Here is a 71,917-nt window from a genome sequence, read left to right as displayed (position 1 = left end):
AAAATACTGGCATTTTCCATACTTTAGCATCTGGCATATTATTACATAGAAGGCTTATTTCTCCTGGAAAAGCATTGAAGTGAAAGGGCGTTTGGTAGGACTGTTTACATTTGATAGCAGGGAGCACTGCACCACAAACATTTCTGTATGTGCCATTTTCTGGGCTCTTAAAAGAAATCTCGTGTCTCAGCCAGAAAGAACAGATGTGAGAAAATGGCAAAATGGTTGCCAAGCATTATGAATTAACTCTGCTGGTCAGATGTTCAACACCCCCAGTTGATTGTGTGCTAATCTAAGAGTAGAGTAAATCAATCATTATCCAGGCTCAGGATATCTAGGTAGACCGTAGGAAGTCTCTTGATTAATACGCACATCCTCACCTAGATGATGGCTAGCTCTGCAATTCATGGTTAAACTGAAGGCAGAAAGAATAGCTTTTTAATAACCTTGATAATAACCCTTCTGATAGCTCCATTTAGGCATCATTATTGAATAATAGCCTGTGCATGTCATCAAGTTACTCTGACATTAGAACAGAAAATACACAAATACCCTGGTCATGCCACTGATCAAAAGAAGAGACAAATCCTCTTCTGGGGCAAATTAACATCGTTCCCTTGATATTAACAGAATGGAGTAGAATTTCTAAACAGACACTGAACCAAAATGATGCTTAAAATTTTGATGCAATATATAAAAGATTTTGCTATGTATAAGATTCTCAAAAAAGCCTTAACTGCCCCTATGCTGTTATTCCGGCATTGTGCAGCATCTAAACTCATGCTTGGCGGGTTTGTGATAGACTTGAAGCTGCTGAGTGATGCAGATGATGGACACCACAGCCAGGGGGACCTAAGCCATTGCAGAACACAAAGGTGTGGGGAGATGATCAGGGCTATATTACAGGGTGATGAATCAAAATTGTAGATTGTAAAGGTTTATAGCCATTTATCACAGCTGCTGTTGTGGCAAAGGGAAGCAAGTGTGGAGAGACTGTCAGTAGACACAAACGGAACAAAATGTGGCATATCCCCGCACCCCTCAGAACACCTTACAGAGGGAGATGTGCTCATTACTGGAATACGCTACCATCAGCCCAGCAGTGCCAGCACCAGTAAAATCACAGTGAATTACATCAACTGCTTATTACCTGGCCCATGACATGCTGCATCTGAGCTTGCCCCCAACACCGGAATATCTCTGCTGATTCAAGTGGGAACAAGATTGTGTCCAGCATGAAGTAGCTGATACTCTTCGCAGAGTTAGCATAACTCCAGCCATGCATGGCATGTGAAATGCCCATTTCAGGGAGGCTTTTGTTTATTTTTTCCTCCATTACATTAATTAATAGCTAATCATTTTGTATAAAGTAACACAATATGACATTATTAGATCTGATCTGTGCAAACTCTTTATGTATAACAGCCTGGGTTTAATTTCATTTGTAGGATTAACAAACAAATCTAACAGCAAAACTTATTAATGAAAGCACAAGGGAAGGCAAATAAATATCACCCATGTTCAAGGCAGTGTTAAATGATGTAAGTTTTATTTAAATTTTTAGCTTTGGTGACAAGAAGTTAGAAGGAATTTTCATGCCATATAGTCAGCAAAGAGAACTAAAATTATACAATCGCATTATTAGCTGTTTCTGTCAAGTTAACACTCCATGGTCCCTGTCAAAGTCCTTTCCTTTTTCTTTTTTTTGTGTTAATACTGCATCTATTATAGTGTATCAGCTCTCTGAGAGCACCCTTTCCCCTGGATGGCCCCAGCATGAAGCATTTACTGGCTGGGGGGAGGGGTGAGAGCTGGGTGAACACCACAAATGAGGGGCAGGAGAACAAAGAAGCAAACTTGTCTATATAGGTACATACAGTGACAGCACGCCCACTGCCTTCCACGGTTTCTGGACCCGAAGGATTGCTGACAATTAAGGAGCTTAAGGCAAGCCAGCTGGGAAGACAGAGGCCCCACAAGGCTCTGCAAGAAGGTGCAATACACCCTGTCATTCACCACCTTCACCACCGTCTGCTGCTGTGCCCTGGGGGCAGCTTCCCCCCCCCCCCACAATTCATAAGCTATTGTCTGTTTGTTTTGCTGCTTTGAAACTAATATCAGCCATCGACCCCACAGGGCTTTTCCCGGGAGATCAGTATTGTCCTCCAATTCCAAATGGGCAAGCAGAGGGAGGAGGAGAGGGGATGAGTCAAGGTTGCTCAGCACCTGCAAACCAGCACCTTTCTCTTGGGTCTCTCATATGCCAACGGACTTCTCTGTCCTGCAGCAAAGGCTGGGCAACAGATGGCAAACAAAGTCAAGGAGATGGTGATGGAAAGAGGACGATATTCAGATCACTTTACCTCTTCCAGATGTACTTAACCAGGGCAATAGATATTTCTCCTGATTTAGGAAATGAAAGCCGTACTTGCTCTTTGTCCCCTGAGCTGTTCCTTACAGGCATGCTGTAAAGCTAAGATGACAAAGCAATATTGCAGACGAACCTAACTTTTTGAAGGAGGATTTGAAAGAGCATTTGCAGGGCAAACATTTCTTATTGTCCTTGTTCAGAGAGCTCTGGCTCTGTTGGGGATGTACAGTAGCAATTGCTCTTGAGCTTCTAAGTCCTTCACAACTTGCTGTAGCCCGGTGCTCTGCAAATGCCAGTGAAAAACTCCCTAAAGAATCAAATCCCAGCCTAGCTAAATCAGAGGTATAAACTGAAAGGTGCCTATAAATCACAGCATGCTTTCATAACTCCATTCATATGTGAACAATATGTTAGAGCCCCTTTATTAAGCAATGGAGCTGTGCCGAACAGCTCTGTGGACAATTCTTTATTAGCTGCCAAGAAAAAATGATTTATCCAAGAGCTCTGCATACAGAAAAATTTACATTGACTCCCAGGTGGCTTTTCTTCCACACCCCTACTACTTGTGGCAGAAAGAATACTTTGAGCTGACAAGCCAATTAGCTGTCAATTAGATGATTGATGTGCTCAATGCTAACTGCCATGCAGCTGAACAAATCGTCACAGTCTTGGAACCAGTTCAGTTTTTCCATACACCTTCCTGCCCTGCTTCTTTTTAAATGGGTGTGAGGATTCATCCAGGAGTAGAAACAAACTTTGGTACAGAAGCTCCCCACCCCCCTTCCCCCCAGCCTGAGCTTTGCACTTACACTGACCCCTCAGCCTTGTGTTGGGGTGGATTTAGAAGGTTTTTGCTTCTCTAAGTTTTACTTTGCTGAGCTTCACAAACCATGGTAGCAAGGGTGACCACAGTTTCAGCATAAAACCATCACTTTTTACTGGGTTGGGGGATTTTAGTTCTACTTGCATTACCTCTAGTAATCTTTATTTACAATTAGATTTATTCCCAACACTTTTGAGGCAAACCAACACTGGGTTTGCTGTAAAAAATCAGGATTTTGGTTTTTTTAAATACAGTACCTTGAGTTCTTTATTTACCCCCTTCTGTGAATACGTAATGTGCAGCCAGCTCTCCTTCTTACGCATTGGTTATACATTACCGATCTTATTCCAAATATCAATGGTTGTTTATTCAGTTACACTGTGGAAGGAAAATGGACGCAAGCCTACTATTATTAGTATCATAGGACTTAAATATACTCCTTTCTTGCTCTCTTGTTCTCTCTCTCAATGGAAGCTGACTTCTAATTTCCAAGCTTCATGCCTTCAGAAAGCCCTGTGATACCCATTTGTCTGTATGCCGGCACTGTTCAATAGCTGAAACAGTTTTTCTCCTTCTCTAGGACTTTTCCCTCTTATATAATGAGGTTCAAAATTTTCCAGTTGTTTAAATCAGTATTTGCTGCAGTAAATCTTTTTTTTTTTTTTTAACATTTCCTTAAGTTTCTCTTTAAAAGGTAAAGAGAAAAATTCATCCTTCTCAGCAGTGAGTGGGTCTCATCTCTCATTTATGAGTGTGATGGTGTTGAGGTGCTGCTAGAGGACAGTTAATCTTGAAGGACAAGGGGGAGGCAGATTCTCATTCCACAACCGTATTCCCCTGGCATGTCCCTGGGTCTGTGCCTCAGCTTTCCCTCCCTTTCTGCAGTGGTTGCTGGGGCTGTTTAGCAAAGCAGTTGTGTAGTGCCTACAGTAACTGTGCATCCTGACAGGGCACGTGGGAGCTCAGGGGAATACCCTGAATTTCTCTTTCTGATGGATGTTTGGAAGCACTTCTTGGATATAACTGCAAGACGGCAGAAACAACTGCCTGGAGGTTTAGCAGGGAGTGGTTAATGAGGGTGCTGCGCACAAGTGGAGGAGTCTTTGACATAGTTCAAGTGGGCTGCTGTTTTCTGTTGGAGTGGACTGTGATTTCTGTTTGAAGAGCAATGCAGGTTGGAGAGGAGCTGAAGTAAGAGCGTGCTTGATTTCCTGGGTTGATCACAAGGACATATTCATTCCCTTCTGCAACTATTTGTGTATGAACCTGTCCACTTCTAAATTCCACCTTAACGTGACAGGTATGAAATTCTTCTGTTTAAGAAGATACAGGGACCTCAAACCGGCAGCAGTGGTGTCACAGGGAAGCAAAGGAGGCAGGGAATGTGCTGCACCTGGAGAGTGAAAGCAGAGACAAAAGGAGCTACAGTACTTACAGGATGTCTTCCTCCTTTTCCAGCTGGGACATGATGTAAAGAAAACATAAACGATGCTCAGAATGAATAGTTTAGTGGGAAACAAGGGGTATCAAATTGGTAAGCTGTGACTGTGCAGCCAGGACAGTGACTTGAAGCTGTGTCTGTGCATCATTTTCAAGGCAATATTGGATTTTAAACTCTTATCTCCAGATGTTAATCCTTAATGGGAGAAAAGCTGGAGACTGGCTTCCACAACTCAATTTGCAAAATAGCAGCCACATGTTCCCTTTATCCTCCCATTGTTTTTATCACATAAAATGCAAAAGTGCAATTCCCCTGCTTAATTTTTTTCCTATACAGTCTTCCCATTTAAAAGAGTTATTATCCAAAAACCATTAAGCAATGGTTTTGCCTCTTATTATGGGAGTATGCAGTTTTACTGCAAAGGGTTACCATTCTCAGAGAGTTGAACTAGCCTCTGACTCTGTGCCTATTCATGATGAGTCCAAATTACTGATCCACTTCGACTTCTAGAGTCCAGATCCTTACCTAAGAGGAACTAGTCCATCTCCTTAGTACACGCTGAGGCTGTCGTGGTACACACCGGCCATCCATACATTCTGCCCTTCTGTTGCAGGCAGCAGAAGATAACTGTCCTATTTGCAGTCATTACCACTGATTTTGCATATAGTCAGCTGCACCAAGTGAAAATCTCTTTTTATTTCCATGCTTCCATTTTTTAATGAGGATTTTCAAGTTTCAATTAGTCTGTGCAAGGAGAGATGAGCACCAATGGATCGACAGGTGTCTAGTTCATCCCTACAAGAAGGGATACCTAAAGTTCAGCCCCCTGTTTATTTGTGTGTACCTGGGAGAAAATTGCTTCTGTGCCACAGTGGCAGCTGTTGAATTGGAGGGAAAGAGGATTAATAAAAAGTGGTACACAAGAAATTTGGAGAGCGTGGACAAAGCCATGCAGCATTCAAGGGGAAATGATTCAGAATCGATCCATGGTCTCAAGCTTTGGGGCTGCAGGGAAGAGCAGTTGGAAAGAAGCTGGTAAATAGTTAATACGTTTTCCCTCTGAGGGGCTAACAATATTAGTGACAGGACAACAGCAGCGTGACGGGAGCTTTGCCATACGTGAGCACGGTGGCTCATCGCAGCACGGTGCTCTGCTCGCCATGTGCCAGACGGGACATCTGCTCTGGTTGGAGGGGAGGCAGAAGCCTCTCGCTCCCGTTCTTTGTGCCGAGGTTTCATTTAGGTAAGATCTGCCTTCCCCCCCCAGTTCCTCCAAGGCCTGAGCAAACTGCAGGGGAAAAAAGAGCGAGGCACATCTGGAGCGATCCAACAGCTGGGAAACGCCTAATGCTGCAGGGACGGTGGTATTGTATGGATGGCTGTGACCTTTTCAGTATTCCAGATTTTGATTGATTGGCCATTTTCCCTCTTTCTAAGGCTGTAAACAGGGGAACAGTGAAATAAGTAGCCAAAACAAACAGAGAATTACGTAGGCTAAGGCAAATTTATACTGAATTTATGGGAGATACAATTTTGCTACCTCGTTCCACCCATAAAAATTATAAAGAGAAAAGAAAGTGACATAAAATCAATCCATTTCCATGACAAAGCTCATTATGAGAAGAGAAAATATAGTCCCATATTAACTTGTTCTCATTACTGTTCTAAGATTTATCATGTCAGGTGCAACGTGCAAGGGAGGAAAGGAAAACCTTCCCTTGCCCTTGCCTTAAAAAAATCAAATAGACAAAATAAACCAAATTATCCTCATCATGTTCAGTGAGGATGTATTTTGCCAAGCCTCACAAGGGGCATGATTAACTCACGGGGAGTGGCTTTGAGGAGCCCTTCCAGGCTGGATGCTGTGGGCAGGGCAGCTAGCCCTGCCCCAGCTGTCGCTACCAGCCCAGTTCTTCCCTCAGCACTGGTGAAACTGGCACTCTGGAGGGAAGATGCCACTTGAGAGCCTGACAAGAGGAAGGAAGACACTTTGAGTCTATGACTTCATACCTCTTCTGAAGGGTAGCAGGAAGCCTGTCATAGCTACTAAAATGCATGAAGTTTTTTAATCCTTATGAACATTAAAACAGGTAATGTGTTCCCTTTTTTGTGCTACTGCATTTGTTCTGAAATGCTCATTGAATGTAGCTTTAACCTATTTTCTAGAAATTTACTGTAAATGTAGACGTTGGGAATCTATGGATATCTGAAGGTGCTAATTATTCGGCTTGTAAATATACTAGAAAAGTTTTAATTGGAGGAGCCACTTGGCAAAGCACAGAGCTTTGTAGCTCTACCTAAAACCCTGGCTCTGCTCCCATTGATGTAGTCCCAGTCAGGTCAGTTCTTGATTGAAACAGACATGAAACTATGTGTAAACAAGGTTCTCCGCACTACAAAAACCAGCCCAGACTCCCGCACATGAGTAAGAGCGTAGCCCACATGCCCCTTCAACCACCTGACCCCAAATGCACCATGGACTAAGATGCTCTGGATTGCTTATCAGTAGTGTTTGTGTTAGGACTGGTCCTTCCAACATGTTTCTAGTAGCCTGTTAGGAAACAGCCATCTTCTGGAGGAGCAGGACTATGGAGACGAGCATCTGAGCTGGAAAGGCTGCTGCACACCATGTCTCTGAACTTCAGCTGGACCTGGCCACCCATTGATGTGGCATGAGGCACCTGCGCAGTAGGTTGGAAAGCTTGGGTGGATAAGCCCTCCTTGTCCCAAAAGGCCAGCAAGAGAAGTCATCTGCTCCAGCCAACAGGTAGAGCAGGGGGCTGCAGCAGATGTAATGCGGAGTGTTTTGTAACACCACCTAACCGGTGGGGAGCAGGATTTGAAGTAGGAAACAGCTGGTGGAAAAATAAGAGAGACCTGATCTGCTCAGAGCCAGGGAAGGGAATTGACTCGCTCAGGCCGGCACCAAGTTCAGTTTGTCTGAGTGCTGTCATTTTACCTGCAGTTCTCATTCTCAACTCAGCTTAAGCAGAGCAACAAGTCCTAGGAGAGAATCCAAACCTATCTTTGCAGGTGAACTCATTGCTGCATTTGCAATGCAAGCCCACAGCCCTGGCTCTAGGGGCCATTCCAGAGTCTGGTCTCATCCTCGCATGCATTGCTCCTCGTGTACTGCTGAACAGATGCAGTTCATTTTGGAGCTGACATCTGGTGCTGTCAGAGTACATAACTGGTGCTGATTTGCAATGCAAGCTGAATACTCTGACCTTTTTGGTGCATTCATAAGAGATGATAGTCTGTGTGCGCTATATAGATAAACTAGTCCGTGTGTGGTATGTGCATTTGTTTGCAAGCGTGACAAGGAAAAAGTAAATACACAAAATAAAGCCTGCCCGATTTGGCCAATGTAAAACCTCACTGGTCAGCTGAAGAGGGGAAGAGATGACAGATAAATGGGGGGTATAATGCCCTGATAAACACAGGCATTTCCTCAAATGGATATTACAAATGCTGCTTTGCAGTTCAATCAGCCTCCTCCTTACCCATCCAAACAACACTCCTAGCCCTCTCCCCTGACCTGCAGAGGATAGTACAGAAGCAGTGTCATGCTTTAATAGGATGGTTGCCTTCATCCTTCCAAAATCTGGGAGGGCAATGTGAGGTGTCACTGAAGCCGGGACGAAGTGTACCATGTCAGGGATATCTGTACTTCACAGCATAAAACAAATCCTGACATATCCGTGAAACCCAACCTAGCACTGACTTGAATGGGAACTTTTATATAGGGCTGTACAACACCCTGTGGAAAGGGTGGCTCCGCTCTGGAAGTAAGGTATCTCAGGACAGGCTACGCTTGCTTTCCCATACGTGGCCCTGGGATTTATACTGGTTTAAGGCCAGAGTTGCTTGAGGTCTGTGGTCTACCTATTTTATCTCTGCTTTGAGTTGTGGTATTTGAACATCTCTGTCTTTCATGTGTTTACCCCCACATGTTAGATTGGGACCTGAGGAATGGAGACAGAGGCTCTTTAGGGAAAGACTTTGCTTTACCTGTCTGTTAGCATCCAACTCTTGCACACCCCAAAGCCTGCTGGCATGGGGAAATGTAGGGTCACACAGTGGAGACCCTCAGCTATCAGCTGAGAAGGGCACGTTTTGTGCTTGTGAAGTGTGAAACAAAGAAGGGATGCTCAGAACGAGGGGGAGAGAGGCCAGGACCTCTCCTCCGCAGCCTCCTCTGCAAATGCTCACAAAGCCGCAGCCCGCTGGGAAGGAGACGTGTGTCCCCAGCTGTGCTTTGAGCTTACCTTCCACTTTGAGTTGCATCAAGTGGTAGAAAGCTGAGTGATCACAGGGTTTGGCTGTAATGGCAGAGTAGCTTCAATAGTGTCAGTGCAGATAAAAGTGAGATACAAATGTTTATCTGCCAGGAAGCTTGGGCAGTAAGTGACATGTTTTAAGGGAAAATTGAACACAGCTATCCAAAGCCACAAATTAGAGCATCCTTCCTCCGTACAAAATCAGGGTCCATACCTGTCTGAAGACCAACGACTGCCCAGTGAAGGGCAAGACCACGTAATGCTGAAAGACAGTTGCCTGGGTCCTGGAGCCTAGAAGAGACACCATACGCTGACCCCCAGCTTAGCATATGATAGGGTTTCCCTTGGCTCCACCAAAGGTTTGCCCCATCACAGAGATGAAGTATCTAGCTCAAAATCTTCCAGACACCTTTAAGATAAAGGATGACCATCTCGTAGTTTTTCTGAAGGCATCGTGGGGACAGTCGCACAGGGGCATCCTGGGTTCCCAAATTCTCGGTGGAGGAGGGACTGCAGCTCTCCCTGGGGCTGGTCTGCTCGGTGAGCTCAAGTGGTGAAACACCTCCCTGGGCTCCACGAGTCGCAGAAACTGTTTCACAGCCTGTACCGCTCCCACAGTGTCCTCTGCAGATCTGGCTTTCAGCAACAAGCTGCCTAAACCAATTATTGCATGGCCCTTAAGATCAGCATATAAAAGTCAGAAATAAAAATTTTCTTCTTACAAAACTTGCTCAGAAAAGTTGAATTTTAAGTGAGTAGTTCCTTCAGCAGTGGGACTAATAAAAGCTAATTTCTTGCAGTTTTGTAGTTTGTATTTTTCTGGTAGCCAGGAAGAGGCAGACTCCAGGTGAACATTTTCCTGGGTTTGGGGTGCTGATAACATCTTTCCCTGTCTGGACTCTTCTATGGCTGAGCAAGGATGAGCTCTGGTTGCAGCTTTTACACCAGCAGGGATAGCAGCACCTGTTTTCATGACAGCTAGAGGATCCCAGTTGCTTTTGAAACTGCTGTTCTCTTCCAAATGTGGTGCAGACAGACCCATGGATTCAAAAATTACTCTGTGAGAACAGACACAAAGAGGTACGTGGAGTACAATTGCATAAACCTCACTTGCTTGGGAAAATAGGCTAAAAAATAGTAAAATACAGGAGCCTTGTTATTATCACAGCTGAACAGTCCTTTCTGACATATTCTATTAAGTCATTTATGTTTCACTGAGGTTTTGCATTGCTGGCTCTCCTTTCCACGAATGACCTTTTCCATGCCAGGCTTTGTAAAACTATTGCCATTCTTCATTTAGAAATTTGTTAAAATGTGTTTGCAGAAAGCATAGATTATTTTTTTTTTCTGATGAATCGTCCCTTTTTGGTGAAAGGAACAAAGAATTATGCTGCTGACCTTTCTTTATGTTTAGCAAGATCTTTTTGCAAGTTGAAAATCATACCATTGACTCCAAGCAGGAACAATTCTTCCTATTCTACATCACTGTGTTTATTTCTTAAGTACATCTGTAACGGTACTTATAGCATAACATGTTTTGTGGGGAAACCTCACTTTCTCATTCCTCATAAAACATAATGGATAAACTGAAATAATATTATTAAAACATTTAAGGAGACAGGGATAGGTCAATAGAGTGAAGCACTCGGTGTCCTATATTTTGATGAGAGAGAACAAAATCTATCATTAAGCCATATTTCAGTTGTTTGGCAGCTTTTAGGGTGTGCTCAGGCTTCCTATCTCGTGCACAGCACCACCGCTTCCCCACAGAGCAGGGCTCTGATGGCTGGCAGGGATGAATTAATTAGATGTCTTGCTGCTGTATTGCATCGTGCCCTGATGAGTGCCCACACCAGCGTGGCCCTATGAGAGAATGGAAGGTAAACAAGATCGAGCTTGTATGAGCTACATACCAGTTGTATAAAAGGTTTGTTTGAAGGCTGCATGTGCACAAAAGACTCATTCCTTGCAATCTTATTGCCTGCTCCAGTAGTGTTACTTATTACTTAAGTTATGAGGACTTTGTTGATGTAGGATTTTATTCGCTGCGTGAAAAAACTTCTAAATATTCACCTTTACCACTAAACTAGTTATTCCAGCCACTCTGTTGCTACTCTGAGACATGTTACCCTTCTAATGTGGTTCCTAGGCCTTGGTAATATCACATCACCTGGTGCACTGAGCAATGATGCTCATTAGCGATTTGTGATCCCACGGTATCTGCTAAAGGTAGATGAATAAAATAATGTAACTTCAAAGAGCTCATCCAGCAGCCCCTGTTCAACCCAAGCACATCCCTTTTGTGCGCCTGCCAGGGGTCCACCAGAGCAAAGTTATGTGTTGGTGATTTTGGTCCTTCTGAGATGTCCTGTTACAGATCTAGTGGGGACCTCAAGCCTAATTGCAGTTTTCTTCCTCCTTTCAAACCTGGCTACTGGAAGTCTCCCCAGTTACATCTTGTGTCGTGACCACGCCAGCCATCTCGGGGATTCACTGCTCCTGATAGCTGTGCGTGAGGGTTGGAAATATCGCTGTAGTCACCACCGTCCGTTCTGTCTGCCTATATGTGTAATGGGTTTTCATTCTCTTGGCATCTGGTTCGTGTCTCACAGCACCGAGCAGACATCTGAGCCAGGGGACCTTGAGGCATCAGGTTCAGCTATTCAACCTAATATTCTGCTGTTAAATATTTTTAGAGAGGAATACCTTGTGCTGCAGCCCTTTTCCCATGACATGATTTGCACAGATAGCCAGGGCTGACTTGCAAAACTGTAATTGTTGGTGCTACAATTAACTGAGGGCTTCTCAGCCAAGGAGAGGAGACGTGGCACTGAGAAGTCCCATGAACTCCAGCAGCACATAGGTGCACAGAAGGACAGGTTCATCCTGGGCTGCCAAGGCTCCCAGCTGATTTGAAACAAATCTCTTTTTTCTTTTTTTTCCTCTCTCTCTTTGTTTCATGCAGTAAATAAAAATGAATCCCCCAAGGACCAGAGCATTTAGGCTTAGCGTATTCTTGTTTGTTCAGAGCGTATCAGTCTGTTGTTCTTCCTGGCTAATCAGATAGAGCGGAAGTGAAAACAATCTCAATTTGTTGTTCCATTTTATTCTATACATAATCACTGCTTCTCATTTGCCTCTAAATAGCTGCATAAATACACATTAAATGCAGTGACATCTCTTTTGGGACTCACTCCAGTGTTTCCTGGTTATTGTCTCTCTTTGAAAGAGATTAGGTTCTCAGATATTGCCCATCTTTCTTGTAGAATCCTATGTACTGTGCACACGCAGGGATGGATATTATAATGCCACGTCCATTCCTGTCCCCTGCAGACATAAGGGGGTTGGTGACACCAAATGAATGCAGAAGAATAACATGTGCCCACATACCATGTGTGAAAGCAGAAAAAACTTCTCAGTCTGGGTAGCCACGAAGGTTATTTTGGACTGACACTTCCTGCACTGTTCCCTCTTCTCTCAGCTTTCTCTCCTCCCACTCTGCCTCTGACTCAAGCTCCCGTCCCAGTTTGCCGGGATCACTTTGGGTTAGCAGCTTGTGGTTCCTGCAGAATGGCTGGCTCCTCTTCTGGTCTGCTCTCCATCACCCAGCGGACAGGTGCTCTCACTTTTGACTTTACAAAGAGCCTTCCTGCTCATCACAAGTCTAATTTGTGGATATTAGCACTTTAGGCTTTCAGGATTGAGGTAGAGGTAGGTGTTGGGATCTGAATTTCTGGCTGGCCAATAACTGTCCTTCTAGTACAAAAAGAGACATTTGATGTCGTATACTCTAACTACCAGCTGTAGAAAACTGTAAGCACCAAAATCTCTGCAGATTATTTCAAAATTAATTCATAAATTAATTTTGGCCGTCTTCCTATGCTTTCTGAATTTGTTTCCCAGAGATGAGCAGGAGGAGGAAAGTTCCCAGCTCCTGAAGAGTCTCACTTCCCAATTCATCCATTCAGGTAGTTGCACATCTGCATTCCAGAGCAGCAGTGACCTCAGGGAGGCATGTTCCCCAGGGCTGCCACATCTGGCCAGCTTAGAGCAGGAAAAGGCTGAGCCCACGTCTGTCCACAGCACACCACACTGTCACATTGCTTATTTTAGCTTTCATTTTCAGTTTGTTCATTTTAGCTGGAGACTCAGGAGAGCAGCTGCCTCAGTTTAACCCAACCCATAGGTAGGTTTTTGCAGTGTGGCATAATGAGAACTATACTTTTTTCCAGAAGAGGCTGTAGTTAACTAAAAACACTTATTAAGGATTAACTACTTCACTCTAACAGTGAGGTATGCAGCCAAAATGTATGCATATCATGTGAGATGCATGTGCATCACACAGGCGTGAACATAAATGTGCACACACAGGCATACGCATTAACTCTGATGCTCTTCACTTAGGTTGATGATGTCAGCTGTTTGATAAAGCACTGGGACAAATCCCAAGGGTGAACACAGTTCTGCCTGAGACACACTTATAACCAAGGTCCTATAACAAAGCTGAAGCCCAGTTCCTGGCAATTGGCATCCTTTTGTATTCCACATGCTTCCCACGTCTACGCAGCAATTTGTCACAGCTGGTTACATCGTCACATCACGTTCAAAATATTTCAGAGGTGCAAAATGAGAGATGATCACTGAAGTTCTGAAAAACTGAAATAGGGAAACTATGAGCTTAATTGCAGCTTTAAGCCTGTGTATGGCACTAAGCGGGAGCTGGAAGAGCTCTGCTCCAGGGGAATCATCTGCCAAGCTGCTCCTTATGGAGGGCCACTGCACACTGCTTTGCTGCTTTGGTTATTGAGCAGCACAGTATCTCTGTGCCCAGTATCCCCAGTGTGTAAGTGAAGTGGTGTGGGCTCAGGGCAGGATGGACGATAGGTCCCCACCAGCCCTGCCCCAAGAATATAGGGTAGCGTTGGGCTTGTCGTGGTGCCCGCTGCCTCCAAGCTCAGAGAGCAGGCAGTGCGTTGGGATGGGAGTACACTTGCAGAAAAGTAAAATATTTTGTTTCTTTGTCTGTTTGTATCCCCACTTCCCAGATCTGCATGCGTTTAAGAAAGGAAAATGTCAAGCAAAGCACTAACGCTGTTGTCTGACAACAGATAGGAGTTGAGGGAGTGGGGGGAAGAAGAGAGGGGGGAAACAAAACTCTAAAAGTTTATATCATAGTATACAAGAAACAGCTAAACCAAAGCAAACGGCCTGGGGAAAGAGAGGGAGTTCTGCATTTCTGCTGCAGAGAAACGCATAATATTTCTCTGCAAGTAAACCGCATCTATAGTGAAGCTGGCTAATTAGTGCCACCCAAGGTGAAAGTGACGGGGAAAGAAAGCACAGGGGAACCTGAAAATGCAGTGGAAAGAGGATGCATGTTCAAAAGAAAGAAAGAAACGAACAGGTCGGATGTGCAAAGGCAGAGGTCGGCGGGGGCTGAGCGAGGCGGCGGCAGCCCGAGGGGCGCAGCGGGCGCCCAAGAGCGGGGCAAGGCTGATCTCTAGCGGCTGCTGCCGGAACGCGCCCACCCCTGCTGGGGGGGTGGGGGTGGGGGGGGGCACCTCCCGGGGTGCCACTGCCAGCACCGCCACCCACGGCAGGGGGACAATTTGCCCGGATTCTATTTCCCCACACACACACCTTTAAATAACACACCAGCCTGTCTTTTCTCTCGCTAAGCAGCCGCTGCTGTGCGTCTCTTGGAGCAGTGTTGGGTTTCTGAACGTGAAATTGTTTGGATTAAAAAGGAAAGCATTGATTTTAGATCGTTATAGAATATTTTAGATTCTGGTTCAAAGCCATTGTTTCTTTTTTATTATCTGTTGAATACCTGTTTTCTTTTTACTTGCTCTGTGGCGTCCGATCTTGTTTTTCCTATGACTGATGGAAGGAGAAAAGGTGGGAAAAGGAGAGGTAAAAGCCAGAAGTGAAGTAATTTCTGTTTGTTTGAAATCGTTTTCTTCCTAGTTCTAACAAAAAAAAAAAAAAAAAAAAAAAAGTAGTGATGGCCTTTCATGCATAATATTTGCAGTGCTATTAAGAAGAAAATACATTATTTCCTTGGAAGAAAAAAGGATGGTTCCTCTCCAATAGGAAAATACAACTCCTCGCCAGGCAAAGCACACACTTATGCCATCAGCCAGAAAGCAAAGCAACTCTTGCTCAAATGTGCACCGGTCAGTTAGTGCCTGGTTCATGTTTTCTGGTTTCTCAGGCAGGGTCTTTGAAAGCGCAATTGGGAAAATTAGACACCTTTTAGCCATCACTCATAGGAACCAGGAGGAAAGATGGAATCCACATTTCAAACTAGACAAAAATGATGAGCATTGTGTACTCCAAAGGGCTATATAATATTGGATTTCTCAGGCAAGTCATGTCCCTCTGGATTGTGCTGTACCTAAACCCACTAATTTGTTCTCAAGCTGCAAGACTAATAGTGACAATACTATTGCTTTTTCCATCACTGTACATATTTGTGTTCTACATAATGCTGACAAGTCACTGAAACAGAAACCACACATTCAGCGCATCATTTATGTGATTATATATGCTCACACATCCTTAATCTAAGGGCTTTCTTTTATTAGCTGATAAAACACGCAGCACTGCTGTATATTTTTGTATGTTCCATTAGCAATCGTTGCTTAATAACATTAGCAATCGTTGCTTAATAACATTTGCTGATTAATATTGCGTAAATATAGAGAGAAAAGTCTACAAACTTCAGAAAATTATTTCATCCATCACTGTCCTTTGAAACAGGCTTCTTTTTTTCCTTAATTAAAGAAGATATGATTAAGAATATTTCAGATTGATCTAGCACAGTTCATTCAAAGATGCTTTGCCTATCACATCCTTCTCATCCTGGGCAATTTTCATTCTGCCCATACAGCAGCTAACACCCCGTGATCTATTCCCTGGCCGAGCATCTTACAACAACAGCTAATAATATTATCACCAAAACCACAACCACTGCAGGGAAAGACAGAAACACCCAATCAGCACATAACCGTAATGCAGAGGGAAGGAGCCAAGCTGAGCAATATGGGATTTTATAGAAAGGGAGAGTTTGGTTTTGTCTTTAAGTGTCCAACACTGGTATAATTCTCCTCCCATCAACCGCACCATTAAGATCCCCTTTCTTAGGTGAGTGCAATCCCTCTGATGTTCCTCACATTTGAAAATCTCTGTAATTAGCATGTCTTAAGGCATCTCTCACTTGGTAGTGGAGCTTGGCCAGGGACAGTGGCTCACCCCGTGCTCCTCACTGACCTCTGTGCGGCCATAGCCAATGTCCATATTTTGGATGGAGATAGAGCTATACTCCTCAGACTGTGCTTCCAGCCCAGAGAATCTCTTTTTTTCTGCCTCTTGCTGAAATATTTCCGTGTTGGCAAAAGCAGGGTTGTCCCCTGCAGCAGTGCCTCACTAGTGGCAAGTACCTACGAGAAGAAGAGACCTTGCTCCTCCAGAGAGGGGTGGCAAGTCCCATCCACCCCCAAGCCATGGCAGGTCTCAGCCTTTTCATGGGGTGCCTGTGTCCTGAAATTTTCTGAATGTCTATAATGAACGGATTTATTATAGGGTTTTTTTGGTTTTAATGTCACTTTGGTGTTAAAGAGAAGAAGGTGTGCAGGTCTTCCCCAATGCAGTAGTTCATGCCATGAGTTGGGCAGGGCCAGGCTGGGCAGGGGCTTCTGGAGGCTCTCCCAGGAGGGTAGGGCAAACAGCCATGCTCATGCCAGCATAAACTGGGAGCACAAACCTATGCAGAGGAAGCTCCCTAATTTTGGCATCTTTCCTGTAGCTCCTTGGAGAGCAGTTAGGGTTTTAGTGGGGCAGACGCTTTCCCAGGCACCTGCCATCAGCGCACTGTGAAAAGCAGGTATTCAGGGCTCACACCCCAGCATTTCAAAGCAACTCTGAATGCTTTCTGCTGGCTTCCGAGCCATTTTTTTACATTTTGCCACTGGCTGTCCTTCTTATGGCTCCAGCAGCCAGCACTGAAAGCGTTTGCTGCCCTGTGATGACGAGCTGCGTGACAGTCAATGGGCAACAAAACTCCTGCAGCAACTCGCTGCCGTCTGTACGGCCCCGTAGGCTGATCCATGCCTCTCTCCGGCAGCACGGGCCTGACACATCCTGCTCTTTCTGCCATTAAGGAGAAGCCAGTCAACAGCTTTGCACTCGGAGGAAGCAGCAAAAAATGCATCACGCTGAGCCTTGCTGGGAGATCCTCCTTTTCCAGCCACACTTGCAATGAGCAGCCTCGGCTACAGGGACCAAGTGTCCATTCGGTGGGCTCTCCTGCATTAGCAAGCATAGCAGAATGGAAGAATTGCCTGGTTGGGGGTCTTCCACCAGAGCAGTGTTGTTTGCCGTGCAGGGTTTCCTTTCCCCCTTGCAGTGCAGGCAAGACAGGCTGTGCTCCATCTTGCAGGGGGCACCAAAGGGAGGGATGGCTCTTCCTCCTCTGACCCCCATCCATGTAAGGCTACTGTACTCAGGCATTTGGAGGTCACAGTGATGGAAGATATACCTAAAAGCCTTCTTACTTATTTATATGCGTATTTATATCGCTGCTGCAGGACTGTTGAAGTATTTGTTGTTATGAGGTTCTGCTCTTCTAGGTTTTCCAGCTCATATTGAAGCCATAATGTCATGACCTGCATTTTAAAGCAGGGTCTCTGAGAAGTGCAGATCATGGTCTGTAGCTAAGCGTATGACATGAGTTCCTATCAGGCTGACAGTCCCAAGTGGTGCTCTGCTGCCCTAGGAGCACAGAGGTATTGGGAGAGTAGGAGGCACCAGCCCATCCGAGTGTAGGGCTCATTGGTGTGCATCGGATCTGTCACGTACGTATAATACCTGCTCTATGCATGCAAGGTGTGCACAGATAAGTGTATGCACGGTGCACAGAGCGCCTGGGCACAGCTGCACATCTGGATGCTTTGCACATTGGCCAAAGTTGTCTTTCCAACTGGACCTGGGCTCATGGCTTAGAACAGCACTAGGCTAACAGCCATGAGCTGGTGCAGTTCACGTCCCAGGTGCTGCCTCTAACTGGCCAGCAGCTTTGCCCCCTTCTGCAAAGCCTCTTTGAAGCTCCACTCGTGTTTCTGTTCACGTTATGCAAAACAGGAGCCCCTCCAGGAGCAAAGGCTTGCTGCTCTGCTCCGTGCTCGCAAGCTGCGTGAGTTGAGGGGAAAGCTCCGCTCAGCTTCTGTGCTCGCCATCATTTCTCACAGGTAATAGCTCCTGCTAAATCAGCCCGAAAACTTTTCTCCAAACAGCGCTTAACTGCTGACATGCTTAGAAGTAAACCACATTTAGCTGCCTTTAACACTTTTCTGTCTCCATTTTTATGCATTAAGATCCATTTCATGAACTTTCCTAGGTAAGATGATTGCCATCAGCAGGAAGAATGTAGTAAATTAATTATAGATGTATGTTAAATTACTTTCATTACCACCCTCAGTTCTGGGAGGGAGTCGTGTGAGCAGGATGACTGATGAAACAGTGTTTTTACATATTCCCTTGGTAATGGATATTTTTACTTGGCCGCCAGTGTTGTTTCTCAGCTCAGAGAAGCCGGAACTACACATTTCAGAAAATGGAGGCTCAGTCTAAAATTACCCTCCAAGCATTGTCAGACAGCTGTGGCTAAGACAGACTTGCAGCAATACCAGCCATCTCTTCAGGGTCTTCTACTGGCAGCCCTCAGTGATGTGCAAGGGTGAACTTCGGGAGGATTCATCCTGTCACCATCCAGCCCACCCAAATACAAGGGAGAGGGAGTCACTTGCATTTGGGGTGTTGTTTCTACACACTGTCAAAGTCATATCAGCCGAGACAAAAGTCAACATGAGGGGAAAGTTATTTTCCATATTCACCTTATAACAACCTTGGTGCAGGGTATTTTCTAGGGATTAATGACCAGGCCAGTTTAATGGCTCTCTGCTGAACTTCAGGCTATCAACTTCTTGCAGCCTGTCATTAATCCCTGGAAAAAATCTAGGTTCATGGTAGATACGAGTGAAAAATAATGCACAGTGTGAAGGTAAGTCTATTGGTATATATATTGGTATTGGTGAAGGTAAAAGTGTTTCATCATGTACTGGCTCTAATTGCTAACTTCAGATGCACTTCAGAATACAAGTAAATTAGCTACAGCTTAGTTGCACTGTAATTACAAAGCTGCTTTGCTGCATTTCTATTTATACAATGTATAATTACTATCTTCTCTGGCTGAAAGCTGAAATCATGATTTCATTAAACCCTCAGGTTTCATACTGGAATGTACTACGCAATACTGTATTTAGAAGGATATCTGTAAGAGGTAAGTCCCTAGTGGGTAAAGTAGTTCAATATATTTCTAGCCACTGCACTCACTATCTTTTTTGTTTAAAAAAAAAAAAAAAGAAAGAAAAAGTTTGGCAATGGTTTGCTATCAAAAAGAGAAAAGATAAACCCAAACAGTCAGGCTGTTTTCTAAAACGTTCAGCTCTTAGTAAGAAAGACACCAGCCTTCTGGATATTTTTGATTTTCTAAATGAATCCAATGATGGAGGTCTCCAAATGGAGGCTTATCCTTAGAGAGATGATGGTTCCTCCTTGTAGACCTCTGTTTAAGTATCATAATACAGATGACACGTTTCCACTCCATGCAGGAAAAGCCCAACATGGCTGTAGCCTACCCTTTGAGCAGCAGGGAGGTTTTGGTTCTGGTCTTAATTAATTAGCACAGTTGTCTTTATTAACTTCTTGGATGAGCCATGAGGACTCATTCACCTTGCCCATATCAACCCACTAGCACTGTTGTCCAACAGACTTTTGACAGACTTTTTGGAGAACACATCTCATGAAGGAGCACATGTGCTCAAAAAATCATTCCACATAGATACTTACAATCTCAGGGTTAAGTTGACTTTTGGGAGTAACACTAAGACATCTCAAAAAAAACCCCAAACATGCAAAGAAAGTAGAAATATGAATCATCATATATTGTGTCCCAGGTCATGAGCTGTGAACAAACTTTTTGTGTGTGTTGTCCTGCCTGGAAGAGTAAAAAGGAAAGCCCAGCCATGGAGAGCAAGCTGGGCTGCCCCCTCAGTCCCCAGCTGTGGTCTGGGGTCCGGAGCGAGCGCTGCAAGGAGCAACCTTCTCACTTCACATTGCGGCTGGCCCCTGGCTAAGACCCACCCAGCACCATCAAAGATGCTTTGAGGATCCCTTTTGCCACCAGATTTGAGCGACTCGCAGCCTTTTAACACATCGATCCTGACATCACCGAGGAATGCAGTCTCTGTGTGCAAGGCTTTAGCTCGTGGATTTTCCCTCCAATCTGTTGGAGCGAGGCTGGGACACCGGTGCATGCACCTGCACACAGGGTAGGGGCTATCTATCGGCCAAGGCGGCCAGCGGCACCTGGCCGGTGTCCGAAGCAGCGTGGCCAGCAGGAGAGGGCAGCGCCCGTCCCCCTGCGCTGGGCGCTGGTGCGGCCGCCCCTCGGAGCCGGGGCTCAGGTTTGGGCCCCTCAGCCCCAGCCAGACCCTGAGGGGCTGGAGCGTGTCCAGAGCCGGGCAGGGGCTGGGGCACAAGGCTGAGGGGGGGCGGGGGGAGCTGGGGGGGTTCAGCCTGGAGAGGAGGGGCTGGGGGGGCTGATCGCTCTCTGCAGGTGCCTGACGGGGCGGTGGGGGGGTATCGGTCTCTTCTCCCAGGTGACAAGCGACAGGACAGGAAGGAATGGCCTCAGGTGGTGCCAGGGGAGGTTCAGGTTGGGGATTAAGAAAAATTTCCTCACGGAAAGGGTGGCCAAGCCCTGGAACGAGCTGCCCAGGGAAATGGTGGGGTCACCGTCCCTGGGGGTATTTAAAAAATGCACAGATGTGGTGCTTGGTGACATGGTTTAGCACTGGGCTTGGCAGTCCTGGGTTAATGGTTGGACTTGATGATCTCCAAGGTCTTTTCCAGCCTAAATGATTCTATGAGTCTATGATTGTATCTCAGAACTCTGAAGGACATCAAAGAAACTTCCTTCCCCATGCAGAAGCAGGCCAGATGTGGTTTCCATTAGACTTGTAGAAGTGCCAAAAAAACCCACCCCACAGTCTGCTGGGAGAACAATTAGACTTGGCAAGTTTGCTCAACAAGCACTTATTATACATAGTATTAATGGGTGGTAGGTAGAGTCTGTGTTTTTTTCACTTAATAATGCATGGATCCTCCTAGATATTCTAAAGATCTCTCTCTGGAGTTGTGCTTTGTGATCAGATGGCATAACTAATGTCTGAGGTTGATTACATACTGATTAAAAACTGCTTAAGAATCTCATCCGTCCCGAAAGGGAACGCCAAGCCCTGCAGTACGAGGGAAGTGCTTGTCCCTATTTCATTTCAGTTGTACCAGTTCAGCTGTCGCTAGCAGCAGGCACAGAAAGGCTCTGCTTTGCACATCAAAGGGAATCCAGGATACATAAGGAATCCGATGTGTCTAAGATTAGTCAGAATTAGACCTTGAAGCTGATGCCTTTGGCGAATGGATATCTTTCCCTGCAGAGAAGCCGATGGATTTGATTGGGAAAGTGTAGAAGCACATTTCTTGTTTGGTGCCTACTTGAAACAGCAAATTTCCCACAGAAGGTGGGAAATTCTTCATGGAACACAGTTTTGGTGGGACACTATGCGACAGAATTCTAAAAAACTCTGGAGATCCTATGGGAAGCCACGTTTCTCTGTGTTTCTCTTCCTATGAATGTAGTCTGGTGTGAAAGATAAGAAATTCATGGGCTGGAGAGTTGGCAGTGAAAAATGGACCATTCAGAGGGGTGATCATGGTGTGATTATGGGCTGTAGAAGCTGAGGTGTTTGCACTGTTAGGACTATCAGATAGTTTGAAGACTATCAACTTTGAAAGTCAAGCTTTGATAGTAGACTTCAGCTCCTATGGGCAAGGTGCAGGACTCTGTCCTGTGTATGCATGAGGGACACCCCCATCCTTTCCAGTACAAGATACTTCTCAGCTGCCTTTGTAGCAGCAGATGTATTTCCTTCTTACCCCTCCTAAAATCTGCTGGCCGCGTGTGCTTTAATAGGTAAGACACAAACCAGAGCTGTATTCACCAAAAGGCTTTAACCTATGTGCTGGCCTGCTGGGACTGCCTTTAGCCTTTCCCACAGCACCGGCTGGGAAACACTAATTCAGCTAAATGAAAGCTTCTGGTGTGATTAGGTTAATAAGCCTTTGCAGAGAAGCAGTTCCTGCAGTGCTGGACACGCAGTCACCGACGAGGGCATCCTTTGCCGTGTTCAGTTTGCAAAAGACAGCTGACCAGGACAGCCTTGGGCACTTATGGCCAAATATCTGTCACTGAGTTACCTGTGAATTCTGAGAAATCAAAATGTAAATGCATCTTTTGAGCACCGGCAAGGACTGTTATATTTGGAGGGTACAAACCTCGGTGTGTGGGCTGGACTGTCCATGAATTGCCCGGTCCCTGCTGCAAGAGGCATGCTGCTGCTCCTCCGAAGCTTTCCCTGTCTGGCTTGCACTGGAACAGGTTTCTTAGCCTGTCCAGGAAAATTGCATCTTGAATTTCCGACTAAAATATGATCTGCAATTCCTAAATGACTTTGCAGTGTTTCAAAAATGTTGGAATAGGGGGAAACATGCAGTCTATGACAGCCAAGTTCAGTGTAAAGTTAGTGTGTCTGAATAAGGTGGTTAAAAAGAGGAAAGGAAGGAAAGTCATGAAAGGAAGCATTTTCAGTCCAAACGCATCAGTAATACTAAAGTTGAGATGTGCAGCATGTTTCAGAAAGTAGTAACGTATAAACAAACAAATAAATACTAAAAAAAAAAAGACAGGTTATTTTTAAATATCATCCAAATATATGCCTTTTTGGAGGGAGGGAACATAATTTATTTTCCTTACAAACATATCCTCTTTAACTGTTTGATTGATGGGCTAAAGGCTTGGGTATCTCAAACCACATAGGATTATGTCTGTCTAAGCCTCTCTTAGACATGTGGAGATTCGCCCTCTGCAGACACACCGAAGTGGAAGGCACAGATGTCACAGGTGTTTGGATCCACAGGACAATGGGTTGTACATTTTTTAAAAGAAAATTATATGATGCTGTTAACTTGTTACAGCAGGGTCTTGACCATGGTGACATAGAAGATCCCATTTACCTATACAGGTTCAGGTTTTTGGTATCAGGGTGTAAACGAGGCTCTCTCCAAACACAAAGACAAGCACAGCGATACCTTCGTGAGCGCCAAAGCAGACGGCAGATCATGTCTCTGTTTCTGAGCTGCACTGCCGTTGTGGGAAGCTTTCCTGACAGTTGTGAATGTCACTCATCAAAGCACCCTCACGGGGTTCTGATAAGTCTAAATAGTACTATTTTATAGTCAATGTCACCGTCACCGCAGAGGGCAGAAAAGTCGCCTTATAAATTCATTCCTTAATATAATCTGAATACACCTGTATTGTCTACCAGGTGTTTTCTGAACGCAGCCAAATAAATTTGATGTCAGCTGCCACAGGAACTGTCCTTCTGAATAATCTCTTGCGCTGTCTAAAATGATTGCATATTTCAAACATATAGGTTGGCACTTCATTTTTTTGTTTGATTGCTTGCTTGTTTTTAACACAGGTACTGCCAAGTCACCTCTACTCATCCGTGGTTCCAGACTTCTCTGGTCTCCTCGTGTGTTTTGCACTTTCTGAACATGGTTCATTCCTTTAGGAAAAGGACATGTTTTGCTCTATTGCTGCACATACCGCCAGTGACTATCCTTTCCTTTTGCAGCCCCTCCGTGTGCCAGATGTGGAGGACAGCCCCGAGCAGCAGAAATACCCACCAGGAATGGTTACAAGACTGAAGACGGCAGCCTCCTGTGCTCACGTAAGGCAGCCTGGTTTTATACTCTCTTCCCTAAGTGCTGGGTATGGGTGCTGTCGTGGCTACATGAAAGTTTTCATACAGTTTTTCATTAACAGTAGAAAATAAAAAGCACTGAAACTGTTCTTTGAGCTTAAATCTACAGCTGACCTCGCAGAGCTGTGTCCCCCAGCCTTGCCCATCAGCCCTGCTCTCGGGCAGTCTGTGTTGCTCCTTTCCCAGGCCAAGACAATGCCGTGTGTGGCAAAGCAGCACCTGGCACAATGTGTGACGCCAAAAGATGTCTCCTCTTAGTAGTGTAGCACTCCATCATGTGGTACACTCACAGCTTTATCATTCTGCTACAAAGGGAGGGAGGCAGGTGTACAAATTTTGCCACTTCAGAGTAAGCGTTGAAATATTTGGATTCCTCTTCCAGTCCTTTCAATCAGAAAAGCTAAACATAGGGAGGGAAAAAGTGGGGGGAACTATAAGAAATGAGCACGTGGAATACATCTAAATCCAATCCATGGTACTTGTCACACCTGCCCATCGAACAGCACTCGTGCCTCACCCACAGACCATGGTTGCAGGCAGGGCTGTGCTGCTGCATGGTCTGGTGGCTTCTTCTGTGGTTGTTAGAAATGATGCTTCAGCACCAAAATCAGGCTCTTGCAGAAGTCCAAGCAACCCTGGAAACAATGGGCAATTGCTTCTAATAAGGTCACAAGCTAATGAAATATAAAAGACTGCTAATACTTCCATTGGAGTGCAATTATTAAATATCATCCTTGCATGTCTGATATCCCAAATATGCCCCATGTGCCTAGTGCATGTGTTTATGGTACAACACTCACATCTCTTGACTTTCCCACACAGGTGCTTTCCAGACTTAACCATGCATGTAAATATGAATATTGTGTTCAGTTTGCCACACAAATCACTAAATTAGATGCAGAGGCAGCTTCTGCTCTTTCACAAGAGCTTTTTCTAATGGATATTTCATATTGCACCAGTCATTTTTAATAACTGAAAATGTTCTTAGGAAAGTTTGAGATTTTTCCAAGCCTGGATTACAGCTTGAGCCTGCAAGATGTTGAATCCACAGGATTTGATTCAGCAAAGCATTTCTAGGGCTACTCACATGCTTAAAACTACACAGTTATCTGGCATTGCTTTGCTGCAATGATGAGTAAGATCTATGCTCAGAGGTTTGAACCTTTGGTGGGGGCAGCAGGCAGGGTAACAGGGAAGAGGCAGGCCACCCACCACTGAAAACCAGCTATAATCACCAAAATTGTATTTGTAAAATGCATTGTATTTGTAAAATAATCTGGCTTCCTATGTGCTAGAAATAGTGCCATAATCTTAAAGACAGTATATGTTTCTATGACAGGAGGTTGAGTAGGTTAAATGATGTAGCTGCTTAATGTTAGAAAACTTCTTGAAGCTGTAAAGAATTTCGTATCCAATGTAGCACTTTTTGTCCTCAGGGACAGTTTAACAAAGGTGTCCCTTTTCCAGAGGATTTTCATAGACAGCTGAACAGAAAGCCTTTTTATTGAAAATGTATTAACAAAGTTTTATGATTTAAAAAGCCTCCTTTGGGTTTCTGCTAGACAAAGAGCCTTAGCATCAGCTCCTGCCATAAGGACAGCTGGGGATCTGGGTCGCTGTTCCTAGAATTAATTGATACGACCTGGTGGGAAGGTATGAAAATCATCTTATTAGATCCTTGCCAGGTCATTCTCCGCTGCTTTCGGACTCGTGGGTCCACACAGCTAGAGATGTGAGTCAGGCTGGCCCAGACAACTAAAAATGTCAATGAAACTGTGTGGCAAGATGCTCCTGGTGGTGTCCTGGAATAAGAGGGCAAGACCAAGAGTTGTGTTACCATGTACATGAAGCCAGGGCTAGAAATCCTATGAGGATAAATTCCTTACTGAACAAAAAGGCAGCATTACCCTACAGATCACAATAGAAAAATGTAAACTAATTTCATTTTTTAAAAAGATTATTATTATGTATGTGAGAGTTTCCAGAATGCATATTGGAAAATGTTCAGGACTTTCTATCAATGCCTTTTTTACTGAAATACTATAGATGTATTTAACAGAGTAACAAAAACACAGCAACAAAAGCCTAAGTATACTGTCTAGATATTTTTTTTTTCCAGAGAAAAAAACAAGATACTTTGTAAGGATAAAATGTAAGTCCTACTGAAGTCAATGGCCAAAGATCATTACTCTTTAGTGGAACAAAAGATTTCACAGAAAAGGTTTTGTACAAGAAGATACAAATGATCTAAGTTTAAGAGGATAGTGTATTTACGAAAGTATTTTTACAAGCCATTCTTCATAAGTGATAATCTGGTATGGTTCCTCAGTGACAAAGTCATGAAAAAATACCGTCCGATCACATAATGGTACCATTGAAGCAAAGAAAAAGGAGACCTAGCCTTTGGACTGGTGTTAGCTTTGGATTTGGGTATCTGCCTGAAAAGTCCTTGTTTTTATCTAGTCACTTGGAGCCAAATCCACAAAAGGCTCATAATTCAACTGCATGATGCCATGCTCAGCATCCAGGGCTCTTGGGCAACAGCTGCTTATTATAAAATACATCAGGGCTTGCTGTCAGAGTCCAGATCTTCCCAGCAAAAAAATTATCACTAGTGGATGAGAGCCTCTCACATAGCCTCAGCTCCAGCTCTGCATCACTGACTTGCAGAAACTTTATTTCATACAAGATGACATGAGACCACCAGGTACTGTGGTGCCAACAACAGGGAGGTCCCTAACCCAGCCCAAACCAGAGGGAGGCAGCTGGGTATGGATTCCCTCCAGGCTGTATGCAACTTAACCAGATTATAAAAATATGGCACAAGGTCACAGCTCTGAGACAGTGTTTAAAATCATTAATTCTGAGTAATATAAAGCACAAAGTAAGCAGGCAGTGCTGCAGAGAGGGCTGTGGTTAATGCAGGACTATTCATGTCATTTTCTGTCTTCTAGCACAGGGATACCTGTGCTCAGTAGGGCTTTCAGGCACCTAATGTGGGGCAGAGGATCCCATTTCAGCTCTGGCACGGCTAAGCTCTATTCTCTGATGCAATGATGCCTATAGCTCCTCCACGCCTCAGTTCTTCATTTGTACAATTAATTAATTAACAGTAACAACGGTTACTGCCTCACCAGGATGTTGTAAAGAAAAAACACACTAAAAATGGTAAGGTGCTCAGATGTTGGATAATAAGGACTTTGCAGCCCCCTAAGAAAAATTTTAAAGAATTTGCAGTGTTTGAACATAGACCAAATTTTAAGCCCTTTAAGGCCAAATTTCTGCCTCACACAGACAAAAGACATGGAAGAAGGGCTCCTATAGCATGTCAGCCTTGTGCTGGCCCCCCACATAATGCCACCTTTCTCAAGAGATTTTGCTAAATGCAGAATTCTCTGAGAAAGTCCCTGGTCAAGCCATGATGAGCCACCCCAAGTTAGTTCCTTCCTAACATGCTCCAGCCACAAGGACAGGCTGCCTTGCTGCCAAGCAGCACGCTCATCTTGTATTTAAGGTGAGTATAAGGTCTATTTTACATTTCCATGAGACAGAGGTGCAAGTCACAGTGCAGCTGCAAGTGGAAGGCAGCACCAAATCCCTGGGATAATTCCGAGACTGCAGTCAAAGAGTTTTGATAGCACAGTGAGAAAATCTAGCCACCACAGTACTCAATACAAAGCCCATTCAGGCTGCTGGAAGTGCTCTGCATTGACTCTGATGGCCATTGGCCTTTTCACTGAGTAGAGCTGCAGTAGAGGGAATAGAAGTAGGGTATCAGCTACACCCTTACTCAGCCCCTTCTGGGAAATGGGAAATATGGAAAGAAAAATCTTGCAGGACCTTTGGTATACAAATGGATACTGCACTGTGTCCCAGCACTTTATAAGAAGCTAGACTTGTTTCTGTTCTAGTTTTCTCCTGCAACAAAGAAGAGGATGCACATGGCAGAGCACAGAGCAAAATTTAAAAACCTAGTGTGATTTTGCAGCTGGTGTTCACTTAAGCAATCCAGAAGCAATTTCCCGTTCAGTCCACAAGAACAGGTTTAAACTTCATTTATGCCATTCACTTCCTCCTTTAGTCCTTCTTGTTCCTTGCTCAAAGGTTCCAGCTCAGGCCCATCCCGTGTGGTTTCTTTGTTCCAGCTATTTCTGCCTTCATTTTCTGTCCTTACAGGTTTAGGATTCTCTTCCTTTGCCTTTCTTTCCTTCTCCTCCTTGGCAAGCATACGATAATTATAATAATTCATGATGAACAGGAAGGCTCCTGCCAGGACCATCACAGCTCCACATTTAATGAACATATATTTGTAGTCCCCAAAGGTATCAATAAGAGTTCCTGTAAAACATATATTAGAGAAAAAAAAAAAAAAAGAAAAAAAAAAAGAAACTTAGAGATGAAGGCAAGAATATTGTGTTTTCAGATCCTAAATACATAAGGACACCCCTGTGGCTTCAGGATAAAATAAGACATTCTCTTGATCTCTTCCACAAATACTCTGACCCTGCAAATACTTCACATGTGCTCCACCATATAGCCTGTGGGTAGTTAACATTGATACTGGTGATACTACCAATAATTTGTACAGTGAAGTAGAAGGGAACAGAGAACCTACATTGCAAAGTCTGGACTTTTCAGGCACACCTATTTTTTCCCATGCAGAAACTGAGCCCTCTGATTAGAGACTCTGCAGACAGCCTTTGCACTGACTCAGTGATCACCTACAAGGATGTCCATTCTACCTGGTAGTCCTCAGGCTGCCAACAGAAGCGACAACTTTCAGGAAGACCTTCCTGCGATGGCACCTACCCACTGGGTCTCATCTCAAGACTCTTGACAAAGACCCTCCAATCGATTCCACCCCGGTTCACTCACCAGCATTAGAGGGGGCTCACCGCTGCCCCTTCTGCATTTATACTCGTGATCTGAAGATGAAAGGGCACTGCGCGGAACTGGAAAACATTCGTTCCAGGGAAAGCAAAGATGATGCTGTCAATGTCAGACAATTTCAATGCCAAGACAAATGTGACAGGTTCCTCTCAAAGGTTAATGCCTCTGCTACGGAGTTACAGAGTAACTGAAGGGAGACGGCTTAATTGAAATGTCAGTGTTCTCCATTATGTCAAAATGTAATGCAAATCTTATTGGGATTATGATCCTGAGCATTAATTCCCATTTACTGGTGCAAAACACACCATTCTTAACATCCCAGATCCTAATTAAAGTAAGACCCAGTCCTAACCTGGCCTTCGCAGTACAGTTAGTCCTCCTTGAAAGTGGCCCATCTTCCATTAGCTCCCTGACTTCTTGGAATATGTTCTCCTCCTTAAAGAGAGGGACCTTTAATTACTTCCTGACTGACCCCTAATGCTGAAAAGCTGATGATTAATTATTCCACTGCATTACACTGACATGGGGGTTTATGGTCACCAAATATATAAATTTCTTGATGACAAAAAAAATGCTTTTTAACAGGTTTTGCTCAGCAGTTCTTCCTGAATCATTCCTGGATGTCTTGGTACACCATTTTCAATGCACTGTGTTTTTCACGTTACTGGTGAAACATCAGCCAAATGCTAATTGCAATATTTTTTCCTCCTCTGCTAATCAGGATGACCTAGAGGTCTCCTAAATAGGTTTCAATGAGAATTTTAATGAGTATTGGAAAATTCAACAGTAGGACAGTCTTTCTTCTTTTCCTTTGAGAGTAAGATAAAGTCATAAAACACACTGGGAACAATTTACTTAGTTCATTAAAGCAGAACCCTGCAGTAGGTTATTAAAATGCCAAAGAACCAATAAATTTGCTGCATATTAAAATGGTGGGGGAAACCCTACAAAACTAATATTACTGATTATTACATAGAACTGTTTTAGCCTCATTAGCAGTCTCTGGTCATTAACTTAATCTTCCACACAGAAAATTATATAATTCAGAAAACGGTCATTTTAAAATTGTATTTTATTTTGTTTGTCATTAATTAAATAATGAATCTCCAAGACAGCAAGAGGATACAGCTGCTTCTGTCACACTGTATGAGCCACAGGGTAATACAAAGAATTAAATGGCTCAGCAAGATGTGCCGTGCAGAGTATTCGCCAGATCTCCGGTTTGAATCCAGGAAATGGGTTTAAACTGCTGCCTTTCTGTGCATTCCTTAAATGTTATGATACTGTCATGTCCAAAAGAATTAGCAGAGTTTAACTTTTATACATCTGAATACAGAGAGCACAAACAACCTAATTAAATATTTCAGCATACTTAAAGGTGGCCAGTTTCCAAAGCAGTTATTCAAGCTTGCATACAGGTGAAATGCAAATTGCAGAGCAGGGCACATAGGCAGGATGGTATCTATACACTGAGGGGATGTCATCTATAAAGTCATTTAATCCATTGCCAACTCAGATTTGATAAGGACTATATTTAGGCCAAATTCCAGATTCAAATATGGTGTCTTCCAGACGTGGGGTGTTCCTTGTAGAAAAAGAAGTGAACACATGCTATAGAGGGAAAGCAGCGGAGGCTGTTAAAATCACAGATCACCGCTCCCACTTATCTTCAGACGACTGTAAGCCCTGCCAGAGGTTCAATATTGTCAGCAGGGACCCTGTCAATATTGTCAGGCTCTCTACCTTTTGCTATTTCAAACCATACCATCCAAAATAAACCTTCTTTTGTATTTTTGGAACAGCCTTAAATCTATCAATCATCAGTTGCGCTAAGATGACTGAACCCCATAAGTGGAAGTACTCGGAGCCTTAGAGACAGATAGCAAGGCTTAGGTTTGAATCAACAAGAACTGCTGTGGTGTACTGTGCTTAAATTGTGGTGGGCTCCAGCCTTTTGCAACAGGAGGAGTCTCCAGGAGGAGTCGTGTGAAGTGCAAGGTTCTTGGTGCTGCAGGTGGTCCCAGACTGCAAGTTCAGTTCAAGTGCTTGAAGGCATCAGGGACTACAAGACCACTCCCTAAACTGCTGACTTCAACTGGAGGACTACACAGAAGGGAGTAAAGAGGAAATGCAGGACTTGCCCTCCCTGTCCAATTTCTAGTGGAAAAATGGTGCATGGGAAGCAGCGAAAACACATTTAGAACCACTTCTTGCAAACCATGCTTGCAAGAGTCTAAATATAAGTGATAACCAAGTGGAAGCAGAGGAAGAAAAGACTCACCTCCAATAGGTGGTCCCAGCAATATTGTGCAGCACTCCGCAATGGTGACCAGGCCAACAGCGCTGGTGAACCGGGCAGCTCCCACAAGGTCCATAAGTGTTTCAAAGAGCATGGCACAAACCATCCCAAAGGCCAAGCCAAAAAAGATGGCGTAGATGACGAGTCCCATGTAGCCAGAAGCCAGCGGGCAGAGAAGGTGGCAGGTGCCGTTGAAAGCAATGGAGAAGCTGAAAAAGTATTGAATCTGTGGCCTCACCCACTTGCTGTTTGCAATGATGCCAGTGGTAGGTCGGGCAATCATATCCACGATTGCAAGGATCGAAAGGAGGAAAGCAGCTGAATATTCATCAATGCCGATGTGCTTTGCATAGGGTGCCAGGAAAACAATGGGGGCAAAAAACCCCAGGAACATAAGCACATTTCCAATCAGGTAAATCAAGAACCCTCTGTGCTTAAAGAGGGAAAAATCAAGGTACTGATTGATCTTTTCACAACATGCCTTTCCTCCTTCCTCTTCCACTTTGTCCTCCATAGGGACTTTGGTGGGACTACCCATTTCCATGGCATCTTCAGTGACCTCTTCTTTCAGAGCATCCTTCCCTTTCCCAGTCACCTGGGGTTTGACTGGCGTTGTGGCTGCCCCGATGGGTCTGAAGAGAGCTCCTGCCACACAGCAGTGTAATAAAATCGCCCCAAGAATTAAAAAGCTTCCCCTCCAGCCAAAATTGTCAAACAGGAACTGGTTGAGAGGAGCCAGGGTGCAAAGCATCACGGGGCTCCCTGCCATAGCAAGGCCATTTGCGATGGGCCTTCTCTTCAAAAAGTATTTCCCTATGATTATCACTGACGGCTGGAGGTTGAGAGCAAGGCCGAATCCTGGAACAGAGGAAAACAGTTGAGATATACACAAAGATTTTGGACCCATTTATCCTCAGCTCATTGTTTAAGGCAAATTCATAGACAACTGGTCTACTGGTGGCTCTTCAACATGATAGTCTGGATGCAAACTTTGCTCAAGATATCCCTCTAAGCTTCTGGCTGCCACCTTTGGGTAACCAGACCCCAGAAAGACACTTCCAGTCAGAATTTGCACTGCAAATCTCTCAGGTGCCAACCCTAGCACAAAGAGGTTGCTTTAGAATAAATCAAAACTGTACCCGCAGTGAACGCTGGCTGGTTTTATCCAGAAACAGCAGCCGTATTGGGGGCGAGGATGGAACTATATAAAAAGAAAAGACAACTCCCAGTTCGAGCAGGGTTGTGCTGGCTTGGACAGTGCTAACCACCAAAGCACATCCTTCTCAGATGCAGCTGGGGCTGGCATCCCCCTCCATGGGTGGCGGGCGCCCACCACCGCCGCGGGGCAAACAGACCTGCGTGGAGCACACAGACCTGCGTGGAGCACAGCATCACCCTTCTCAGCTGCTGCTAATTTGGTGGTGTGAGCAATTCAGGTCTGATGCAAAAGATGAAGAGGTCTGCAAGTACACAGCAAAACAGCTACTGAGGATGCTCATTAAACAGGACCCTAGAGTGTTTCTTTTAATTAAAATTTATTTTTATTGCATTTAGATATATAAATTGGCATTATAAATCTGCATTGCTAATTCAGTTAGCCAGCTTCTCTTGCGCAGGTGAAAACTGAAGGCAGAGATAGCAAACACTGAGATGGTCTCAACTTTCTGTGGTCCTGTTTGAGAGCACTAGAACACAATGATGGCTTCTTTTCAAACATTTCTACGATATGCAGTACTTCCCTTAGAAGCTAAATTTTCAGAACTCCATCAAAATGACTAAAAATCATGCCACATATTTTCCACCCTATCATCAGGAAAGAATGAACCACATTAGACCAAAGCAGAAATGTAATCCTTGAAGTGATTATATCAGAGAACATGAATCCTGAAAATAGGGTCATGCAGATTTTTTCTTGTTCATTAGTCTATATAATTAGTTTGTTTAACTGTGCAGTACATAATTAGGTACAGAAGAGAATTTAGAAAGGTCAAGGTCCTCAAAATTAATTAAGGAACACTATCATTAGTTGCTGATAAAGTAGAATCCAACTGAGGCAGCAGAATTCAACTGACGTTGGATAGCTTCATTTTGATCGGTTTTACAAAATTATGATTTTTGCTAAGTTCACGATTCATTTTTTTAAAAATTACTTGCAAGTTTACCACATTAAAAATAAATAGAAATGGAAACACATTCTCAGCATAAACTTTTCTGGATAGTCCCTATATTTGGTGGGGCACGTCTTTGGGAAGCACAGCCTTCTCATAACGCATAAGAGATCAAATTCATCCCCTTGAGGGGGCTGACCTGAGAACTACAGAGGCAAAACACAGCCTTGGCTAAAGAACTCCTTTGATGGTGCTCAGATATAGGAATTCATCTTTTTTCACCTGAGGAAATGCAACACAGTGGATTAGAGTTTGCTTTAACTCCGTATTTCCCAGGCTGGTAGGTAAGGGCAGAAGCTGAACCATCATTTCCATAGCATCATTTTCATTAGGGACCTACCACATGGCGTGCAGAGAAGGAAAATCAGACTGGATGCCAGCTACCCACTTAAACAATAATCAACTTAATTTTTTTATTATGTGAACATTAATTTGCCAGTCAGACAAATCTAATTTAATATTACCTCATGCTCTTCCCATTAATTAAATTTGGAGAGTTTCAAATTGACAGGCTGGAATTTCAATTTACTTTAAGCTTTTGGCTGACTTTAGTTGGAAATGTTTATATCTATTTTATTCCAGTTTTCAGAAACTGCAGCAGCTTTTCCATGGCTGAAATTGTTACTCAAATAACCACATTTTCTCCCCAGGGATATGACAGAGAGGCATGATGTTCATGGTGTTGCATGAACAGAGGCAAGCCTGTGCCAGAAGGAACATCCTTCCCTAGATTAGATACATCTCCCTCATATTAAAAGGAAAGAAATGGTGCTGCAGGAGTGAGCTGTGGAGCTATTGATCTTGTTCTTACTTTATTAGCAAGGGAGGATCCTACCAGGTATTTCAATACTCAACATTTACAGCTGAGGCAAAGACTCTCATTAGTCAACATGCTTCACCCTAGATCCCATTTTATTTCATGGTGGTCTAATTGGTACAGATGGAACTGAACTCTGACCAGTTGTTATTGCTGTGTATTTAGCTTTGAAATTCGCTGCTTTCACCTCAGGCTTGAAGAGGTTGCATGCTTAAATACCTATTCAATGCATCCAGGCTGGCATCTATCCAGGTCGACAGCTTGCAAACCCTATTTCTTTTTCTAAGCGCTATAGGGAGACAAGTGAGGAAGAGAACACGGGTTTTACAGCATAGGCAAAGTGCCTGGTGCAGCCCACAGCTCCGTGCCATCAAGGGCAGAGCAGCTTCAGAGCTGCGTCGGACGCAGAGCCCGGTCCCTGCTCTGCATGCAAATGGAAAAAGACATAATCAAGAAAGCAATTGAGATTGCCGTGTCTAATCCCTCCACCGTAAACAGATCCTTCCTGCTCTGCTGCTCTGAAGAGATTTCTATTAATATGCCGAAGGCACAGGACTGTAGCAGAGACCTCCTAGTACCAGCTACCTTGTTTTTACCTCCATCCCCTGCAAATTACATGAACACGGTCTTTTACATCGGTCTGTTCCCCTTTCAGGCTGGGAGGAAGGAGGCTAGAAAGAGTGTGATGTTTACAGGTTGCTTTACAGTCATTGTAAATCTCCTTTACAGAAGTCTCTCTCCTCGTACAGTAATGCTGTCTCAGTCGCGTGACGAGCGGGCAGCTTCATAATTGCACTTGAATGCCTCCATGTTAGGCCTGACTAGCGAAAGCACTTCAAGCATAATTAGAGGCATCAAGCATGTTAGCAGGATTACAAGCATCTTCCCTTCTCTGTCAAATTAATATTCCTTCCCCAGCACACACACCGTGCCTGGAAATGATGGGTTATTAGCTAAGACCTCATCCATACAGCTGCCCTCATTCAGTAAGCAGGAGGAAAAAAAGTACACAACACAAAAAATGTGCTTAGCTCTGAGGAAACGTCATGGCACTAACAACGAGGAGCTATGGGGGCAGTTTGTCCCTGTACCCTGTTGCTGGCATGAGGTTACACGGGTGCACTGAGCACAGCTTGTACCATCAGCTCGCTGGGGTGGGCAATGGACCAGATTTGCAAAGATATTCCAGGACCAAAAAAGAGTGGGGTCTTCATAAATCCTAGGCCCATCGGGGTCAGGCACAACATTCCCTCCTGCCACCTTTTTAGAGAAGTACCTTTGAAAATAGGAGTTGGTGCCTTCCTACAGCACTGTTCCTTGCCTAAGCCCTTCTGCTCACCAAAATGCATATATTTTTAGCAAAGGATTTATGGTTTCCATGTGCTAATCCAGCATTAGTCAACTAGCTAGAGGATATTTGTTGAGCAGGGAATTATGCAATCTCATGCATCAATAAATATTTAATTTATCCATGGGAGACAGCAGTTACTTCTACTTCTCATCCCTTTGTTTCTAGAATTTCTTTCAAGGAATCTGCAAGATCTATTCAATCAGTAATAACACAGTTTCACCTAACTACAGTGACTCTCCTTAGAAAGAGCAAGGTTTGAGAGAGAGGATCCCTACATGGGGAATTATTCGCTGCTGCGCAGATTTAATAAAGCAATATTGGTGTAGAAGAACAGGATGACAAACTTGCTGTCCCAATTTACTTTGCTAGTGGCTGGTTTTATTGATTTTAAATGTTGAGCTCACACTTTTCATGTTCAGAAAGCAGCAGCACTTAATGCAGCGGCAGAGAGATAGGGAACATTCATTAAAACATACACCTCGCAACCTCAAAAGCCAATTCTGAACTTACTGTGTCATGTTTTCAGGCAGATGTCCTAGCTGTGCTGAAAGAAACATTTGCTGTACCTTAGCCAAAACAATAAACAAAAAATGCTTACAAATAAGCTTCTATGCTCACACAGGTGGAGAACTCAAATCCATTTACCTTTAAAAGCAATAGCACAGCACCTGCAGGCTTTAAAGATGCTGGACCGAGCCTATGCCTTCTCCTGTTTGAGTTTCCAGTATGGAAATTCGTATTTCAATACAGACAATTCAAATTGTAACTTCAATAAGGAAATATAGGGTGGGTTTTTTTTCTCAACAGGGAGAACAGTGCATTGTTTCAATCAACTCCAGTAGTTACTATTTTCAGATAAAGGACCTCCTAACCTCACAAGCAGGCGAAGGGCAAGTAAACCAAAGCAAAGCCCTGAAATCTCATTTCCTATATCTCATAGAGGGAAGATAACACACAGTAATAGAGGAACACAGGTGCTTTCTTCATAGTCACACCAGTATCTGGAAGGGCTTGCCTTGCCCAGGGCAGAGCGCAGTTAATCTGTGTTCACATCAGTGGGATCTGAGGGCACCGATGGCCATCCTCACCATCGCCGCCGGCCGAGGGCACTCATCTGCACAGAGCAGCCCCCCGCTAAGGTCCCACACGCACGCGATGTTCAGCCAGGAGCACAGGGCTTAGCGGGGGATGTGCTATTTGCTAAAGTTCACACAGTGCAGTTGTCCCACCAGCTTTTTAACTCACCAGCTTCCCATTGCACTTGGCTGAGGTGCCCAAGCGTGGATGCCACAAGCCATCAGAAATTAACCTCAAGCGCGGCTGGAAAGGAGATGCTTTCTTCTTACCTGTAATGAAGCCCACGCAGATGTAGAGCTGCAGGATGCTGGTGCAGAAGGCGGCTGAGACCATCCCAATGCCACACAGCAGGCCTCCGAATATAACCACAGGTCGGCTGCCATAGCGGTTTACTAAAATACTGCTAATGGGACCTGGGGAAAGAGTGCAAAATGGTCCTTGAGGCAGGTACCTTCTGACCGAAGGGCACGTTTGACACAAAGCAGGTAAAACTGCAATATCGGTGCCCTTGAGGTGCTGCTGACACCTTCTAGGGTGACTTCAGGAAGAAAATAGAAAAAGAGAGAAAGATGCTCCGCACTGTGCAGAGATGGCAGCGTGTCCCATGCCATGCAGTGGCTGCGCAGTGACAGCTCCTGCCCTCAGGACTTCAAAGTGTCATCAGAGAAGGTAAATGGCAATAACAAATCAGGTGAACACACGATCCCAGCATAGGAGCTTCCTGATTTATTATAATGCTAAACCATACACACAAAGCAGTGGTTCATATTACGAGGCTGATAGCATGAATACTGTTGCATTTTTAATGCTTCTATTTAATGCAATTCCAATACTGCTGACCAGGACTGAAGCTCCAGCAGAACAGCTGTTAATTAAATCTTAATAGCAGTCTATGTAGGTAGAAACAGGTTGGGATGATGGATTAGCCAGAGCTCAAAAGAACCAGTTCAGTCTTGCATTTATGTAAAGATGTGGTTCAGTAAAGTGCAAAATTATGAGAGAGGGAAATGGTTTAAGAAAGACCGTGGATGTTGAAAGGAAGCACTGAAATCTGAGGAAGCGAAACATGCCATTAGCTCTGGGTGGAGGAGGAAAGATGGGAGATCTTGTGTATAGAAGTCTCAACTAGCTGGAGGACCAGTAAGAATCTGAATCAAAAATAACATATGTTGGAGGGACTTTGAAGATCTCAGGACCAACTTCGTGCTCAAAGCAAAGCCAACTCTGAAGTTAGATCAGGCTGAGAAGACAAAACTAGAGAAAGCAAACAGAGCAGGAAAGTGGTCCAGAAGTCAAGCTATGACATTTAAGGAAAAGAGTCTGTATTACTCAAAAACCTTGAACCAAAATGCTGCAAAAATGACGCTGGGAATGAGACAGGGGGATACAGGCAGCATTTAGTATCTTATCTTACCTGTTCCTGGGGCTACTCAGCACACAGCAGTGGTGTTTCGGAGCCCAGAGTGCCTGCCTGCCTTCATTCCAGCTGTTACAGACAGCCCACACCATCCACACACAGATTACTGGAAACAGGTATTTAAAGCTTACAGGCATCTCTGAAGAGTTTGACTGTGGGATCTACCTCACCGCAGAGCCATTTGGTAGGATATTTACCTTTGCTTAAAATTTTCTTAGCCAGGAATAGCGCCAGAGCTCTTTTCAGACCCTGCAAACCACAGCACACTTGAACACAGGAGTGAGACCCCCCAAAACCCCATATCCCCTCAGCATGGCTGACAGCTTCCCAACAAGTTCTCAGCTGTTAAAATGTGCAAATATAAAATACAGTAGGTATGACTGGTTTAATCTAAGGAATGAAGCCCATGGTTACATCTGTGACATGTAAAATATTTTCCACTAGATGTCTAAGGTCAAAACACTCATAAATAAAATACACACAAGCAGAGTCTTAACAGCACCCCTGTAACTGTGTGATCTGTGACCTGGTCCCATCGAATGCACCATTCAATTCAAATTTCTGTGAGTCTATAATTATGCGGAGAGTTTTTTCTCCTAATCCTGCAACTGGATTCACATGCATACGTGTTTTTGCTGCACAGAGCACTACAGAATTGAACGAGAAGCTCTGGGGAAAGAGATACCTATGTCAGATCAGCACAGCAGGGAAGGGACCCCTTTCTCACTGTTTCCCCTGGTCAGGGCTTGGACTTGCATCATGCTTGAGCTGGTCTCAGCATGTCCTGTAATTCAATAGATCAAGCCAGCATTCCTCAGAAAGGCACAATATATTCATCTGCAGCCTAAGGGCACGCAACTCTTCCATTTTTCAATTTTCCACATGTCCGCGTTTCTCCAGAATCAATCTAATTACTCAACTAAGAAAATGTGGTTTCAATTACCTTCTCCTGCTGGAAGAAGGCTTTCACATTAGCCCTAAAACTACAGGATATCGTACCACAGAGCAGAGCATTTAAACCCCACAGGATTGCTGCTAAGGCCCCTCTTCTGCTCTGGCTCAGGGCAGCTCCCAGGAAGAGAAGCCCCTGGTATGAGAAGTGAAACAAAATGCTCACATACGTCCCACTCTTGCAGCATCCACTTTGGGAGAAGGGAACTACGGATCCATGTCCCTCTCACTCCAGTCCATCAGCTGCCGTATTGACTTCACCCATCTGTAAGGATGGGTTTGGACCACAACAGCAGATGATGAACTGGAAGGGGGTGAGGATGGGACAAATTCTGCTCTGCCTCCTGGCTGTGGGAGCAACCCGGGGTAGAGGCTGAAGCAGATGAAAGCAGAAGTTCGTATCCCAGCCACTGGCTTTACAAATGAGAGGACCGTTCCTTTGCCCTGGGGCACCCTCCACGATGCGCAGTGTCCTCAGCCGCATCCCAGTTTCCCAGCCATCACTTATTAAGCCACAGGCCTGCAATTGTTCCCTGTTCTTGCCTTGTGTAATCTCTCAGCAATGTTTTACATCTGCTCTGCATGACCTTCAGCAAACTGCCTTTATCTGCTGTAACCAGCGTTACCAGTTTCACAGGGGGAAAATCAGCCCCACTTCTTTGCCAGTCCGGGTGGGAGAGCAGTGGTCTCAAAGGAGTTACTTGCCTGGGCAGTGCCAAGCTCACAGGGAACTGTGATGATCTTCAGAAGCAGCACAAGCCTTTCTCCCTCGCAGCCTGAAACCTTAAGTCCAGGCCCTGCGAACGTGCTTTGCTAAAGCAGCATGGCATACAGGATCACAGCATGCACTTGTGAGCAACAGCATTTGATCTCCCTGACCAGCCTCATCCACATAGGACAGAGGGTCAGAGACCTCTGAGATACTAAGTGCAGCCATTTAAAGGAGAAATCAGAAGCAGGGCATCTGGACTAAACCCTTTCAGCCACTAGAGAATCCACAGCAAAGGCCATGATGAGCACTCAACCTGCAGCAAAAGTATCAGCCAGATCTACACTTTACGAGACATCAGAGAATCCAGTCCAAGGCTTCAAACAGTTGGAAAACCAAACTTCTCTGAGCTGCTGCTCGCAGGCAGAAGGTTTTGTAACGGTCCTGAGCAGACCCTTCAAACGCACTGAAGCACATGCAAAATCACATCCCCAAAATTACTTCCACTTAAGTCATTTGGACCTGCAGAAACGTCCATAGGCTTTAATGGAGCAGCCTTTCAAAAGCTGTCCCGTCTCTCCGCAGAAACCAGCGCTCACAACGTGTCACATAGCTGTGCACACTTCAGTACGCAAACCCGGCTGGTTTGGGCAGGTGCACGAAGCACGGACACATACCCCTTCACCCTGCCCAGATGTCTCCTGTGATCAGCATCACACCCAACAGACCCAACTGCACCTCTCCCACCCTGCCCTGCCACATGCCACCCGCAGCGTGCTTCTCACAGGGGGCTGATCAGCCATCAAACGTTAGATAACGTTAACAGCAGTGTTGTGGGGAGCTTCAGAAAACATCAAATAGCTCAAGTCAGGGCAGAGGAATTAAGCTGAGGGAATAACAAAGCCAGCACCGCAGTTGTGGGAAATAGAAAACACGATTACTGCTTTGCTTGCAGCTATTGCAAAAATTAAAAGTGTGACAGCCCCTGGAAACACGGTGGAATTGAAAAGCAGGACCTGTCATTTCCCAGTTATTCAGCCAGCATGAAAAGAATAAAGATGCTGTATATTACTGCACAGAAGCCATTTACGGTAACAACGTGTGCAGCTTAGATCCCAAGGCACCTTCACTTGCTAATGCCTGCCTGGTCGAACGTGCAGGAATCAGTGGCTCCCTGTCCTGGCATCCAAACTAAATCATTCTTCCCTCCTGTGAGCCAACGGCAGGAGAAGCTAACAGGCATCAGGGTGATTTTTGCCTCTTCATGTACAGAGTCAGGTGAGGACAGGGCAAGAGAAACAGCTGGCAAAGCTGCCATTTACCTGGCTTGACCTTGCAGAAGGAGCCACATGAATTCTAAGTCCCTGAAAAGTCACAGCAAGGAGCAAAAGCCATCTCAGCCGCTGAGCATGTCCCTGATGTATGGCTTCTCAGGGACCGGAGCAGCCAGGGCTAGTGCCACTAGCCAGCTGTCCTCACACCGCCACCACCATTGCAACTTCTAACAAGGAAATTTGAAGTAAAAGTTAATCACCCCCTTGCCCCCCGATACATTACAAGGACAAGGCTGCCGACACAGGGGCGGTAGCTTCGCTGCGGGAAGGGATGGCGTTTCCACGCAGCCAGCCTTCGGGAACAAGGCTGCCCCTTCCACGACCCAGCAAGTGGCTCCCTCCCTCCTGACGAACTTCCAGCCGCAGCCATCATTTATTGTCCATCGCAAGGGGGACACGAGACAGCGGAGGACACAGCGGGGATGCTCAGCCTCATCCTGCTGCTGGCTTCACCCAGAGAGTGCATGTGGCTCTGCACCTCCCCTGGCTCACAGGGCACTGCTGGGGACTCGCTCGCCAGTGGAGCTGCCAGCATCCCCTGAGTAAGAGCAAGGAAAACCCGTGCAGAAACGCCACGCTTTACACCCCAAGCCCTTGCAGAGCATGGTGCACCCAAAGGGGGGTCTGCCTGCAGTTAAAACTCCACAGTCTGGCAAGCAACAGTTTACACCAAATATCCCCCAAAGATGCAGCCAGGATCACAGCACTCCTGGAAGACTGATGTAATGCAAAGCACTATCCTCAGCCTATATAAATCATGCTGGTTTAGTGCCTGTCCTGGATAAAGCCTCTCTTTTCTCACACCTGTGGCAGATTTCCATTCATTGTAACCTGGTACATGAAAGGCCATGTCAGAGAAGCTGATCTTGGTGGCAAGCAAAACACAGCCACTCGCCGGTGGGAAATACAGCAAGCCCCGGCTCATTTTTTAGCTTGTCCAATTACTTTTCACCTTGAGTTTTGTGTTCGCAGAAGTGAAAAGGACCCTGAAGAGGAGATTGTAAAACCATAAAGAAAATGCAAAATACCCTGGACTCTCCTCTCTCCTTCTCCACAAAGCCAGGCCATCTTGTCATTTATTCTTTTTGAGCCGCTGAACTATGATCCAGAGAGGATCATAACGCAGAGATGGCATTTAACAAGAAATATCAATCCAGACTAGCTTAAACTCTTGCAAGCATGGCAGTGCTCAAAAAATAGACACCTGAATTGCCTTTCTGTTTTCCTCAACAAGCCTTATGAATTTTTTATGAGCTGCAAAACTTCCAGTGTTGGTGCAAAACACCAATGTATCTTTAACAAGGACTAAAACATTCTTCTCTCTGATACCTCTGACCATATATATATTTATAGATATAGATATATCCCTTATTTGTAAAGTTTGGTTTGTCATTTTTTTTAACCTAACCTAATACTAACAGAAATAGTTTTCCCCCTTTTTGGTTGAACATGGCTTGGATTAATTTCTGCTGAAACATGTCTGTGCAGGGCTCTCAGAGAAGCAGCTGAGACCCTGAAAGACTGATCCTGTAACCCAGAGGCCTCCGTGAAACGTGGGTTTTTTCCAGGTTTCACAAGACTGACCTTCTGACAGTGTAAAGTGGCACAGAGCCACTGCAAATGGTGCATGTGTGCTGGTAAGACCATTTGATGGCCATGCAGATGATAAAATAGCAACACTTTAAAATAGCCCACTGCAGGGACCCCAGTGCTGACAGATTTGGGACCATCAGTTGCATCACTGCAACATGCAGCTCAGTTTTTCCCACTTTTCTGCAGTGACAAGGGGCTCTAAAGAGCTATTTCTGCACAGGGACATTGGTCAGCACCGAAAGAACTGCCCAGATAGTTCATATTTTCCAAACTGCTGTGAAAACACAGATAATACTAAGAAACTCAGCACATGACTGGCATTGACTATGTGGAGTCACCAGGGACATAAGGAGCGGAGCATACTCAGTTGGGAGGAAAGCGGGGGAAATCATTTATACTAATAAAACAAAGTCTATTATCACACTAGTAGTAAAACAACGGCAGGAGCAGGCCTGCAATTTCCTCGGTAATAATCTCATTCCCTCGGTGGAATAACAACACTGCCTTTGGCCTCATAATTTATCCACCAGGGTACCAGCCCATTGTAACCGAGCAACCTCCTCATTACCCCGCAAATGAAAGCAAGTGCCTCCGCATTATTAACACGCTGCCAGAACCCACCAGCCTCCCGAGGCGGAGGGGATCAGCGCCAGCCATCAGCACCCCGTAATGATGCTCAGCCCGAAAGGGAGGTAGCCTCAGAAAACATGGGACACAGTTGCAAAGGCAGAGGGAAAGGAATGAGAGGGTTAAAATCTGGAGCCTTTCAGTCTTTTGCCTTGTTAGAAGAGAAGTTCAAGGTCCAGGACCTGGATGGCTCATGCTCTTAAATGTTTGTCACCAGGGCTTGGAGAACTGTTGCTCACCTGCTGACCCACGGTAACAGCCCTGCACAGGCCTGCTCCAGGTCACCAGAGAACTGGTCGTACCTGCTACTAATATAACGTATTATTAGTCTCAGCTGCTGGGTTTGCATGGTTTATTTTGCACCTGCGATGGCTGAGGAGCCCCCACACCACTGGTGTGTCCTCAAGCAGTGCTGCGGGACACGGGATGGCCGTGCACGCTGGTGCTGCAGGACAAGCAGCAGTGAGCAAACACCCCAGAAGACAGCCAAGGTATCATACACTCCTCTGCCAGCCCCCAAAGGGCAGCTTCCACAGACCCACCCCCCCCTAAACTGCCCTGATGCCTTCTGTTAGTATTACCTTGCACTGCAAATAATCATTTTTAAATAAGGAAGATGACGTCCAGCGTATGCAATAGCAGCCCCAACAGCTAACCCGTCACCAGAAGCTACCTCTCTTTCTCCCTGGCAGGTGAGGCAAACGGTCTGCACATTAAAGCGGGCAGTGGCTGCAGGTCCAGCACAACTCCTGCGAGGTGCATAAGCCAAGCACGGGAGAGACTGTGTGGACACGCATTACTTGGCCATCAGACTGGTCTGGGCTTTGTGGTGCTGGCTCTGCTGGGGCAGGATTGGCACTACATCCCGCTGAGAAGACAGTGGGTGTAATGATCTGCTGCAGAAACCAAGCTGCGGCAGCCCTCCCACCCCTGCACCCACCAGGCACCTCCTGGGGAAGCCAGGGACCCTGACCTCCCATCAGAAACACAGGCATCTGCCACAGCAGCATCCTGATGTTAAAAAGAAAAGGAAAACAAAGCAGATGAGGTCCAAGCTTCAGAAAGACAAAGTGTTCTGTTCCTTATCCAGCAATCTTATCTGATCAGTGCTTCAGCATTTCAATTTCCAGATTACACAGCTGACACGCGCTGCTCCTGCAGCACGCAGGGAAGCCACAGGCCAATGGCTCCAAAACCGGGGCTGGAGCCAAGGTCCTTTGTGTCACTTCATATTTAGGCAATTAAATAATGGCTCCTGCGAGGAGATGGCGTCGCAGGTGCTGAGCACTCGGCTGCCTGCACCCGGTGGTTTCCCCAGGCTGCTGGTTTGGATCTCACCCACACAGCAGATCACAGCCGCTGACCTTCGGAAGGTCACAACTTCACATTTTTTTAATTTCTTTCCTATGATTTTTTAATTTTTAGCTAACCTTTTGCTTTGGCAGGACTGCAGACTTTTATCCCTTCCGTCATTTCAAGCCCAGCTGTAGAATATGAGCTCTGCATGGGCTGAAACACCTATTCCCTGAGGTCAGCAACCCTTCCTTAGCGGTCTTAGCACACTGCTCTACAACCAAACTGGCCCCTACCTGGCCATGCTGGCCAAAGGGCTTTCTTTGTCCACCTCCTAGAAGCCCTACATAATTTGACCGAGAGACCAGTTATGCTGGAGAGCCATCCAGGGGCAGAAAAGCTGCAATGCTGTGGGACAGGCTGGCATCAAAGCTCTCATATTCCTTCCTACGGCAGCACGCAGATGGCACGCGGTACTGACCAGGGCAAGAAGCTTGCATATGTCTGAACTTCACTTGGCGGAGTGGATTATAACTTATTCCTGGGCTTAACACCTGCCTGGGAAGCATTAACAGCCCTCCAACCAAAACTTGTTGCTTTCTTCTTCGTAGTTCTTATTAATCTCAGGTTTTATTAAGTCTATCACATCTCTATTACTGCTGCCTGGTGACCTTGCTAGCTCCAACAAAGGGCGAAATGATAAAGCTTTGTGACCAAGTCCACGAACACAGAAATATTTCACCTGAACCTATAGTGCTATTATCGCTTTTAAGTAGAACAGGGCTATTTAAAAAAATAAAAAATATAAGCACATACATGGTGACCTTGCAGGGCTTGAGTGCTTTTTGAGAGTCGGGAGAAGTATATGAATCCGCAGCACCATTCATTACGGAAATCAAATCATCCCTCATCCACTTTTCTTAGCAAAATCCATGACTGTAATGGGGCCGCTACCCCAGGGATCGCCCTAGCATGGGAAGACATCTTGTTTCAATGACACGGGGAGGCTGATTGACTCTTGGTGGGACTCCAAGAGCTGGTAACTACAAGCAAAAGGATGAAATCCAGCACTGGGCAGCTGAGCCGTGGGTACGTAGGGAGCACCTGCCTGGGCTTCGGCCACGATGGCACAGTGCTGGATATCCGCTGTGGATAAACAGAGATATCTCTTTTGTTTCAGCCTACACAAAATATCCAGGTGGCAAGCACATGGCTAGGGAAATCCTAGCGAAAGCCCTGCTTGAGAACTTTTGTTGAACCAAAGCATCTAAGTGGAGAGAGCTGACATGATACCTTATCACAAATATTGCCTGTCCTTCCCTCCCCTCCCTCTCCTCTCTCATAACCCCTGCTCAGCACCAAGGGCTGATAAGGAGGTGCTCATGTCATTTTGGACACCCTTGGGTAACTGAGGCATCCCCCAGGGTGGTCAGACACAACACCGGACCCAGAGGACCCAGGTGCTGGATTTCCTGGAAAGACCAGAGAGCATCTGGCAGATCCATGCTGCCACTGAATGGGCTGAGCATCTCCAAATGCAAACTGTGCCCAGGTACTGACCCTTTTATTTAGCTGCTAAGCCCACATTATAGAAACTGATGGAAAGCCCACAGTGAACCTACCCAAGCATAAGGCACAAGGATAACCCCTTTGCTTTTTAGAAGCGAAGCCACTCGTGCAGGAATTCACAGTCTTGGGGCTCTGGGCTGCTTGAAGAACAAGAACAAGCCCCAGCACATGCCATGGCAGCTCATTTCTCAGCAGCAAGGGATGAAAACTGCAGCAAGAGCATGCGAGCACAGCATGTGCAAAAAGACTCATGCCTCGCAGAGATTATTTCTGAAACCCGACGACAGCCTGCTGCTGTCCACACCAGCAACCTGCTCTTGTGCAAGCAGCTCTCTTCCCGCAGCGAGGGAGATGCCCAGCCGTTGGGGACTCCACACACACAAATTCCACTGCAAACTGCCGGGCAATGCACAACATGCAATTCCGCCAGGCACTCCTGCCACCGAGCTTGGAGCAGGTAAAGCCTCCACCCCTCAGGGCACGTCCTGCCCTGGTGCTTCTGGTCCATCAGGCAATGCCTGAGCCAAAACTGAGGCTTGGCCACGACCTTGTTAACCCACTTGCTACCTGTCCTTGATAAAACCCACACCTCCCATCCTGTGCCTCAGTTTCCCCTTTTAGTGCTGTGGTACTTCGCAACTATTTGCAAGAACTTGAGATGGGTGGAGAGCCCTGGCTGAGGTCTTCTGGAGGCAGAGAAGGTTTTGATGAAGTTTGGACCAGACCAGAAGAGAACATTGGCAGTTTTGATTAACTTAAAAACTGCAGAATCGAACTCATTATTAATACAGCTTTACACCACTGCATGTTGTAAGGTGCTTTCTAAACCTGTCACTGCAATTTATCACGCTAGCAGTATAATAAAATACAGCTATAAAATTTTGGATTAAATGTTCAAGGTCAATGGTCGACTTTCAACTTCCCAATCTCTTCCTTGCTGCTTTAGCAGATGCTCTATTAAGCAGTTACAAGCTCTGGGAGAAGGTTTCTTTGGAGAAAAGACTCAGTTGTGGAGCATCTCCAGAATTAAATCTTCAGACTTTTCATCCAATTACAAAACAATAAATAATAAATAACCACGGCAATAAACACCGACTGGCTTCAGGATAAGGCTTTTACTTCAGAAATGCTCTCATTTTTCTTGTGTTTGCAAAAGGTAGCTCTCTGCTCCCGTCTTTGCAAAACAGAAGGTGATTCCCTAATTTTAACAGAAATTTGGGTGTGTAAGAACAGCATCCTGGAGATTTTGCAGGGAGTATTACAGCAGCAAATAGCGAGACCAAGACCAAGACTCCACTGCACTACATACTGAATAAAAACAATGTGTGGTCCTGATGCAGCTCAGCTTTTTACGTATTAAGGGACAACAAAAGCAGCACATATTTACATCTACAAACTGTACACATGCACGAGGCTTAGCTGCACAGCAATTACAAAAGAAAGAGTGAGATTCTTCAAAACTGGGGGTAAAAAAGGTCAGATGTCTCCTGCTCTAGCCCCAGCTATTCAAGCCTGTCAGCTGTAATGACTCTGTGTCGGGATCTGGTCTCTGAGTCTCACTCAGATGACTTCTGTTGTTTCATTACAATGATGAAGGGAGCATTTTGGCCACACAGTCACCATTAAAAAAAAAAAAAAAAAAAAAGACAAAGCACCACCAAACTGAAAATGCAGATACTGTCCCTGGTATTAAATTATTCTCTCTATTCTGGCATACGTGCCAGAAAGCCAGCTCATTGTTCAAGCTCTAACAGTTGGCCGTAATAAAAGACATTACTTGTTCCCACGATCCTTACCACTCTTACAGCCTTAGAGGAGACCATAATAGCTACAAGAACATTGCCGCTATTAAATTAGTGGCATCAGTATTTCTTATTTTTTGAATGTTTGGCTGCTTCCCCTGATGCTGAATAGGGCAACTACATTACTAGCAAATTAATATTGCTTATCTTTTCTTTCCCGGGAGCTCAACTGCCTCCTGCTTTGCCTGAGTAATGGTTATCTCTGGGGACTCATCTGTGGCCTCATTTGAAATGTGTCACCCTTAAAAGCAGAAGGGCAGCTCAGTGTGGTGGTGTGAACACGACATGGGCACATGGCCCAAGTCAGGGGGTGCCAAGGCCAAAGGCTTTAGTTTTTGCAGTTATATTATTTAAGATTGTCTTCCTGAACAAAAATCATCCCTGTACGTGAGGCAAGACCTTGGGAACCTTAGTTTTCTGTTGGCATAGCAAAGTCCAAGGAGGCAGTTTGCAAAAGGAAACCCTGCCAAGGACACGCAGCAGCACAACAGGTGCCCTACGATGCTCCACACCTTGACAATGTTGGCATGTCCCTGTCACCCCCAGAGCCCGATACCTGAGAGCTGAGGTGCAGCTGAAAGCACCTTCAGGGATAGATGACGACATCTCGCCTGGTCCCTTATGGACAGATCCTGGTTCCTTTTCTTTCCATCTGTAAAGACACCGCTCTGTAATACTTTTCTCATTTGGGGTAAGGAATGAGCTCTTCACCCATGAATAAAAAAAGTAGGAACACTGCAAATCAGAAATCCTTCTTTATTGGATTGATAGGGTTTCACCCTGCAGGATTTAGTCAGAGAAAAGCTATGTTCTCTCATGCTCCTCACTCACAAACCTCCCAGATTGCCCTCTGCAACTGGAAACATGGAATTGCTGCACATGAACACTGGCGAGAACTACAAGTACCCGATCATAAAGTCCAGGCTATCCACTTTACTGCACACTAATCTGTTTTACTGCTTGTATTATAGTGACAGAATTGTTTTCTGCAACCTAGTTCAGATTAAGAAACTGGGGGATAAGACACATTAAAACTTCTGCAATATATATTGCCAGAGCCTCGGCTGATATAAAACGGCCTCCTAGGGGAATTAAGCAAAAAGTGACGGGCAGAAACAGTCTCGGCTGCCGATTTTCAGTTTTAGTCTGAAAAACTGGAACTGCTTTGGTGCTACAAGCCAAAGCCTCAGGTGGTCGCTGTAAATCTGCATCCATGCTGTCAAAGTCAATAGAGCTACTCCAGTTGAGATTCGGGTTAGTTCATGTGAGTATTTTCAGAAAATACACTTAATTTGCATTATTTACAAAATGCAAACATCAGCTCTGTCACACAGTAAGCAGCACAGCCTAAAAACAAGTCCCCACACCAAGGACCATGCCAAGGAAATGAAAGACTCTTTCCTGAGGATGTTTGCAAACAAAAGCTGTTGTCAGTAAGAGCATCAGACCCTGCGTGCCCTTGCCAAGGCACCGGGTGGCACGGCTGCCCCCAGCTCCGGGGGATGGAGGGAGCCCACCCGGCCAGCCAGGTCCTTCCTCATGGGGGACACCCCTGTGCTTGGACACCAGCCTCGCTGCCCTGAGTCCTGGCTCCAAAAGCCATGGCACAGCCCAGAGACATGGCCGAACACCAGGGAGGGGACAGCAACACTACAGTCCTTCCCTGAAGCCAACTGAGCAAACAGCGGAGCCTGTTTGAGGAAAGCTTTTGATCTGCATGGCCACCCTCCAAATCACTGCCCTTTACTGCTGCTGGAGCAGGGGGAAGGAGTGGAGGCGAGGTAAGTTTGTGGCTTTCCTTTTGTGGCTGTGATGCCTGCACCTGACACCAGCAATTGCACCATTTGGCCCCCCCAGCCCCCCAGGACACGGACCCAATGCCTCACGTAGGAGATGCTCGGCACCCCTGACACGGTTCCCACCCAGCTGTAGGCTGCACCCTGCTGCACCTCCACCAGCCTGCAACAGATCTGCCTCACCGCGGATTTGGGAAAGGAGGGGAAGGAATGGACAAGCCATGGCAATAATTACCTGGTTTAGTAACCCTACCAGTTGCTCAGGACTATATTGAAAGCTTACTTTAGCATTTTTAGAAAATTATTTTTTTTTCAGGAAAGATGAGCAAAAATTCAGAATTAAACTATTTTCTCATTTTTCAGCAAAGTAAATCAAGCCTTGCCACACAGGCATCCTAACAGCACTAACAGGCACCACAGCAGAGCAAGTCTTTGGCAGCTTACAGGAAACCGGCGCCCCGTTCCTTTAATGAGAATTTCCGAATCACTGAAGTTGTTCATAAGTCAAACCCGCTCTGGCATTAAATGCCCAGTCAATCAAATTAGACGTATTAAATACGCTCTTGGGCACGTGCGTTTCATTTGCTCCATGTTCTGCTAACTCCCACTGCGGCCCCGTCTGCAGCCACTGAGCAACTCGATGTCTCAGCCCAGATCGCTGCAGAAAAGGATGATCAAACGGGCATAAATCTTATTCGGTAGCAGAACAGAGGAGGGGAGGACTATTAAATGGACATAACTCCCAGCAACTGCAAAGCAAGTGGGAAGGTACAAAGGTGCAATCACCTACAATTAAGCCTAACAGTGCCCAGCTGTGTCATCCCCCATATTACTGTATAACAGCATAAGGGAGGGTGAAGTTACAGCTCCTTGCAAAAACGCAGGAGATGCTCAGTTAATTGGGATAAAAGTCTACTACAATATCCCAGGTACAGGGCACATGGCACTGGCTTGAACACTTGGACAGAGAAGAAAGTGGGTTGGAAAGTCTGCGAACAGAAGGCAGAGGTGACCAGAGCAGCATTTCATCTGCTCCAGCACCAGCTCGTTGGCCATGACCTGCACTCAAGCCCCCAACTACACCCCAGTGAGCAACTTCAGATGCTGTCAGGTGCAGGGTTAATCTGCAGAGTGCATTCCTCACTCGGTCATGGTCAGGCATGAAGCATGTCTTTCCATAGCAGAGGGTGGGGGACACGATTTTGTAGAAAGACAGAGCAGAGCTGGCAATGACCCACAGAAGCAACCAGGGAAACCCTAACCTACAGGTGTTGGTGCATTTATTGCAGCGTTACAGGACAGGCGATGGGGTATTGCTTCAGCACATGGCATCTGTGGAAGGGACGTGATTTTGGGGGCCACTCCGTCAAGGTCTCCCACCATCCCACGGCAGAACAGGATTTCCCACTGTTTCACTGTGGATGATGGTGGTTGAAATAAGATCATCACCATGGTGCCTTCGGCCCTGGCTAACATCTACACAAGACTGAGTGCAATGGAAGAACAGCATGTCCCCAGGAACAAGGCTCACACTGTGCGATGTCCTGAGCTACTGAGAAGTTGGAGAGACATGTTAGAGACCCAGTCATCGGGGAGAGCTGCAGTGCCTGCTCTCCATGGGACATATTTAGCACAGTCACCTGTATTAAAACTCCAACCACAGCCTTCCCAACAAGTGATGTCCTAATTTTAGCACCAGACCACGAGATTTACAACAGCCTCCACTCATTCACGTAGCCTTGGTACCAAACATTAGCCATCTCTCTTTGACTTCCAGACCATGCAGCTTCCTAGACACTTATTTGCAAGCAACCAAACACACCAAAGGCATAGGCTGCCAACTTTTCCTTTTTTCCCACCTGACTGCTTCAGAGACCTTCCACATAATTTACCCCAGACCTTTAAAACAGCATTTAAGTAGCGTTTAAATGACAAGCAGTCCTTTCGCCTGCCTCCCTGCTGCAATCTACTTGCTCCTGTTCAGCCTGTACAGTGCCTGACTGTTTCCTTTTCACTGTAGACTGCTTATTTCTATTGCTGGGGCTGAGACAAAAGTGCTTTTCTCTGCATTTAATAGAAGCCCTACTGGAAATCAATCCCAAAGCCACAGCAGTCTCCAGGGCTCAGGCTCAGTACCCTGTCAGGGAGGGCAAGGGGGTGCCCTGGGACAACAGCCCTGGCTTAAGAGAAGGATTTCTTTTTCTGAATTACTGCTTGGGTTTTGCCCTCGAAATGCTCACATTTGTGGGTTCTCAAATAGGTACTCAGCCCTTGCAGAGCTACTCTCTGCGGGACCAAGCCTTTGCAGCAGTTACAATAGAGCGCATTACAATAGACTCTGATTCGAGCATCACTTCCACTTTACAAACCTTTACAAAGCATCTTTACTTTCATTACCAACTGTGCTCTCCAAAAAGCACTACAGTGCATTATTAAGGAAAAAAAAAAAATCCCTTTTTAAAAGCAAAGAATATTTTCAGAATTGCTTTAATTGCCAGGATAAATATTGATGAAGTTTCTTCCAATCACAGGGCGTGGTTCTTGTCTACCTCCCCCTGCAGATTTAATCAAAGTCTGCCCAAGTTTTTCATTTTGTCATGAAAGTGATATCAAAATCATAAAAAAGAGCAAAGTTATATGCACTACTTTGCAGATTATAAGAATGATTGACTCTACCAATTTCCTTGCTGTAATTATAAGCTGCCACAATAAACAAGCAGCTACTTCCTTTATTGCTCCACTACATGCTCACCTTTGGCTGAAACACAGACCTAGCTATTTCACACCAGCTTATTCTCGGGGCTTTTTCACTGATGCCCATGGAAAGCTTTTGTAGGTAACCTGATTTCTGGGTAGGGGAACACCACTGCTGCCCTCAGCAACATGCCAGGTCTGGGCCATGCCAGTACTTCACAGCCTCTTGGGTGCAGTTACCAACTTACGTCAAAGCAAGGCAGGAGGATGCCAGAGTCTCTTCAAAACAGCTTGCCCATCCCCTCGTTACTCAGATACAAGCAGCAGGGCTGGTGCTGCCTGTCCTTGGGGGAACCGAGGTGCTGTGTGACAGGGCCAAGGCCACACATTGTTGGCAGTGTCAGAGAAAGCCCCTGACGCAGCCTGTGCTGAAGCGTGGCCAGGGAAGGGGATGCAGCCATGGGACACACTGTGCAGCTCTGCCTCTGGTGCACAGAGGGTATTGTAGTCCTTCAAAAAGGCTCCTGCATAACACTGTGCCATTATTATTGAAATAAGCCCCGTTTTGAAAAGCTACAAAGGTGCTACAAGCCCACCTGGAAATAAAGGGATTGGCAGCACAGACCTGGTCATAGACCACAATTTCAAAGGTGCGTGGAGTCCCCCACGGGCCAAAAGGCACCCAGAGGGGTCAAAAGATGCCTGGATCCAGCGACAAACATGGAAAGCGCCTGGCCTATTTGAAAACCCCAGCCAGCACCAACTTACCTCCAAAACCTTCCCCTTAGACCCTTTAGGCTCCACATACGACTTGTTTCCCCAAACAACACTGGAAACATGATCAGAAAAGAAACCTCTTGATACCACCGATGAAGATGGGCACTGCTACCTTCCCTCTCCACCGGCCCAGAGCGGAGATTTCTGGCTTATTTCTGCTTTTACAGCACACCGCACCGCAGGGGCTGCTGCGGGCTTACTCACCTGCGCCGTACGTCGTGGCCAACATGATCGAGGAGACCCACGCGACCTCACTATAGGAGGTGCCAAAGAAATCCTGGATTTCTTTGAAGAAGATGGCTAAGCCTTTGGGGAAGGCGTACGCGAAGCCGATAGAAACGAAAGCGCCACAGACCACTGCCCAGCCCCAGCCGCCGTCGGGCGGGCCGGGGGCTCGCCCCGCGTTAGCCAGGGGTGGCATGGCCGGGCTGGGCGAGCGGGTGGCCAGCGCTGCCGAGGAGCCCTGGAACACAAAGTGCGAAGGCGCAGGGTCAGTCCCGGCGGTGCGGCCCCGCAGCTGCAGCCACAGCATCTCCGCAGCGCTGCGCCCACCTCCCGTTAGCCCCGACGGCGCGCCCCGCCGCGGCGCTGCCATTTAACGAGGCGGCTGGCAGCTGTCCCCGGGCTGGGGCTGGGGGCGTCACAGCGGGATGCTGCCAGGAGTGCCCCGTGGGGGTGGGTGTCATTAAAAACGGCGGCTCCCACCCGCAACACTCATGCGTGCCCGGGCCGCCCTGCAGCCCCCGCCCACGCGTGGGACCCCGCACCCACCTGCTGCAGCGCGGAGCCGGCGGCCACTGCCCCCCCCCCCCCCCCCCCGCAACACACCCCGCGGCTGCCGGGGCGGGGGGAGCCGTCCGCACCGCCCCACGCAGGACCGGCCCCGCTCCCACCCCCGCAGCCGCGGTGCGGACCGCAGCTCGCCGGGGTCCACCTCCCTCACCACTTTTCCCTTTCCCCCCTTATTTTTCCTTCCCCCCCCCCCCCCCCCCCGAGACACTGCGGGAGGCAGCAGCACCCAGCCACCCCACGGGCGTTAATTAAACCATCCTCGGTTATTTAAATCAGAATTATTTCCCCCCCCACTCTGCTTCCACCAGCATCCCAGCGCTTTTCTCCTCCTTACAAAGCTGCCGGTGCTCCTGGCCCCGTACTGCCACGCGGTCACACGCTTGTGCTGCTGCCCCTTGTGCTGCTGCTCCCCGTTCCCTGTATTTTCTAGTTTTTACGTCGAAGTCCGTTTGGGGAAGCATTGGCCGTGTTTGCTTTTGCTGGAAAGTTGCAGTTTCACTACCAGACATGCCCCTTGCTCAACCTTGCCTCCCCCTGGCTTAAGGAACAGCCCCGTGGGTCTTGGAGGAATAAAGCCACCTGCCTTCCCGGCCTCAGTTTCGGGGAATTTCATACAGAGATGGCAGGTGAGTGCCGGCACCCTGTCACCTCCTGCTCTGCCACCAGACTCTGGGAAGACTGTGACCTTCCTCCTGTGTGTACCCATGAAGGCACTTAGGGACATGGTTTGGTGGTGGACTTGGCAGTCCTGGGTTCATGGTTGGACTCTATGATCTTAAAGGTCTTTTCCAGCCTAAACAATTCTGTTATTTGGGCAGATTTTACAAATCATTTTGGCAATAAAATAAAATAAAATAAAATAAAATGCCTGCAAATCAATTATACTACTTGCGTTGCAAGTATGGCCTTTCATTCCCTGTTCTTCTCAGCAGAGCTTCCATTCCCCCTTGGCTTCCCTGTTAAGGCTCAGACCAACTCTTTCCTAATCTCTTCTGAAGCTGGATTCAGCCTGTTTTCAAAAAGAGACAGCCTAATGCTCAAAAAACCAAGTCACACTAATGAGGTGCCTAAAAATCATCTGGTGCTGATATCTGCATTTAAACACATTTTTCTTTCCTTCTCTTTCCAAGCCAAACCCCAGGCATGCAGCGATGTCGGGGGGGGGGGGGGGGCTGTGCCTGTGGCAGAAGGTCCCTGCCTGCCCCCACCCTCTGCACGGGGGTGCTGGGAGCCCTTCCCAGGTAGTTCGGGAAGGGAAAAGTCCCTGTGCTTGCCCGGGGCTCTGTAGGGGCTTTGCCGCTGCTGCTGGGCCAGTACACAGCTCTTCCCTCCCCACGGAAAGGGGAGACAAAGCTGGCTGCTGGGGGCTGCTGTTCCTTCTCTAATTTCCAATTAACACCACGACTGTAACAGCGGTATCACTTTTGGTTCAGGTACAAATACATCAACCTGATGAAATGAGCAGGAGCTCCTCTCCCTGCTGTTTCCACCCTCCCTCCAACACTCCCAAACAGACCCTGTGTCTGTGTGTAGAAAAACCCCATTTTTTCTACATAACACAATTAAGCAATAATGGAGAGGGGGGGGAAAAAAAAAAAATCAGTCCTGTGCTCAGTAATTTTCCTGGCACAGTTAATTTAGAGCTTTAAAGATCTCCTTACAGCATGTCTGTAAGGTGTTTTATGACTACTACTCCTTTCTTCCTATAAAACTGAGTAAACTTAAAACGACCAGAAGACCTTTACTCTCAGGAGCGGGGTGACCTGGCATGTTGTGCTTTGGTACCGCCCAGACCCGCTTTATGTGCCGTAAGGGCACCTGCTCTTACTCCATCGCTTCTACAACGTGCAGCACGGCAAGCACGAAGGTGCAGGGTGCAGCGGCGGGTGGTCTGCCATGGTGGGAGGTTTGGGTTAGTGGAGATTTTCTAGTAAACGGGAACAAAGTTTGTTTCAGTTGGTAGTTTCTGTGTTCTGCCAAAAATAAAAAATTGGACCAAATCTAAATAAACACACCTGAGATAGAACTTGGGCACATCCTTAGCAGTGGCGTGGAACGCAGGGAGAGCAGATGGAAACCTGCAGGAGCAGAGGGATGAAGAAGCTGGTACATCTCCAGCCATGACCTCGGCTGGAAGAAGGGAGTTTCCTTCTGCAGAAATACTAAATTTGGTGTCACGTTAAAGACCATCCTCTGCAGCAAACCCTGGTGTGACACCTTCTGGGTAAACATTCACACAAACTGGTGGCACACTCAAAACTGGAACAGAAAACCAGCGGCAGCACGAGATACTGGGGGCAAACAAATGATTTCTAAAGATGTCTGAAAACAATTAGTCTTTGCCCTCGTGTTGCTGCTCTGAAGAGATGCTCGCAAGCAAAGCACGACAGCCTGAGGGCAGGGGGTGGGCCTGACAGTAAAATCCTGGGCTCACTAGGTCAAAAAGGACTTCCTAGCAATTTGGGGAGGCTTGGGCTCATCTCGCAGGAGCTGCTGACATGATTGCTCCCCCTCCATTTCGGGAGCACAGGCTCCCCCCAGGGCCGGGCTCCACTTACTCATCCACAGCAGCAGACTCTTCCTGCAGGGCAGGTTTTTTAATTTGCTGGCAAGCGGCAACAAAATTGATTAAAATTGCTAAATACCTTTTCAAACAACTCATTTCCCTATCTCAGTCCTCCATGTAAATAAGTGACTGCTGTTGGATTCCCAGCGCTCCACTCCAGAGCTGTTGAAAGGAGGGGGGCAAAGTAGGGAAAAGGGGCCATGAGCAAGGCAGAATCTGACATTTTTCCTCTTTCCCCAAAATGGGCCCAGTTTCCAATCTTTGCAAAGCTTTCTGTGACAGTTCCCATAGATATTTCAAGTAATGATTTTTAAATTAAATTAACTAGTGACCTTCACTTACTGAAGCCCGAGGTTTAATGAATAATATCTAGAATCATGGAATCCTAGAATGGTTCGGGTTGGAAGGGACTTAAAAACCATCTAGTTCCATCCCCCTGCCACGGGCAGGGACACCTTCCACCAGACCAGGCTGCTCCCAGCCCCATCCAACCTGGCCTTGGGCACTGCCAGGGATGGGGCACCCACAGCTGCTCTGGGCAGCCTGTGCCAGCGCCTCGCCGCCCTCACAGTAAAGAATATAACGTCACAAAGAAAAAGTGACTAGTGTTGACAACTTGAGTATTTTATCTTTTCCTGGGAAAAAAAGCAAGGAAAAAAAACTTAGGCTCCTCTGAGAATGGAAAGCATTTCTATCTATTCTTAGTGGACCACTTTGGTATTTGGAAAGAATTTTGTTCAAAGCCTTTTACGCAAGGCATTTGATTGCAGCCAAAGGTAGGAGCTACAACTCTATAACCCCAACAATGTTTTTCCTTCATTGAGTCTTTGAAAGCTAATTAAAGGCTTTAGAAATTGCTTCCACATTAAAAAAAAAAAAAAATCCATACCTAGCTCTGCTGCGTGAAAACAGCATCTGGTAAGTGAGCATCTGAAGAGGCAACTGCACTTCTTTAAAGCATCTGTGATTCTCACTTCCATGTCATACCCATATTTTTCAAAACCATTCTGTTGTCATTTGCCATTTGCTCATAAAATGCACTAGCAGTGAAATCTAATCCATAGCCACAATTAAAATGGAGTTTCTGAATTAATGAATGAGATTATAACTAGCAATTGTCTGCCAAACCGAAGGGCTGACCCCGTGGCCCAGGATGTGATACTGTTACTTTCCTCCATATAATCTTTCTTCAGAGAGAGAGATATCCCAGCCCTCCAAAAACAGGCCCACACATTTATGTTCCTAATAATATTAACTTCTTCCAAGGGATCAATCCATACTAATATAGGTTATTACTTGGGAAAAGGTTTCAATTCAGCAAAATTCTCAGCTCTGGACCCCAACCAGATGCAATCACAAGATACAAGCCTGGGGACGGATCGATAGTTCCCTCCCCAGCGAGTGCAGAATTACCCTTATACCCCCACGTTGTCCTCGCTGCTGAGCGTGAGCGGGCTGATACAACACATTCCTCAACATCTAGCCACAAGACCTCCAGCATTCAGGGATTTACCACCAGTATAGTCATGCTCGAGGTTTTAATTAAAGGGAACCTGACTCTGCCTGGCAGCTGTCAGAGCCCTGAGCAGTGGGAGGGATGCGGGCAGCCCCACCAACACGGCACCCACACATGCTCCAAATGGGGCTTGTGGGTCACGCATGGTCAATCCGCAGCCCTTGACATCCCTGTGGCTATTACAGGGGCATCTTTAATTTCCACGCAGCCTCTTCACCGCTGCGTGAGATGCTCTGCTGCGGGCAGAGCCACCAGCCCCACATGTCCCTGTGCTTGGCGATGGGGTGACACTGCGCAGAGCCAAGGGACATCAGTGCTGGCACGGCTTGGAACCACCTAGGATGCTGGCAGAGCCTCATGGCTCTGCTTTCCACCAAATAACGTTTTACAAGGGGGTCAAGGGAAGGTCAAAACAGAAAGTTATGAAATGTCAAAGTTGCTTTTTGCTAAACCCCAGTATTAATAGCACAGAGGCCAGGCAGGCAGAGGGATTCATAGGACATGAAATAACCTTCTCCAGAGCCAGCAAAGCTCTTAGATGGCTCCAGCCCTGCGGCCATGCTGTCAAACCAGCCAGGTGCATGAAGCATCGCTGCTGGATGTGCTGGTTTCCTGGAGATGATAAAAGAAACCGAGCAGTGACATCACTTCTGTTTTTCCCTTGTTGCAGGAATTTAATCAGCAGCCCAAACCAAAACATTTGTGTTGGTAAAAAGATGGCTACAATTAATCTAAATCTAATAACTGGAATGTTTTAACTGGGGAATTAAAACAAATTATTCCTTTGCTATTGTATCTTTGTCTCATTTACATTTTAATCCCAGTCGGATCTTTCTCTGTTATATTTGGAAAATAACTCCATAGAAAGGGAAAAACAACACCGTTGAAGTACTCAAAGATGCATCAAGAATTCAGCTATTAACTTTTATAGCAGAAGTCTGGCTATGCCAAGCCCTGAACAATGGAAAATTAGGATAAATGCTGTGTTTTTTTCCAAACGCTGCTGAATGCAGAGCCTGGTGGCATTTCAGATTGTGCACACACACAGAGGCAAACAAACAGCTGGGTCAGAAGGTTGTGTTGAAGATGTAATTACACATTAACCAGAGCAGAGCAGGTCACTCTTTCATTTGTACCGAAAGCAAAGGGGACGCTTTACTGGTGGACACTGTGTGCAAAGGGAAACCTCTGCCTTCCCACCCTGTGGCTCTCCACTCCCAGGCTCAAGCCTGGCTTTCCTTGCTGTGAGGTTTTACCACAGGATAACAAGTTCATACATTTTTGCTCAAGGTAAACCTGTCATGAACAAAGGCACTTCAGTGTTGTCAAAGTAAAATCAGCACTATAGCCCATCTTATTCCAGTTTGCCTTACGTGCTTGTCTTATTTTGAAGCAAAAGCACACACACACACAAAAAAAAATTACCTATGTCTCTGCCCTATCAAGGATGGGAAGTCCCGGTAGACACGAACTGTGCCACGCAGGTACCACTTCGCAGATCCCCAGTGCTCTCACAGAGCAGCTGATCCTATCAGGGGTACTTGGTTGCACCAGTGACCAAGTCAGCAGCTTCCTCCACCCCAGAGTATCTTCTGCCACATTCAGCCAACTTATTTAGTCACTGCGTAATCTCAGTTTTACCTAAAATGATTATTTTCATGTGCTCCTGTGCATCCCTTCGCTTAAGAAGATGTGATATGATGATAACGTACTAGAAATGCAGAATCCACCTAAACCTTCAGAGTTGTTTGCAAGGGCAGTGTTTGCCCCTCCCTTGAGTTACCCCAACATATACTCCACATGTTGCCTGCTAGATATCTTACACCTGTTTGCTTATGAAACTACTGCACCAGATTTCTCACCCTGGATTAATTTAGCTGATCTACAGAAAGTCACAACTCACAAACACAGAGTTTCTGGGTAGTGGATGCACCCACCTTGCACTGTAACCCAAGCATGTGGGCTTGAGCTCACCTCCACTGAGCCCATGGGTCTCCTGTGGCTGCTGATGAAAACATTTTTGTGAGAGTTTCCTTACTCACTTCAGGGAAAAGGAACCAGGTTAGAAAAGATCTACAGCTTAGACTATCAAAACTAACCCAATGATTCGTGACTGCAGGGTCCAAACACATCGAGGCCCTCCACAAGCACCCTCTCCAAGGCATGGCCATAAGCAGTTGTGACACAGCTGGTCCACAAGACCACTGCTGTCTCCAGCCCATCTCCAAGGCTATCCTGCCACAAATAAACTCTCAAGTAGCTGCCGACAGGCCAGGAAAAGGATGACCTGCCTCAGGGCTGCCTGAATAACTCTGCAACAAGGTGGAGAGCTTTAGATCTCATTAAACCCTCCTGATGTTTGAGAGAGGAGAGATGTTACAAGTCTACAATGAAGAGCAATTCCCACTCCAGAACAGCAAAAAGCTGGAACTGCACAATGTTGGCTGAGCCTGAATTGAGGGTCAGTGGCTTGGGAACAGAAGGACGTCACACGGGTGTGCAGGTACTCTCTGGGACACTGTTGTTTGCAGATCATAGTACCCTGAGCCTTTATATAACGCAGGTATTTTCCAAAAATATTAACCCCACCTCACCCAAGTTTTAAAGTATTAGAGGGACAATCAATTCAAGCTACAGAAAACTGTCATAAGGAGGCAGCTGGGGCTTTGTTGTTTGTTGGGGGTTTTTTCCCCCATCAAATGAACTGTTGTGACAAGCGATCATCACTCCATGGAGGCTTCTGCTCTCGACGTGAGCTCCCCCAAGAAATCTTCCTCTAGGACTGTAGCATTCAGTAGCAACATCAGTATCAACAGATACTGCTGTTTGCTGCACGTATGTAGGGCACCTTTGGTCTGCTGCAAGAACAAGGGTGCACCGAGCAGAAGCTTGTCACCAGTGTGGCTGCTGGACACTGCAAAACAGCGGGTGACGAAGCAGGAGTGCAGGATCCAGTCTGCAGCTGCTCTGAGTGCAACCAGCTCCCCTTCGCGGGGTGGAGGAAACCCAGCAAGCTCCTTCATCACCTTTCAAATTCACTTAAATGCCATGACACGGAAACAAGGAACAGACTCAAACATGGGAAGAGATTAGTTCCTGCATCACACGGTGTGGATAGCTGTGTGTAACATCACTCGAGGCTGCTCAGTCTGTGCCCTTAACACAAAGTGATGCAATACACAGTGTTACTGTAGGCAAACTCGGCCGGGCTCCTGTGCCTGCATTTTCCGTGTTGCTTTGCCATTCTGGCTGACCGTTGTCCAGCAGATCAAGCACGATGCTTTAGTATTAACTTTCAAGGTCTTACACAGATTGTTCTTTAGGAGCTTGTTGAACTTTTGACACTGTACATCCATGTTACCCCACAAGATCAAAAGAGGAGACTTTTGGTCCAAGTGTAGTATTTGCTCAAGCTTGCTGTAATCCCGGGTTTACAGACTGACCTTCCCAAAAGCCCCCTAAGTGCCACAGAAACGACTCCTCATAAGACAGGCTTCAAAGATGCAGGTCTTGTTTATAGGGCACTCCATCACTTAACACTCCCGGAGAACTTTGTGAATCCCAGTGTTTACAGGCACAGAATTAATTTCTAAAGTTTCATTCAGTTCTCAGCCCCTTTTCCTAAATGCCACTCTTGGGGCTGAAATCTGCCACTAGCACTATAGATCAGACGACCAGACTTTGCAGCTGAAAGATGAAATCCTGGCTCCAACAAAGGTGATGGCAAGGTGCCTGCTGACTTCAGCAAAGCCAAGTTTCACCCAGAAACAAGATTCAATGTTGAAACTTTTTTTTATGTTAATTACTCTAGTGCACAGAAACACATGCTGTCCTGAACGACAACTTTGTATACAATTAGCTGTAGCATTTCTGAACGTTGTAAAACTAAAGTTGAGGTTTAAAGGTGTAATTCTCTTGGAAGAGAGCCCCTGCAGGCCCTCAACCATTCTGGGCAGGTTTTGCTGGTGCTTTCCCCCTCCCTCAAACACAGCGTGCAGCTTCACTGGCTGCTACAGAATTGCCTTAGACTTAACGCTGGTGTAGCTGAAAGGAAGATCAAACTGAGTATTCAATTACTTATGCACTCAAAGATATTTATTCCCCGAGATGAAACTCCTAAATCTGTTATTATTGCCATTCTCCTTTCTATTACTATTAGCATGCTGCTGCTTTCAGATCTATGGAGATGTCAACACCATTTACTGGAAACAACAACTGAAAGATGAGAACATGACAGGGAAATGTTTAGAATTATGAATCATTCACAAGAACAGAGGACATAATTGATCTTCCTTAATTATAGAAGAGTCTATAATCATTACATAGGGATTCTTCCTAAGACTCTTTTTGCGATTTATTTCTTTCATAGGGTTTTGTTGTTTGGTTGTTGGGGTTTTTTTAACCCAGATGCTACAGTGATCTAAAAACAGAATGAGGTGAAGAGCAACAGCTACCAGCCCACAGGACAGACCCCCAGGAAGGAAAGTTGCTCTTACAGCAATGAACACAGGTGTCTGAAAGCACCAGGAAAGGTGGGACAGGACCCCCCCTGCCAGCACTGAGTTCTGAGCCCAAAGTCTGCGTAAAGGTAAATGCAATGCTGGAAAGGAAAAGTCATCTTGCTTCACAGCATCTCATATTTTCCTGCTTATGCTGACACCCTCCTGTCATTACATGCGACATCTGGGAAAGTCAGGCGCTTGCACATGTGGCTGTAGTTTATAATGACAGCTCTGCAGCAAGAAGATTTCATAGAAGTCTGTATTTAAAGATGGGAAGATCAATAACGAAACCCCCAAGTTTTATACTGTAATGACTTCTTTCTCCGTCAAGATCACTGACAGCTGTTCCCTTGCTGTAGCCACCTCTGTATCTTTGGGTGTCGAAGGCTCTACCTCAGGGAATGAAAAGCCAGAAATCTCAACCAGTCTGAGACGTCTAACATTTGGCGCTCAGTTCCAGACACCCAGTTTTCAGAGGCCCTGGACAGCCACTACCTGGGAAAATGAGTCTAACAGCACCGCAGCCTGAACCCCTCTTCAGTCTCTCGCTCAGACTCCGTCAGCCCTTCTCAGCTCCTGACATCAAACCACCAGACCCAAACAGCAGCCAGAGGATACACATTCATTGTTTCAAGGGGAAATGGGTGCTCAGCAGATTTAATAACCCTGGAGGTGAACCTTTTGGTCCATCTGCAGCAGAAACCAGAGCGCAGCCAGCCCAGCGAAGCCTCCTCGCTGCCCCAGCCAGGCCTGGCAAGGCTCCTTCTGCAAGCAGGGGAGGAAGCCACCCTTCACACCTCTCTGGTCACGGACATCCCAAACCCCGAGCGTGCCCCTCAGCCCCGGTGGGTGAGCAACACCGGTACCTGCCTGCCAGGATTGGGCTGAGACCGGCTGCTGGTTTGGCGGCAGTAGGAGCCTCCAGTCTCCCTTAACGAGGGCTGGATTTGAATTGGTAAGTAAAGAGGCACTTGCTCCTGTGCCAGCTTTGCAAGGCACACAGTCATCTTGGGCGTCGCATGCTCAATAGCACGAGGCATGAGCTATCAAAAGAGTAAAGACACAGGTTGCCCACCGAGTTACAGGCATTGCTCAGGGCACATGTATCACTGTCCTGAGTGCCCGGTGAGCCTTACAGAAATTTTCTCCTTTCACCTTAATACATCCATCCCATATTGGATGAAAAATCAGCTCTTTTTTTTTGTTATCATGTAAAACCAGTTGCTAAAGTACATGAGATGAGTGTGCGTGACCCAGGAAGCCCCCAAACTGCACTGTCTTGAAGGCGATGGGGTACCGAGAGGATCCCTCCATCCCCAACTTCTTTGTAATTGTCTTTCCCAAAGTGTATATTCGTGACCTTCTTTGAGGAAGAATACAGGTTTGGGCAGGTGTGAGTCAGCGTGGCTATTCTTGTGTTCTTAAGTTTCAATCCTTTTACCTCTCACCCTTGCAAAACAAGCTAAGAACTCAGAGCCCCGCAGTAACCTCCAGCAGCCGCACCTCACAGGAAGCAGCAACCTAAAAGCAAAATGGTCCTCTACTAACCATTAACAGCAAGATACACACCAGCTACTCAGATCAAAGTGGCAGACTGACACCTGGCATCAGTATCTGAGGAAAACATCCCTCTGAGAATATCCACTTGATGATTTTGTTATGAGGACAAGCAACACCTTCCCACAACCTTTGCACAACAGTGACTTTTGCAGCCAAGGTGCAAGTACCCAATGATCGTTTTAACTTGAAGTAACTGGTGGACACATTTGTTCTTTCAGAAAGCGTCTGCAGAGAGAAATCTAAAACATCATCCCTTAATAAATTACGTGCAGCAAAATTTTAGCAACAGGATTAGGGAAGAACAGATTTACACACTATCTCAAGATTTACGTGTATGTATGCAATGGCTGTTCATCAGCCAGACTCAGGTTTTGAGTTTCCAGCATCTTCGCTACAATCATGAGTGCAAATAATATATTTTTTGTTTCCAAAAGAATGCCAAGAATAGAAACAGAACAAAAGACATAATACTAAATATGCTGAAACAGCTGTCCAAGACTCAGATGATTACACCATGGCCAAGCCTCCACCCACACACAGCAAGACTTGTGATGAAATGACAAGAATTGATGGCATCATATGTTATCGAGAAATTACTCAGCAGTATTTGTTTTCTGTTTTGCCAATGTACGTCATCAGAAAACAGAAAGCCTAACTTGCAGTTAGAGCTTTCCAAGAACTTTCTCAAAGAAATATATTTTCCCCTCCCCTTTTTTATGTAGAGATCCAACCTGCTCTTTTCCAAAGAAAACCACTGTCTTGCTTCACTTACCTCCTCCGTAGGTGGTAGCACACATGATGGATGTTATCCAGGCAATCTGGCTGTAGGAGATGCTGTAAACAGCCTGGAGCTCTTTAAAGTAGATTGTGAAAGCTTTCGGAAAGGTATATGCAAAGCCAACTGAGATGGAAGCTCCAAACACCACTGCCCACCCCCATCCGCCGTCAGGGGGCACGTAGCCCAGGTCTGAAGGGACTGGAGGAGACATGGTCAACCTGGATTTCACAGAAAATCCACTTTGCGGTGTCCTGCAGAGCAACGGATACGTGTTTTTTTACAGAATATGTGTATCATGTAATTAGGCATTATTTTAAAGCATAGTAAAGTAACATAGAGGTACAGAGGATCACCCACTCTTCAAGCCTTGATCTTTTGCTGGCCGTTAACAGTCCTGTTGTCCCATCTAAACACAACCAAAATGACCCTGCCCTCTCCAAGAATCCAGTCTGGCCCTTCCCCCTATATTTTAAATACATACCCTCAAAATACTGGCACGGCTTTGTGTTCAGGGACAAACTTCATTCACAGCCGAAGTTACTGCTTCCATTTTCGCTCTTCTCCCACACCCAGCCGGTAGCTCCGGGGTCTCACCTCAGGATGGCTTTGGGAGGTTGCTCCTGTCTCAGTCCCCCTGAAGAGAACCATCTGCTGCAGCCAAACCATTTTTAGGGTAAATGTTTCATTGTGTATTTTTCAGACGCAGGTGGAAAACCTTACGATTTCAGATTATCCCTGTTTAAAAGAATAACCACCATTGTGGGGCAAGCGGCCCCACAGCGTGTCCAGCTCCTCTGTTCTGCAGGGGGACGAGGATCTCTTGGTCACTCGCGTCCCTCAAGACAAGAAGCAAACTGCAAGCGACGGCTTGCAAAGTGGCTGAAGTCTTTTTCTACTCAGGGGCAGCAATTCCACTTGTGCCTAGTGCCTGCCAGGTTAGGAGATTATACTCAGAAGCAACACGGATCAAAGAGGGCATTCACTCATTTGCATTCTTCCCATTTTCCCCGGCCATTAAAATAAAATGAGGGTAAAAAGAAAAAACAGTACAACTCATACCGTGCCTCTCCAGAGTTAACCCACAAGCCTCCTGTCAAGGTCAAGGCATTAAACCAGAGGGGAAAGGAGTAGGTCCCACAGGGAAGGGTGCCTGGTAGGTGCATCTTTGCAGATAAAAGGTGGTTTATTGCCTTTATAAAGTGCATACTCAGAAGGAAGTTAAGCTGATAGGAAAGGGCATCGTCAGAGCTAATGGGAAGGAACAGGCACAGATATCAGCTGGACACATTCTGCTGAACCTTAGAGGCAGCTGTCAGCTAGCTGGGGAGAGAGGGACCTTTGAGTATCTCAAGGTGGAGGGGGGGGGCGGAACCAAAAAAAACCACCTTAGGAAAAGTGCAGTGTAATTTGCATCTCTTGAAGAGTCCATTGCCTCTTGAGAGCTGTAGTTTGGATTCATAGTGTAAGGAGGAGGATGCTACTGGAACCATAAGGGGGGGGAAAAAAAAAAAAGCTCGTGATGTGCCTATAGACATACTCCTGAATTCATGCCTTCTTTCATCTACTTTTACAGGTGTTAAGTGGTAACACCAGCGTGGGGGCCCTTACACTACAGGCTTCAAGCTGCCCCTATGTCTGGACAACTGTCGCACACACAGTAAACAGACATGTTATCTCCTCTCCAACCTCAGCAGCATGCTGGGGCACCCCCAGACTGCAAATTGAACGCACAGCCTTAAGACAAGGAGCTGAAAGACAGTTCAAGAACACCATATAAATGTAATGAGATCCGCTTCGTAAACTCTAACTGCTGCAAGCCTTTATTCCCTGCTCCTCTCGTGAAGATGCTGTCCCAGAGCCTCCCACATCTCCTCGCTAGCAGCATGCCATCTAACTCAAGTTTATCCACTTCTATTTTATAATTGTTCTGTGCTGATGGTGCTATACAGCTCAAAGGCTTTCTTCTCTTCCCTGGTGTTATCCCCTGTTGGTTTTACTGAGAGCAACCATATCCCTTTTAGCCTTTACTTCACCTAGGTAAAGCTGTATTTTTTCCTCTCTCCTTAACAAGGACCACGGGAAAAGAGAGCCTACCTTCCTCATGTTACCCGTGTCCACACTGCCCATCATTTTAGTGGCAGCTGAAGGTTGTGGAAGAGAAAACAGCCCAAACCAAAAGGAATACTGCATTGCTTTTGGAAGAAATTTCCTGATACATCAGGAAATGCAGGGATGAGTTAGGAATCCCTTTGCAAAATACTTTTCATCAGACCTTCACTGAAAGTTTTCTACCACTGCCCCAAATGATAATTGTTGCTTTTTTTCCTCTCATAACCTTTCTTCACTGTCTTTTTTGCAAGCAATCGAGACTGTTCAGCTCCACTTACACTATATTTAAGGAAATTTATGTAAACCCATGCTCAGACATCTCTGCTGGTTCTGGAGGCCCTCAAAGGGCAAGAGGTTACGCTGGAGAAAGGCCACCACACGTCAGCCTCATCCTCAGTCCCATCCCTTGGCATCCACTGCCAGCGCTGTGGGCGAGGGCTTGTGGTCAGGACCAGCCTGACGGCACGTGTGGCTGCAGGCTTCGCTCCACCGAGACCCATGTCAGGACTCATTGCCACTGACAGCCCAGGACCTTCACTGGCAAGTGAGAGGAAGGTATGGTGGAAGAAGGCTTTTCGCCTAATTAGCCTTTAAATTAAAGCCCGTCTATTCCCTCACTTGTCTGGGATTATCACAGGTACATCTGTGCAGACCAGTCCAAGCAGTCATGACTGCTGCTCGTGCCACGTGCACGTCTGGAATAGGAGGTGTGCAGCCGCAAGAGCCATCTATGCTCCGGCCAGCACGCTGTCTGGTGTGCACGGACACGGCAGGTAGAGCAACCCATGTCTGTCTGCCCTACGCTCGACAGAGCTCTCTGCGTGTGCCAGAGCAGCTGTACTCTTCGCTTAGCTGCTCCAAGGCCCGCCTGGTAAATGCACACGTATTTACTGAACTCTTAACATAAGGGAAGCCCCCCACAGCCCTAGACCTTTGTCTAAAGCACATGAGCAAAACCCGATTGTAACTGGAGGAAACATTAGTCCAAAATACTAATATTTAATCAATCCAGTCTTTTAAGAACTGTCTTTTCTACCTGAATTCCATCCAGGGTGGCAAGTTGTAGGGTTTTCTGAGATTTCATTGCTATATCAAAAGAAGAACAACTAAGTCTTTTACAACAACAAAGTCATAATTAATGGTGAAAATGTCCTGTTACACTATGAGGGATGCTACTTCATCATTTCAAGCAAAGTTTCTCTCTCCTGCTCTGATATTAAGTAATAAAATCGCCTGATAAAAATTCATGGTATGTTATTTTTCTGTTACAGGCATCCAGAATATATGGAACAGGTTATTCTGATGCTGAATCTATTATCCCCCATCATCTGAGTTTTTCCATCAAAAAAAAGAATTGTCTTTCAGAAATACATTAACTATACTTCATTGCTGTAGGGTGGGATTTTAAAAGGAAACTCAAGCTAATAAGTAAGAGTGGTGATGTTGGAAGGATTGTCTGTTGACAAGCTGTTGAAGAGCTTTTATTACTTATCAAATACACATTTGATTGCACTGTTTCTTTCATTTATGGTTATTCTACCCAATTTAGGCCATTCAAATAGATACCAATCTCCCAAACATATTGACATATCCTAGTGGTTCCAAAATTAGGCAAAATAAAATTGATTAAGGGATGAACATAGTGAGGACATTTCCTTATTTAACATTATGTTTGGCATTCACAATCTACCAAATTTTAGGATATGTAAAAATTCTCAGGCCCCTCAAATCCTAATCTCTTTTGGCAGTCCGTTAAAAAGGTTGAGCCTGAATTTGAAATATATTTTCAGAGAATAAGAAAAAGGTTATTTTTTATGGCCACCAATTCATCCTGCTTATAAAACTGTGACTAATTGTACACCACCTTTAAAAGTCTCACATGAAGAATATATTTGTTCATTTAATTTCATTTTCTGTTTAATGGGAGATTTATTGAGAAGACATTAGCATAAAATCAGATTATGGTTATCAGCTTCATTGTCCAGCTTTTCTATATCAAGGCAAATTCTTCCATAATACAGAAAACCAAAGAGAGGAACTGAAGTTATATGAAAATGTAGTGCACACTAAAAAATAAAAATCACATCAGTTGACTCTTACTTCCCTGACTGTAAAACAAGGCTTTCAGAGGCTGACTTGAGGAACAGAACTTTAAGGCTTATTTTAACAAAGTTTAACAGCCTGAGCAATGAACAGACGTGGGAACAGAAACTCACACCCTGCCCTCATTTCTCCTGTGGTGCCCCCATGGTTTGTGCGGACATCAGCACCCAGGAGGGCTCAGGACCACTCTCATGGGGCACTGCCCCTTCCATTACCACCCTCTTAGCCAGGTCTTTGTCACCTGGAAAGTTTCTCTGCACCAGCCCCCCCATCCTCTACAGGTTTGTTCTTAATTTCCACATGGCATCACAGCAGCTCCTTCTCCAATAGCCACTCCAAGGAAATCTTTTACATTTTGATTTTCCTTTTTAATAACCGTTCTCTAAACTGTTTGATGTCCTCTGGGAAGCCCTTGTTTTATGTCAATGCCCATTTACCTCCAGGACCACATTTGCTTTTTCCCCTCAATATTGTTCAGGCCCTGTCACATCACCAAAGTAAAATTACAGACCTATAATTTTCCAGGTCATATTTAAATGAACAAAGACATCATATTTCATTTGCTGATCTCCACTTGCATTGTGCATGAAATTTCATTTGAAAGCTCTTTGAGATCATCCCATCTCACACCATCCTTGACAGGTTTTATCTTTGCTTTACTCAGAGAGCATCAAAACCCCCACCTCTTTATTCTCCTTTTATTGCAGCAGAGGAAAATCATGAGAGCTGCCTTTGTATAGCCATGGTGTGACTCAAGTTCACAGGCTCTATCATTTTACCTCTATTTCTTTTTTGTGAAGTTACATATGTCTGCACTTCCCATTTCTCCATCCACCATTCCCTATAGGCTTCCTGCTTTATTTCTTTTTTAGGGTTAGTTATTTGTTGGTGACATCTGAATGTTCTTTATCCACTATTCTTCCCTTGTCTTTAGGGAAGTGCCTAAGGCTATCAACAGCATCAAAATAAAGAAATTCCAAGTCTCTTGCACAATCAAGACCCTTACATATTAATCCAGTTGATATTACCAACATCTTTTCTTAATATATTGAGCTTTTGTCTTTTGGAACCAATGTACACAATTACAGTCCTCCATTCCGTAAGCCAAATCAGCTAGGGTCCATTCTTGGACTATACAATTATACATTCATTTTGTTGGTTTGGGGTTTTTTGTTGTTGCTGTTAAATGAGAGCACCACGACAAACCAAAACCAAGTCTAACGCAGCTTCACCCATTGATCCAGGGACTCCCCGGTGCCAAGTTTCCCCCAACCCAAGCAAGCCGTCACGCACCAGATACACCAGCTCACTAACCGCCATTCGTTGGGACTGCGCTTCCCTCGGCAGAGGGGGGTACCGCTCGCACCCCCCTCTCTGTGGCACTTCAGTTGCTGGCTCCTCTGGCAGCAACCTGCTCAGCTTTTAAAGCCATCTGCTGAATGCTTCCCCCACCCCAACACAGCCGAGCTCAAAGGTTGAGATCAGAGGCTGTATCCTCAGATGCAAGACTTTTCTGTAACTTGCGACACCCTCTACCACCCAGCCCCTCGAGTTACATCCAAAGGCAACTCCATCCCACGTTAGCTAACTTTTCCTGAACAGGGATGGCCCTTTGCCCACCAGGGACAAACTCCCCATTTGCAGTGCTCAGAGTGCTGGCCTCTCTCAGATCTCCGTGGATGTTAATAAATTATTTGTCAGATATCCCTTTTCTTCCCTGTACATATTAACTTATTATTTCTACACGTTTCTGCAGGCTCTGCTCCCAGTCTCCTCCATGGGAATCTCCACACAGAGAACCCCTGTCTTTACCCATCCTGCTATAGCAATTTCAACCTTCTAGCTGAAATCCTCTTGCATGACTTCTGGGCCACCTAAAATCCCACGTCCATTTTATTTTAATCACTCCAGAACAAAAGAAGGGATTCACAGGCTGCGGCAACACTTATCAAGGGGTAATTGTCACCCTGGAAGTGAGGGGAGGGGGTACAGAAAGTTCCTGAATTTCTTGCCAGTAACCAAATGGTTGACTTGGACTAGTGAACGAGCAATGTCCGCAATGCAAGTCCACGCTTTGCGGAGGTTTATATAACCCAATTTCAGTAGGAATGTTTCCACAAGACTTATGTTGCAAATCCCCATTTGGGGGATTTAAAACATTCCCCTGCCGTGTTTATAATCCAGATGCCACAACGCACTCCTTAAGCACAAGAGAAAACAGGGGAAAAGCTGACTGTAGGCAGGCCAGGGTAATGTTCTTATCCAATCCGAGTAGAAAACTCAGCAGAAAGGTAAACAGCCAGAGAGAAAAATGATTCATCCAAGCTAACTTTGCAAGTCAGCATCTACTGTAGCCCGTATTTCCTGCCTTGTAGCCACATGCAGTCAGCCACGCTATTTCACACTGCCCCAGTCAAATTATCTTCCTTGCAAGTACACAACAAATGCTTAAAACCACACGCTAGCACCCCGCCTACATTAATGAAAAAGGCTGCTACTCAGGCCAGCTCAGATGTTCTTCTCACAAACACAGGACACACAATACACACCTCCCATTTAAAATAATTTTCTACTAGGCTACAGTAATGGCATGCTAAAAAAGCCTCCAACAGTCAAAAGACAGCAAGATAAATTCTTGGGAGAGTCCTTCAGGAGCTATTAAATACAAAGACACCACCGCTGGCATTGCAGGTTGCAAATTGCTGGAGACTGGGGAGCACTGACAGCTAGCTCTCTTCTTGTCTCCCCAAGTATCCACCGTTAATTCACTGACAGGGAAGGAATGCCAACTGGACACACCTTGGTCCGATCAGTCTTACGGTCCAGCTCTTTCTTTCTGTCTCACTGGTCTTGACTTTTACCAGTTATTTTCTCAAATTGTTTTACAACCAGAAATATAACAAGCATATCTGGTGGTTTTCTGTCTCCTAAAAGGAGCAAATCCTTAAATGCAGTTATAGGTGCTAT

The 71,917-nt window shown here is 45.8% G+C and overlaps 1 protein-coding gene across 5 annotated transcripts; it reads right to left on the bottom strand.

Annotated features, from left to right (window-relative positions):
• Positions 1-25,936: 25,936 nt before the first annotated feature.
• Positions 25,937-64,964, bottom strand: LOC119146021 (monocarboxylate transporter 2-like). 5 transcript variants are annotated; one of them, XM_037383022.1, is made up of 6 exons: positions 54,400-54,526; positions 53,229-53,487; positions 48,314-48,409; positions 36,732-36,875; positions 31,032-31,907; positions 25,937-28,198 (listed from the first exon to the last, which is right to left on the bottom strand). In XM_037383022.1, the coding sequence occupies exons 1-6, from the start codon at positions 54,520-54,522 to the stop codon at positions 27,906-27,908; spliced, it is 1,791 nt and encodes a 596-aa protein (XP_037238919.1). In that variant the 5' UTR covers positions 54,523-54,526; the 3' UTR covers positions 25,937-27,905. The 5 variants fall into 5 exon arrangements, with proteins under 5 accessions (XP_037238919.1, XP_037238920.1, XP_037238922.1 ...); XM_037383024.1 differs by lacking the exon at positions 25,937-28,198 and adding an exon at positions 28,205-29,185 and having other exon boundaries at positions 54,400-54,534; XM_037383023.1 differs by lacking the exon at positions 48,314-48,409 and having other exon boundaries at positions 54,400-54,522.
• Positions 64,965-71,917: the final 6,953 nt, after the last annotated feature.

Source organism: Falco rusticolus, chromosome 4, assembly GCF_015220075.1.
Source record: "Falco rusticolus isolate bFalRus1 chromosome 4, bFalRus1.pri, whole genome shotgun sequence".
Lineage (NCBI taxonomy): Eukaryota > Metazoa > Chordata > Aves > Falconiformes > Falconidae > Falco > Falco rusticolus.
The sequence above is the reverse complement of the archived record's forward strand: the minus strand, read 5'-3'. Positions and strand labels throughout refer to the sequence as shown.

What these genes read in the sequence shown, in the direction of transcription:
- LOC119146021 (XM_037383022.1), bottom strand. Translation starts at nt 54,522, where the DNA reads ATGGGTACACACAGGAGGAAGGTCACAGTCTTCCCAGAGTCTGGTGGC. An exon ending in CCGAAACTGAGGCCGGGAAG is followed by an intron (nt 53,488 to 54,399) that starts GCAGGTGGCTTT and finishes TTTGTGTTCCAG; the next exon opens with GGCTCCTCGGCAGCGCTGGC. An exon ending in GCTGGGACCACCTATTGGAG is followed by an intron (nt 28,199 to 31,031) that starts GTGAGTCTTTTC and finishes TATGTTTTACAG; the next exon opens with GAACTCTTATTGATACCTTT.